Source organism: Jaculus jaculus, chromosome 16 (assembly GCF_020740685.1).
Source record: "Jaculus jaculus isolate mJacJac1 chromosome 16, mJacJac1.mat.Y.cur, whole genome shotgun sequence".
Taxonomy (NCBI): domain Eukaryota; kingdom Metazoa; phylum Chordata; class Mammalia; order Rodentia; family Dipodidae; genus Jaculus; species Jaculus jaculus.
Window position 1 is genome coordinate 5,512,337 of NC_059117.1, and position 71,342 is coordinate 5,583,678.

The following is a 71,342-nucleotide window of genomic DNA, read 5'->3' on the forward strand; positions in this document are numbered from 1 at the left end:
TGATCTATCCCAAGAGAAGGAAGAGGAAAATTTGACTCTTATTAACCTTTTGATAGATTCCCTAGACTCTTGTTACTCAAATGTGGTTCCAAAAGTAATGTTGTTGGCACCACCTGAGACATGAAGTCACTCCAGTCCCACTTCAGTGCTTTTCATCAGAATTTTCACAGTTAGGAATATGAACAGGTCTGGAGAGATGGCTTAGCAGTTAAGACACTTGCCTGCGAAGCCATAGAACCCAGGTTTGATTCCCCAGAACCCAAATAAATCCGACGTACAAGGTGGCACATGTGTCTGGAGTTTGTTTACAGCAGCTGGAGGCCCTGGCACGCCCATTCTCTTTCTCTATCTGTATCACACACACACATACACACACTCTCTCTCTCTTTCTCTCTCTCTCTCATAATAGATAAATAAAAGTGTTTTTTAAAAAAGAGTATTAACATACCAGACTACTGTGCACATCTAAATGCATTGTCCAGGCAGCACAATTGGAGAGATAACTTAATTGGTAATTGCCTAGTTTTGTACTTTTAGCACCCATTTGGTTGGTTAACTGTGAATTTTTATAGTCAGACATATGTTAGTATAACTTCAGATCCACTTTCTTTTCATATTGGTTGCCATTTAAATGCCAGTAGGCTGGAATGCATTAATTCTTTCTTTCTCCCTCAACTAAACATGTAATGATCTTCAAATATCCTTGTGAGAAGATGCATTTAAAGGGCTCTGAGGTCATGTGGCAAAGTGGGTCATTGCAGCTGTGATTTGATCACTTTGAAAGACAGTGCCTAGAGGCCAATGGCAGGTAGGACACTGGAAAGGGCGGCTCTGCCAGAGAGAAGTATGCCTCCTCTGCAGGAATTTTCCCAGTTCACTGTCTGTGCACATGTGCACACCACCACTCCTTGCCTACCTTCCCAAAGGGATTTGTGCACAGACTTCTTGGCAACCCTCACTTTGTTCCTTTTCAGATCACACACCAGATGTGAACCAAAATCACTAAATTCCCTCCATAAAGATTCAGCAATGGTGCCTGCCAAAATTCATAAAACAGTACTTGTGATACGGGGCTGGCTTAAGAACTGTTCTACGGAGTTCAAGTGCCTTACACAGCAATCTCATGGGTGCATAGAAACCTACTCCCACATTTATAATTGTGTCTGTTTTAGAGTCTTGGGTATGAAAATTTTCACCTGAAAAATTCACAGTATCATTTATATGAAAAAATAGTGAAGGACATTGGAGTAGTTGATTGCTAAGGTCTAGTCAAGATACATGATTCTATAACCTAAAGTAACCAAAAATGAAATAATAAATGAAACATATGAACAACTACTAGCAAATATATGGAAAATGCTTACCATTAGCAGCAATCAATCACATTTTGTTATTATTTTTAAAAAAGCATTGAGGGCACTGGAGAGATAGCTCAGAAGTTAAGGAGCTTACCTATAAAGCCTAACAACCCAGGTTCAGTTCCCCAGTACACATACAAAGTCAGATGTACAAAGTGGCACATGCATCTGGAGTTCATTTGCAGTGCTGGAGGCCTTGGCATGCCTATTCTCTCCCTCTCTCTCTCCCTCTCTCTCTCTCTCTCTCTTTCTCCTTTCTTTCTCTTTCTCCTTGCAAATAGTAAACAAAATAAAATAAATATTTCTAAAAACATTGAAACAAGAATCCACACCTTTCCAGAAAGTAATAAACATTTGTGCATATGGATTATGAGTCTATAAGGAAAATACAATTTTTATTAGTCACTAGACAATATGTACCAAATATATAAAATATGTATTCTCTAACATAAAAATCCAACATTTTAAACTTTTACAAAAAAATCACTCAAAGTTAATTTAAAATCAAATGTAATATATTTATTAGATTATTCTTATTATGTTGCTATTTAATAAATTTAAAAAATGGAAAAGATCTAAATGTCTAAAATAGAGCAATTGTTTAAGCATGGTTATAATTACTATGTAGCAGTAAAACATGTTGTTATGTTAGGTCAGAAAAGCAAAATTTCAGGCTGGAGAGATGTTGCAGTGGTTAAGACTAACAGCTGGATTTGAGTCCCCAGTACCCCATGTAAAGCCAGATACACAAGCACATGAGGCACACACATCTGTAGTTGTGTTGCACTGGCTAGGAGCCTTGGCATGCTCGCTCTCTCTCTCTCTCTCTCTCTCTCTCTCTCTCTCTCTCTCTCTCTTTCTATGTCTCTATGTGTGTGTATGTCTGTCAGTAACTATCTCTCTGTTTGCAAATAAATAATGTTTTAAAGTACAATTTTAAAAGTGTGTAGCAAGACTTGCATAATAGGAGGGAAAATGGTTAAATCAAAATGAAAGAGGGATTAATTGGAAAGAAAAGGAGATTTAGTGGAGGAGCAATTAGGGAAGGGGCAAAGGGAGGGCAGCAGGAGAGGATTATGATCATGTTGTATTGTCTATATGTATGGAAACTGTCAATAAAAATTTTTTGGAGTGTAGAAATTATAGTCCCCCTACCTCCAGTGTTGGGGACAGAACTGTGATAGTTAATCTTCATTGTTAACTTGACTATATTTTGGACCACTTTGAAGATTAAGGCACATCTCTGTGTATGTCTGTGAGAGTGTTTCCAGATAAGATTAACCATGTCCACAAAAGTGGATGGCCCCATCTCCTGGGCTTGGATCAGTTTAGAACAAAAGAAGGAAATGAAAACCCAGTGACATAATAGCATTCACCTTATCTCTGCATACCTGGCATACCATGGTATGAACATCTTTGCTCCACTTCCTCTTTCCCTAATGGACTGACACCTATAAAATTATGAGCCAAAGCCAGGTGTGGTGGCGCATGCCTTTAATCCCAGCACTTGGGAAGCTGAGGTAGGAGGATTGCTGTGAGTTCGAGGCCACCCTGAGATTCCATCGTGAATTCTAGGTCTGCCTCCACTAGAGTGAGATCCTACCACGAAAAACAAAAGACAAACAAAATAATCATAAGCCAAAATGAATCTGTTTTTCTCTAATTATTTTTGCCAACTATTTATGTGACAATAAACACAAAACTAATATTGAAAATTAGTGCAAGGAGTGGGGTGTTTCTATGACTAAATTTGACTATGTTGTTCTTAGATATTTTTAACAGGTTTGTAGGAAAAATGTTGAAGAGTCTTGAGGAATATGGTTGAGAAGCCCTAGGAGGTTGTAAACAGAGCTCAATGGCTGATTGTTGTGGGAATTTAGCAGAAAAGAATGCTGACAGTGATGTAGGCACTGAATAATGTACTTAGGAGGATTCAGATGAAAACAAGGACTCTATTAAGAATTGACATCAAGGGCTAGAGAGATGGCTTAGCATTTGGCACTTGCCAGCAAAGCCAAAGAACCCAAGTTTGAATCCCCTGGACCCATGTAAGCCAGACGCAGAAAGTGGCACATGTACCTGGAGTTCATTTGCAGTGGCTGGAGGCCTTGACACAACCATTCTCTCTCTCAATGTATCTAACTCTCTCTCTCTCTCTCATAAATAAAATATTTTATTTAAAAAAAGAATAGTCATAGAAACTATTCATGTTATATTCTGCCAAAGAATTTTTCTACATCTTGTCTATGTCTTGAATCTTTGAAGAAGGATAAACTTCAAAGCAATAACTACTTGGAATGTTTACTTGTTTAAAAATATGCTTTGTTTGGTTAGCATACAAAATGGTATAGTTCTTAGCAATATCTTAAGACTTAGAAACAGGAGGGAAGGTGAAAAGAAAAGCAAAAAAGATAAGAGCTGTAAATTAGGAGCAGAGGACACAGGAGTGGAGGAAGCGAGTCTGACTCACAGGAAGACCGTCCTGTCTGCTCCTGACTTGACTATAGGAGGAGCACGTCTACCTGAGTTCCTTTTATTTCAATTATTTGCCGAGCCTCACCCCCAACCTCCATACAGGAAGACAACCCCATACAGAGCTGTGTCCTACTTGGCTGGCTGAGGGGGTCTCAGTCTTGCAGGCGGTGGAAAGGAAGGAGGCGAGGCGTTGTTAAGGAACACTCCCAAAAGGTACAGCAAGGGTTGGGAGGGACGGCTCCCTGGTAACCGGGTGACGCCAGCAAGGGCAGCTGCCTGACATGCAGGGAAGCCCTGCGCAGCCCTGCTTTGCACAGACACAGCCTTTTTAAAGGAGACAGGAGACTGCCTGCACTCTGCCTCCTCAACAAGCCCCCACAGAGAACTTTTAAGCTAGGGGTTTCGTGAATCTGGTTGGATGCAATTGTATCTCTCAAGGATTTTGTTCTTTTACTGCTAAGTGTAATTTCATGATAGATACTCTGCTCCCTGGCTCCACTTCCGTCGTTCATGGTTCCGGATCTAACATTCTGTTGGTCTGTGACTTTTACATCTGTTCAACTTGGGGGCATTCTTAAGTCAGGCTTTGAGATGACTCCTCAGAGATGCTCTGTAAAACATCGAACAAGCATCAGAAAGAAGACGCGCCTTGTAAATGCCAGCAGCTGGGGAAACTGTTGTTTTATTCTGCTTTGGAGGTTTTAAAGGGGAGGAAGTTTTAAAGGGGAGGGAGTTTTAAAGGGGAGGAAGCACAGCAGCCCAGTATAATCAGGTAAGTAAAAAGCACAAAGGGTTGTTTTGGGCAAATGAGGTTAGACCAGCTATGTTTTGCTCGATGGCAACTGGAGGGGGGTTAATACAGAATCTACTAAGATTTCATTTATCTGCACTAGAAACAATTTGTGCAACAGCATTTTCCTGTGAAAATTTAAGCAGCATTGCATTTACTTCTAATTGCACAACTGTTTGTATAGCAGACAGAGTTTTAATTTATAAAATGCAGCCTTCATCAACTGTATGAGTTTTTCTGCAGCTTTTTGTGGATACCTTAGTTTTGTTGACTAGAAATATTTTGTATATGTTTAATATTGAAATGTCCATGTGGGCAGTAAGCGAGCTGCATGGACTTGCTGTGGACATTTATAGGATCCTATATCTACAAATAATAGCCGGTGTGGTAGCACATGCCTTTAATTCCAGCACTAGGGAGGCAGAGGTAGGAGGATCACCATGAGTTCAAGGCCACCCTGAGACTACAGAGTGAATTCCAGATCAGCCTGAGCTAGAATGAAATCCTACCTCAAAAACCAAACAAACAAAAAGATGCTTACATCTACAAATAAAACTACAGATGTTTTGTATTTTGTTTACAGCCATAGTTAAAGCATGAGTTTATTTTCTAAAGTGCACAAAATGATTTAAAATATTGAAACGGGAAGAAAAAAAAGATAGGAATCTAAGGCTAAGAGTAAAGTACTTGCTATGAGTTTGGACCCCCCAGGCCCCCCCCCAAAAAAAATGTTGGCCATAGAGGTGTGTGCCTGCAATCCCAGTGTGGGGAGGTAGAGACAAAGTCTCACTGGCTAGCTAGTCTAATTGAATTGATGAATTCTAGGATAAGCCCGAGACCTTGTATCAAACAGTGAAGCAGAGACTGACCAAGTAGGGTGCTCAGTGGGCACAGTAGGTCTCTACATGCTCATGTACTCGTGTGTGCCCACACATACACGTGTGCACCAGCACACATGTGTGCATGCATACCACAAGCAGAACCTAAATAAATAAATAAATAAAGGACTCTCTCCTTAACGAAATCTCAGAGGCAGCAGTATCATTCGTTCCTTCCTAGCATCGGAAGGATGGCCGTGGGGGTCCTTGAGAGGTTCTCTTGAATTCCAGAGTCTCAAGAGATTCACACTGGCAGTTGCCCTTTGTGGTCAGCACCCCAAGCTGAACGAGAACAAAGACTGTGCCGCATCAACAAATCAAGAGGGCCTGGACGCGGCCTTTGCAATTTGTTGCTTCTAAAGCCTACTCTGAGCTTGAATTCATACATTGAAGGATCATTACATTTATCACTAACTTGTTGGGAAATAAAAACTGGGAAGATATTTACCTTAGCAAATAGTTCTAAAGGCTGAAAAAGTGATAGGCCTTCATCCAGTAAGCAACACCAGATCATTAACAACGTCAACTGTTTCCATATCAGTTGGCTTTCACTGCCTTATTAATTGATTCAATTAGTAGATCAGGTAATTTTTAGCTAGGGTTTTCATTTAATATAGCATTATTAATTAATGATATATATATATATATATATATTTTTTTTTTTTTTTTTTTTTTTTTTTTTTTGAGGCAGGGTCTTGCTCCCCTAGTCTGACCTGGAATTTACTCTGTAGTCTCAGGGTGGCCTCAAACTCACAATGATCCTCCTACTTTGGCCTCTGAAGTCCTGGGATTAAAAGCATGTGCCATGGGCTAGAGGGATGGCTTAGCAGTTAAGGTGTTTTCCTGCAAAGCCAAAGGACTCAGGTTTGATTCCCCAGGACCCACATTATAGATGCACAAGGGGGTGCACATGTCTGGAGTTCATTTGCAGTGGCAGGAGGTCCTGGCACTCCCATTCTCTCTCTCTCTCTCTCTCTCTCCCTCTTTCAAATAAATAAATATATATATATATATTTAAAGCATGTGCCACCATGCTCTGCCTACATAATTATTCTATTTATATAATTATTTTACTTAATATAGTATTATATAATATTAATATTTTACATGTAATATTTTACATTTAATATAATTTACTGTTGATAGTCTATATCAACACTTATATAGTTGCTGTGTCAGATACTATGCTCGATCTTTACATGCCAACTTCATTAAGCTAGAAAAGATAATCTGTATTAATTCCTGTGGTGGTTTGATTCAGGTGTCCCCCATAAACTTAGGTGTTCTGAATGCTAGCTCCCCAGCTGATGGAGATGTGGGAATTAATGCCTCCTGGAGGGAGTGTATTGTTGGGGGTGGGCTTATGGGCTTTATAGCCAGTTTCCCCATGCCAGTGTTTGGCACACCCTCCTGTTGCTGTGTCCCACCTTATGTTGGCCAGGGGGTGATGTCCACCCTCTGCTCATGCCATCGTTTTCCCCTGCCATCGTGGAGCTTCCCCTCGAGCCTGTAAGCCAAAATAAATCTCTTTTTCCCAGAAGCAGCTCTTTTTTTTTTTTTTAATTTTTATTTATTTATTTGAGAGCGACAGACACAGAGAGAAAGACAGAGGGAGAGAGAGAGAATGGGCACACCAGGGCTTCCAGCCTCTGCAAACGAACTCCAGACGCGTGCGCCCCCTTGTGCATCTGGCTAACGTGGGACCTGGGGAACCGAGCCTCGAACCGGGGTCCTTAGGCTTCACAGGCAAGCGCTTAACCGCTAAGCCATCTCTCCAGCCCAGAAGCAGCTCTTTGTTGGGTGATTTCTACCAGCAATGTGAACCGGACTGCAACAATTCCCATAAAAACTTATGACATGGGTGTTATTAATTACACTTTTTCAAATTAAAAAAGTGCAGAGTTAGCAAGCGTCTGCCTGTGAACTCCACGTAGATGTTGGCAAGCCCAGCGTCCCTGGTTACTCCACTATGTCAAGCAGCTAAGCACGGTGCCATTGCACTGGAACGTTGTGAGCATCCTCAGAAGAGCTGGTCTTGTCTGAGCAGCACAGGCTGTGTCGGCTACACCAAGTACAGGTCACTTCCACTGCACAAGGCAGACTTAATTCATATTGCCTTGGTCTACATCTCCTCAGCTCACATGACAAAACTCAACTTCTCTTCCTAAGTCCAGAACACATCCAGTTTATAGCCTTGAAATATCATTTCTCACCACAATGATTCAAATGAAATGATGGTTCCATGACTGAACTAAGAAAAGTCCAAGATGAGCCAGAACATCAATACTCTTGGTTACTTGGGGACCTGGAAATGAACTGACCCAAGTCCTCTAAAATTCAATGGGCAATAAAAAAGAAAACGATTTCTGTGAGATGACACACACTGAATATGCCTAATGGACAAGTCAGAAAGAGATAGAAGCAACAAAAACTTTCTTGATCACTGGTAGTAGAGGTGAGGTGACCAGCACGTTTCTGAGAAAACATTTAGCTTTTCTTTCTATATTATATGAACACAAGAGAATCAGATCTTTGATGGGATAAAATCCATTTATATAATGGTTCTAGTTAATGGAAAGAATTAAGAGAACCAAGTATAGACACAGAAACAGCAAGGGAGCAGATCACAAGAGATGAGAGGGCTATGATATGTAACAACTAATCAAACTCCCTTGATCAAATATCTAAAGTGACAGGAATTACAAGGGAAAGGAAAACATGTAACTCCATCACAGGAAGTCAACAGCAAACAGACTACATTCAAATTGTGTTAACACTAGTTTGCTTTAAATGTACTAGATAATCGAGTCCATGGACATTACTGCTCCTTTGATGAATTTAACAGAATTCATTTTTAGGGCTGGAGAGATGGTTCAGGGGTTAAGGTGCCGGCCTGCAAAGTCTGATGATCCAGATTCAGTTCCCCAGTACCCCACCTAAAGCCAAATGCACAAAGTGGTGCATGCATTCTGGAGTTTATTTGCAGTGGCTGGAGGCGCTAGAATGCCCATTCGCATTCTCACTGTCATCTATTCATCTATCTATGTATGTATGTATCTATGTATCTATCTATCATCTATCTATCTATCTATCTATCTATCTATCTATCTATCTACTATCTATCATCTATCTATCTATCATCTATCTATCTATCCATCCATCCATTTATCTATCTATGTATCATTTATCATCTACCTCTGCTTGCAAATAAAAAAATAACATTTTTTAGAAAAATAATTAATTATGGGGTTGGAGAGATGGCTCAGCAGTCAAAAGCACTTGCTTGCAAAGTGTGATGGTCTGGATTTGATTGCCCAGTACCCTCAGAAAGCCAGATGCACAAAGTGGCACATGTATCTTGAGTTTGTTTACAGTGTTAGGGGCCCCTGCCATGTCTATATTCTCTCTCTCTTTCTGTCTGTCTGTCTGTCTCTCTCTCTCATAAATAACTAAAATATTTGTAAAAAGAGCTTGGGAAGATAGCTAAGCTATTGGTTAAGGTGCTTGCCTGCAAAGCCTAATGACCCGTGTTCAATTCCCCAGTACCCACATAAAACCAGCTGCACCAAGTGGCATATGCATCTAGAGTCCATTTGCAGTGGCTAGAGACCCTGGTGCATCCATTCTTTCTGTCTGTCTTTCTTCTATCTGTCTCTGCTTACAAATAAATAAAATCACAAATCAGAAATATTGTTAAAAAGGGTCTTACTGAACAGGGACAGATTTTTTCTTTTCATATTAGTCCTTAAACAATATAGTCAACAATACTATTTACATGTCTTTTACATTGTGTTAGATATTATGAATACTCTAGAGATTATTTTTAATGTTTTTTAAATATTTTTATTTAGTTATTTGAGAGAGAAAGAGAAAGAGGGAGAAAGAGAGCGAGCATGCCAAGGTCTCTAACCACCTGAAAAGAACTCCAGACACATGCACCATCCTGAGCGTCTGGCTTTATATGTGTACTAAGGAATCAAACCTGTACTTTAGGCTTTGCAGGCAAGCACTATAACCACTGAGCCACCTCTTCAGCCCCATAGATACTATTTTTAAAGTATATTGGAAAAATATTCATAGGTTCTATGAAAAATGCAAGAACAATTTTTAGTCAACCATTTGAGTATCTACCAATTTTGGCACCTGCAATAGGTCCAAGAATATGAAATGATGTTGTATTCAGACAAGATGTCCAAAATTTGTTTCAAAATATCATCAAAGTGGGTATAATTCAAACAAGATTCCCCAGGTATTGGTAATTATAATTGTGTATAGTTTACATGAATAAGTAATAATACACATCAGGCATTCTGTATACACTTCATATTTTCAATAACAAAAAATTAGAGTGCTAACAGGCATAGTGGCATACGCCTTTAATCCCAGCAAGCATATGGGAGTCAGAGATAGAAGAATTGCCGTTAGTTCAAGGCCACCCTGACACTATATAGTGAATTCCAGGTCAGCCTTGGCTAGAGTGAGACCCTACTTTGGAAAAAAACTATAGTGCTAGAACGTATTTTTCCTTTCTAAACTTGAAGAAAAATTATTTTATGATGCTGTAAAATAGAACATATATTCAGGGTTTAGTTGCAAATTTCATCCCTTCTTTAGTCAGGAAGATGACCAGTTCCAGACAAGCCATTTCCACAAGAGGACTTTGCAGTGTCGTTTTACTCTAAACTGACACAATACTTTGGAGATAAATCTACCTTAGATGACCAGATTTAGTGAGACTGTCTGAACAGGGGCATTTGGTGGAAATGTGGTCATGATTCTGGATTAGACACCAGGAATACATGTTAGGTGAGGTGACTAAACTATACAGAAAAGGCTTACAGCGCCCCTATGTGGCCAGTACAGGTTAAGACAAGTGGTGATTTTCTCAATATGCAAAAGCCGCCTAATCAAGACTGTTCAAGAATATTCACTCTGCCAAGTCTGATACTCTTGTATGTTAATTCAAACCACTCATCTTAATAATAACAAAAAATAAATTTTTGACAAAATTTTTAAGAGGACAATAACCAAAAAATCTTCAACAACAGTGCTTTAAAATGATTGAATAGTTTGCACGTTTATGATTCTATATGTCAACTTTTGCAAATACTATGCTAGAGTTAACAGTATACTTATAGACTCAATCACCCAGTATAGTGGGTGATATCAGGAGAAAAATGCAAGTGGGATTGGCAGAAAAGGAGGAATTTTTTAATGTTTTTGTTTTATTTTTATTTATTTATTTGAAAGTGGCAGGGAGACAGAAAGAGAAAGAGGCAAAAAGATAGAGAGAAAGAATGGGTGCACCAGATCCTCCAGCCACTGCAATCAAAGTCAAGATGCATACGCCACCTTGTGCATCTGGCTTATGTGGGTACTGGGGCATCAAACCTTGAACCCAAGTCATTAGGCTTCACAGGCAAGTGCTTAACCACAATCTCTCCAGCCTGTTTTTTTGTTTGTTTGTTTGTTTGTTTTTCACCCTAGCTCAGGCTGACCTGGAATTCACTATGTAGTCTCAGGGTGGCCTTGAACTCTCAGTGATCCTCCCACCTCTGCCTCCCCAGTGCTGGGTTTAAAGGTGTGCGCCACCACGTCTGGCCCAAATTTTTTTAATTCACTATTTACAGTGAAACAAAAACCTGGCATAGAGCCAATGGTGCAAATGGACTGATAAACGTGAGTAACTCAAATGTCTGTGTTTGAGTTTGGAAGGAAAGGAAGAGCGCAAGGCAGGAAACAAGAGCAGTATTCTGAATCTAAAAGCACTAGTCTGGTCTCAACATAATGGTGCTTGACTTCCCTGAACTCACTTCTCAGCAGAGGGTCCATGTCACCTCGCACCTGGTATAGTTCGTCAGCTAGTCAAGCAACCACCACTGGACATCTGAGAAGCTTCAGGCACACCTCTCCTTTCAGAGATGAGGCTGCTGTCTTTGGCTAACTTCCCTGGCACTGCTGCAGATGCACCGTCAGGGGCAAGGGCCTGGTTGGGATCCGGTACCCACAGATAACGGCCATTGCGAAGGTGGAGTGATTTCCGTAGGCTGTGCCTGTACCCTGCAGCTGGACGACGGGCTTCAGAGTAACAAGCAGCACAGCGCCTTCTCGGGGGCCCAACTTAGCCCGCATCAGCAGTGACTGAGGGGCTTCCCAAGGTCAATTTTGGAGTGTGAATCCTGGCAATAAGCCTGCTTAGCCAGCTGTCCAAAGGATTTTGAGGTACAGTGTACTGTGGGAACCACTGAGTCAAAGTGGTGAAGAGAGGAAACAAACTAGAGTTACATAATATTTGCGGGTCTTCCATTCAAATAACTAAAGATTTTAATTTTAAGTTAAATATAAGTATATCCTGAGCTGGAGAGATGCCTCAGCGGTTAAAGGCACTTTTGCAACGACTGACAGCCTGTGTTTGATACCCCGGTGCCTACATAAAGTCAGATGTACAAAGGGAAATATGTATCTGGAGTTCATTTGCAGTGGCAGGTGGTATACCCACCTCTCTCTCCCTCTCTCTCTCTCTCTCCTTTCCTCCCTCCCACCTCTCTCAAATAAATATGCCAAGGATTTACTCACACTTTTAAATAACAACTCTGAATATTAATGGTCTGAACTCTCTAGTCAAAAGTCACAGACTAACAGGCAACGCGCTCAAACAAGATCCATCGCTTTGCTATCTTCCAGAGTCACTTCACAGTCAAAGACAGACACTACCTTAGGATGAAAGAAAAGCATTCCAAGTAATGGAAAGGGGAAACAATAAGGAGTAGCTACTCTAACATCTGATGAAGTAATCTTCAAATGAAAATTAATAAGAAGAGATAAAGAAGGTCACATTATACTAATCAAAGAAATAATAGGCCAAAAGAACATTACAACTCTAAACATATATGGACCAAACACAGGTATACCTGATTTTATAGAACAAAATTTACTACTTGTAAAGTCAGAGATGAATCCTAACACAGTAATAGTGGCTGGCTTCAATCCTCTACCATCATCAGCAGACAGGTTATTTAAACAGAAAATAAAGAAAGGATGGTCTTTAGAGACATCATCAAGCTAATAGACAAAACAGACATTCACAGAACCTTCCAACCAAGCTCTCCACAATACACATTCCTCTCAGCAGCCAATGGAACTCTCTTTAAAAACATCACAAAATCAGATTGAAATAACTCCTTAAATTTTATCAGACCACAGGGCAATAAAATTATAAATTAACAAAAGAAACCAGGAAATGCATAAACTCTTAGAGACTGAGCAACACACTATTAAACAATGAATATGTCATTCAAGAAATCAAAACAGTAATAAAAAAAATCCTATAGCTGAATTAAAATGAAAATGCAATATACCAAGATCTGTGGGGCACAATGGAAAAGTCCTCAGAGGGTCCATTGACATTCATAGATCTAAATTTCTACATTACAAAAACAGAGAGATCTCAAATAAATAGCTTAATGATACTTAATGAAAACCTTGTGAAAACAAAAACTAACCAAACTGAAAAGCACCATAAGGAAAGAAATAATCAAGATCAGGGTAGAAATCAATGAGTAGAAACAAACAAAAAACCTCCCTCCCCACTCCCCCCAAAAATCAAAAGAATGAATGAAAAAAAGAGTTGGTTCTTTGAAAAGGCAAACAACATTGACAAAACTTTAGCCAAAATAGCAAAAGAAAAGATAGAGAGAGCGAGAGAGGAGTCTAGTCAATAACATCAATAAGAGATGTAAAAAGAGGAATTTCAATAGATACAAATGACATTGAGGAAATTCTTCAAAAACATGTATTCCACCAAATTGGAAAATCTACAAGACATGGATGAATGCATTGACTCATATGGCCTACCAAAGTTAAATGATTATGAGATAAATAAGCTTAACAGATCTGTAACAAACAATGAGATTGAAGTAGCAATAAAAAATCTCCTACTCTGAAAAGTTCAGGTCCAAATGAGCTCACTGAACAATTCTATCAGACAGTTATACAAGAACTGAAACCACTGCTATTCAAATTATTCCATAAAATGGAAAATGAGGGAATGCTTCATAACTCCTATTAAGCCAGCTTGCACAAAGTGCACAACCAGATACTCAACAGAAGAATAAACATAAACATAAAATAATAAACATAGGTACAAAAGTTGTCACTAAGATACTTGTGAACCAAATTCAACAATATGTACAGATCATCTACCTCAACCAATTAGGTAGATATTCAGGATGCCTCAACATATAAAAAATCAAAAACTGCAATATAACACATAGACTCATGGATAGAAGTCACATGATCATTTCAAGAAATACAGAAAAGGGGCTGGAGAGATGGCTTAGCGGTTAAGCACTTGCCTGTGAAGCCTGAGGACCCCGGTTCGAGGCTCGATTCCCCAGGACCCACGTTAGCCAGATGCATAAGGGGGCGCACGCATCTGGAGTTCGTTTGCAGTGGCTGGAGGCCCTGGCGCGCCCATTCTCTCTCTGTCTATTTGCCTCTCTCTCTCTCTCTCTCTCTCTCTCTCTCTCTCTCTCTCTCTCTCTCTCTGTCACTCTCAAATAAATAAATAAAAATGAACAAAAAAAATTAAAAAAAAAAAGACATACAGAAAAGGCCTTTGCAAAATCTAACATCTCTTCATGGTAAAAACACTGGAGAGACTGGGAATGGAGAGAACATACTTCAGCATAATAAAGGCAATATATAACAAACCTACGGTTCAAGTTCATATAAATAGAGAGAAGTTGTGCCTCTACACTCTGAACTGCACTTGCAGGAAAAGTAACACGTGTTAATCATCATGTTAATTAAGGTAAGACATACTCAGGAAGAGAAACGTCAGGTTTTCTCTCATCTGTAGATGGTAAGTTAAGTATGAATTGATTTATTTACTTCTTGAGGTTAGAAGGAAGATTATGAGGGGGAGTGTATTACTTACGGTTGTCTAGGAGAACAGAACCAGTAGAATGTATGCATATATATATATATATATATATATATATATATATATATATATATAATGTTTATTCTTATTACTAAATGAATATATATTAAAAGGGGCCCTACTAGATTTACCTACGTGATCTGGGCTAGGTAGTCCAACAATGGTTGTCTGTAAACAGGAGAGTGTGAGAACCCAGTAGCTGCTCGTCACCAAGGCTGGATGCCTCAGCAGTCTTCGCCTGGCAGTGAAGGCCTGGAGAACTCCTGAAGAACCACTGGTCTCCAGTCCACACAGGAAGGCTGTAGAAGCTGGGTTCCAGTGCAAATGGAGGGTGGCAGCCACAGGACAGATGGAGTAGCCGGCAATGAGCAAGGACAACCAGGCAAAAGGCCCAGCCTTTTCCTACATGGGCTGCCACCCGAAGGGCCGCCTGTGCTAGGGGAAGGGCTTTCTCCCTCTGCTCACCCTTCCTGGGAATCCCTCACACACCTGCCCTGGAGGCATGTGTCTTACTTGATTCCTGATCTGCTCTGGTTGATAATAGTAATTAACCACCAGGAGAGTATGTTCTAAAGAACAAGAGAGAGTAGTGGAAGTAAAAATTATATTTTTTCTCACATATGGAATCTATATTTAATTCTACACACACACACACACACACACACATGCACAGAGCAAAAGAGAGACAGAGAGCACGGGGGGGGGCGCTATTTGGGGAAGAAGAAGAGTAACAAGCCAAGGCAAGGGGAGACAGGTGGGGGCAGTGGAGAAGCAACAACACGGTCAGCACGCGATGAAGTACATGCATGAAAACAGCACAATGGCACCTATCATCTTGTATGTCAACTAAAACAGGTTTAACTCATTTTTATTTACGTTGCTGGCTTGAAAAAGACTTAGCCCTGGTTAGACAAAAAATACTTCAGTCATCTAAACCACATCTGGACACATCTGAGCCAGGAAAGACATGCATGATAAAGGAAATTACTTTGGAAAATTTGCTGTGTTGGATTGACTGTCATTAGTTCTGGTAATTTCCAGATATCACAAATCCAATTTTCATTTCAAAGATACGAACACTGGTTTTCATGGAAAGGCTTGAATTAATATAACAAATGACTTGCAATGTCTGAATTACTAAATTCATTGCCTTCCAGATCCCCTAAATAAGTATATATGTATTTTTAAGTTTTGTATTTCCAAATCAAAAAAAAGGTATGATATAGATATATATTAATGCTAATCTCACTCTGGCTAGAGAAGCTTCTCTTTTCAGATGGTGATGACCACTGGGATGACCCACAAGGCAACATAGTGCTGAGAAGAAGGGACGGAGGAGTGTCCAGCACTGAAACATCTCTATCACACCCTCCAAAGCTCAGGGTCCATTGTGGAAGAGGTGGTGGGAAGAATGTAAGAGCCAAAGGAAGGGTACCATGCCTTATGTACAACTGTTCTGACAGAAATTGGCCTCGATATCCAAGACCTCGCAGTGCTTAGCAATACCTACACAAGACCCTCATAATAGGAGAAAAAGACGATGACATCAAGTTAAAAGAGACTAACCAGGCGTGGTGACGCACGCCTGTAATTCCAGCACTCGGGAGGCAGAGGTCCATTGCCGTGAGTTCGAGGCCACCTGAGACTCCACAGTGAATTCCAGGGCAGCCTGGGCTAGAGTGAGACTCTAGGTTGTCTACCTTGAAAAACCAAAAAAATTAAATTAGATAAAAGAGAGAATAATGGAGGGAGGGAGGGGATACGACGAAAAGCAAAGTTATGAAGGGGAAAGCAGGGAAAGGGGAGGGAAATACCATGATTTGTTGTTAAGTATAGAAGATATGTGTGTGTGTGTGTGTGTGTGTGTGTGTGTGTGTGTGTGTGTATAGATAGATAGATAGATAGATAGATAGATAGATGGATGGATGGATGGATGGATGGATGGATGGATGGATGGATGGATGGATGGATGGATGATAGATAGGTAGATAGATAGATAGTATGACCCATTGCCTCAGTTCAGTGCACACTGTGCAGAAGAGAAAGGGAGCAGGTAAGCCCTTCAGGGGGTGGAGGCGGGCTGGAGGCCGTGGGTCACCCGGGGGTGGAATCTGAGGTTTTGCCTCCTATTTCCTGCTGCCACGCTCCGTGCCAGTGGTGGGCTGCGAACCCAGGACCCAGAGGCCAGAGCAAACGCCTCGTTCCTCAAGTTGCCGGTTGTCAACGGTTAAGTCCCAGTGAGACCAGTAGCGGAGCGGGGGAGCTGCGTCCACGATACGGTTCCCGGAGGAGCGAGAGTCTGCAGAATGCTGCAGAACGCCGAGGCCCGCGCAGACGTGACGGCGCCCGAGGAAGCGCGCCTCTCCGCCTTGATCAGCCTGTGGCGCACACGCGCTGCACCATCGTGGTGCGTGCACCCACGGATTTGCACAGCCAGCTCTCGATTTTGACAAAGGAAAAGTTAAGCATTAGGGACCAGAAAGATAGCTGCGTAGGTAAAGTGCTCACCGCGCAAGCGTGAAGACCCGGGTTCAGGTCCCCAGAGCCCCTGTCCAGCGAGCGCCCCGCACTGCAGTGCGCGCTCGTGCTGGCGCCCGGAGGGCGAGAACAGGGCACCCCGGCCTCACTGGCCAGCTCATCCCGCGGACACAGAGACCCTGTCTCAAAAAATTAGGGAGAGGGTAATAGAGGAAGACCCCCCCCCCCGACCTCTAGCTTACACACACACACGCACACACACGCACGCACGCACGCACGCTCACCTTACAGTGGGCCTGACACCAGGGGTCAGGGATTGATCGTTGCATTGTGCTGCCGCCCAGTGGGAAGAGTTGGTAATTATCCAGACTGAACTGTAATGTAAGATTGGTTGGGCAAAGATGTTCTCTGAACTGTTTCTGGTTCTCTCTCTCTCCCTCTCTTTCTTTGCTCCCTCCTTCCTTTTTCTTTCTTTCCTTTCTCCTTTTCTCTTTCTTTCCCTCCCTCCCTCCCTGATTCTCTGTGTGAGAGAGAGGGAGAGAACTGAACCCACAGCCACCTTATGCTTGCTACACAAGCAGTCTTGCACTGAGCCACTCCCTCACCCTCTTTTGACTTTTTTTCTTAAGCTTGAGACAGGTTTTCATTCCATTGACCAGGCCAGCCTTGAACTAACTCTGCAATCCATGTGGGCTTTGAACCTGCGATCATCCTGAATGTCCGGAACTGCAGACCTGCACAGCCAAGCCACACTTATTTCCAGCCTTCTTCCTTAGACCAGAGGTAGGAAATCGTGCATGTACCAAGCTCTTCTGACAGTGTCGTCTGTGCGAACAAATTGAGAGCAACTCACTCAGCCCGGATTTGGTAAATTTCATATCCCATATGCTATTATTGAAAAATAAGATTCCTAGAGGCTATGTAAAGCTGTGTGAAGTCCATAGCAAGAAGGCTCGCCCCTCCCTGCCTTGTCTTCCAGCACCAATAACATCTTTCTCACTGGATGAGCTCTCAAGTGACCATTCCTTCCTAAGGATTAGTATAAGATTGCTAAACCAAATACATACTCCTGCCTTTTGAAAAACAAAAAGTGGAAATAGGTCTTCAGAGCATGAGTTGAAATTGTTGATTATTTATTTAGCTCGCTTTCTTTGTAATTACATTTAGCCCACACTGCTGTTTGTAACCCTGTCATGGCTCCTCAGCTCCCCCGCCATCCCCCCCCACCCCCACAGACGGTGAGCCGCTAGGGAGGAAAACACGGCAAATGTTCTTTTCTTTTAAGCTTGATGTATAGGAACCTCCATCCTCTGCCCACTGTCTCACCCCCTAATCTCAATGCCTCTCTTCCTCTCTCTTGTTCCTCCCTCCCATGCTGTATCTGTGTATCAGAGATGTGTGTGCATGTATGTGCCAGTAAAGAATTCCACACTTGGTGTTTTTTTTCCATTTTGACATTTTCATACATATACTTTGATCTTATTCCCTGGAATTAACCTTTCTTATCTAACTCCCACTAATATCCTCCTTCCCCCATTAATCCCTGTGGTGGTTTGATTCAGGTGTCCCCCATAAACTTAGGTGTTCTGAATGCTAGGTTCCCAGCTGATGGGGATTTGGGAATTAATGCCTCCTGGAGTGTGTGTATTGTTGGGGGTGGGCTTATGGGTGTTAAAGCCCGTTTCCCTAGGCCAATGTTTGGCACACTCTCCAGTTGCTATTGTCCACCTTATGTGATGTCCAGGAGGTGATGTCCACTCTCTGCTCATGCCGTCATTTTCCTCTGCCATCGTGGAGCTTCCCCTTGAGCCTGTAAGCCAAAATAAATCTCTTTTCCCCAGAAGCTGATCTTGGTTGGGTGGTTTCTACCAGCAATGTGAACCGGACTACAACAATCCCCACCTTATTTGAGTGCCTTTTAAAACCTACTGAGTTAAAGTAGGGTTGTTTGCATGCTCATAGGTGGAAGGTTATTTGCTGCGGAATGGGCCCTTACCAGTAGCTACACCTCTAATGAATGCGGCTTCCCATCTCCCAGCAAACATTAGTTGACATTAGGTAACGTGGGATGCCTAGGATCTCGTGTATCCTTCCCTCATCAACGGAGAATTATTGACACGTGCGTGAGATTACGGCTGCCGTGAGTTCATGAGCGTAATGGCTGTGCAGCAGCCAGAGTGCTTCGCAGCCCTCCTCCCCGCTCTCCAGCTTTAACCTTCTGGCCCTTCATGTTAAAGGTTTCCTGAGCCTTGGAGAAGTTGTTTAGATGTTCTGTTTGCAGCTGAGCACATAGTTATTACTTCTTCTCAGCAATTTTGCCAGCTATGCACCTCTGCATTACCTTTTAACCATTACAGTAAGAAACTTCTGTCATTGAGGCTTCAAGCAGGACTAATTTGTGTTTTGAATGCTGTCCATGTAGCATAAACCCACCACTAGGTTCCCCTCTTGGGCCCATGCCCCTAGCCATAGGCTTTTGACCACATTTACAATACCAAGCATGAATCCCTCCTGTGCAGGGAATCAAATCCAATCAGAAGGCAGTTGGTTACTCCCCTAACACTCATGCCACTGCTGTACCAATGGGCATATCTTGCTTGGCAAGTCAGTCATGAAAAGCAGAGGGTCTCCAGCTGGGTAGGACTATCGCTGGCTTTTCTGCCCTGCAACTTGCATAGCACCTCCGCTGTGAAGAAAACCGGCCAGCAGGAAGGAATCACCTCGCCGGCAGCTTCACTGCTCTACGTCTCCCAACCAAAGCATGTGTCTTCAGCAACAGGGACTTACCATCTAGTTTCGGTGGGCAGCTGAGAAGCTTGGCAAAAGCCGTATTGTCTCAGGGGCCTCCGTAGCCTCCCTGACAGACAGCTCGTGGCAAAGTGGCTCATCCCTGGCACTGGAATTCATGATTAGCATGTGGCTTCCACCCTTAGTTCTTCAGTCACAATTACTTTCATTCATGGAGATATTTTAGAAGAAAGTTTGTGTTTTATTTCTACTCATGGGAAATTACTATTTGTAGGCAGAGTTGCCTATGTCATAAGCATACTGTGCTCACTGGTAGAAAGTTATCAAATAATTTTGAAATTATTTTTTTTCCTGTCTTCACTCTCCACCTTGTTTTGGTCATTTGCTTTGCGTTCTAACATGATCCTTTGACACTTTTTAGTTTGCACTTAGCTGCTCATTTTGGATGGAATAGTCCTCATGAGTTCAACTGTGAACTGGTCTCTTTGGTCAGTTGGAGTGTGGTACAAGAAGGGAGTTCTAGACAAAGTACTTTCTTGCCCTCCAGGACCCAGTGCCTCACTACTTACTGACCACTGTCATTACTGTATTATTACATCATGAGGAACTGCGATCGCTGATGGCTGGGGGTAAACAGCGTTTGGCAGGGAAACAGCTGTGACCACTTCAGAAAGCAGTTTCCTTTGAATGTTGTGGCCACCCACTTCCTAGCTGGCTAAGATCCCAAGTTCTTAGGAATTATTTCCCAGGGAACAGAAGAGCAATTAAAACTTGAAAACAAGTCTTTTGCATGTCTAGCCCTTCCTCTGGTACCTGGAAGACCTTCCATAAATGCTACATGACACTAATGCCAATGCTGCTTCTAATCTAGGCTGCATCCATGCTACATTCTATCAGTCTCACTCTGGCCTGGTATAGTCTCATCTAGCCTTCCTTAAATTCTTTCTTCATACTACAGGTTTTTCCTGTTTTCTTCTCTTGAGATCTGATCTGACCACGAGTCTTCACTTTCTTAAAGATCATCAGTGGGGGCTGGAGAAATGGCTCAGTGGTTAAAGGTGCTTGGCAACATGCTGACCCAGGTTCAATGTCCTAACAACCACATACTTACTCACGCATCTGAGACCCCACTGTACCCATGACAATGAGGCAGAGAGGGGAGATCTCAGGCTCACAGGGCAGCTCGTCTGGCAGTCTGTTTACAGTGGCAGAGATCCGTCCCAAAGTACAGCACAAACACCGTGAAGCTGCCTCTGGCCTCCACGTGTGCAATGACACATGCACCCTCTTTATACCCCAATAACCTGCCAAGACGTGCGCAGTGGCTCTCGGACGCCCTACTCTTTACAGAGCGTGCCCTTTCAGCTGCTATTTTATGAACTGTCCGTTTGCAGCCTGGGCCCTCATCACTGAACTCACCCTTCAGTACTTCCTCAAGCAGGGGCACTCCCTGTTGTTTCCAGTATACCTTCTCACCTACACACCTTACAAAACCTGGCCCTTGGAGTCATCAAGCATCTTCTCCCCTCTGACTTCTAACCCAGGTCAAGTGCTCTCTGACTGTCCTCACGGCTTTTGTTTCATGCTTCTGACATTGCGACGCATGTGTATAATGCATTTTGATCTTATTCCTCCCATAGTTTGTTAAAAATTCCCATGGGCTAGAGAAATGACTTAGTGGTTAAGTTGCTTGCCTGCAAAGCCAAAAGACTCAGATTCGATTCTCCAGGTCCCACGTAAGCCAGATGCACAAGGTGGCACGTTTGAACACAAGGAGTTCATCTGCAGTGGCTGGAGGCTCTGGCATGCCCCTTCTATCTGCCTCCTTCTCTCTCTCTGCCTCTCCATAATAAATTAATATATATATATATATTTCCCCTCTGACCTCAGATCAAGAATTACTCCCTTGCTCTGTATGTATACTATTTTAAACCTAATTTGCTACATTACTTCCTTGGTTTCTGCTTCCAAACTAAGAATCCCTCACAGAGCAATTACTAGCCTCAGTACTAAATAAAATCTTAAAAAAAAACAAAACAAAAAAGGGGCTGGAGAGAGGGCTTAGCAGTTAAGGCACATGCCTGTGAAGCCTAAGGACCCAGATTTGACTCTCCAGGTCCCACAAAAGGCACATACACATGGTGGTGCATGCGTCTGGAGTTCATCTGCAGTGGCTAGAGCCCTGGTATGCCCATTTTCATTCTCTAATAAAAATGAAAATAAAATATTTTAAAAAAATAATGCTCAGTAGTTATTAGTGCCAAGGATTTTAGAACCTTAAAACAGGTGCCTGAAAGCATAAATAGGATTGTGACATGCAGACACTGCACTCTTTGCTGGGAGCCTCCCAGCCCTTCCTTCCTTCCTGTGAGCACTAAGGTCTCAGCAACACCTCTCCCCAGAGACCCGCCTCAAACACCTTGTGTTCCCCTGAGCATTCCCAGACCCCAACATCCAAGCTTTAAAAAATATTTTATTTGCAAGGAGAGCAAATGGGCATACCAGGACCTCCTGCTGCCGCAAACACACTCCAAATGCATGTGCCACTCTGTGCGTCTGGCTCTACGTGAGTCGTGGGGATCTCAACTCGGGTTGGACCCAGGCTATCAGGTCCTCCCAGGAAACCACTTTAAGCCACTAAGCCATCTCCTCAGACGCCTAATAACCACATCGTATCTCAAGACTCTTACCTGAAATTGAGTTTCTCGTCTCAGGAAACAGTAGAGTTGGCACAGTGCAGACACCAGGATGTCACTGCACAATTTCCAATGCTACTTCCTAAAGTGAATAGCAATTTCTACATCTCAAATTCTCATTTTTTAAAACAACACATAGTGACTTTATATGTTTTTATTGTGAAATGATAAAGCACAGAGTACAATATAGTCATACAAACTATATCATGCAACTGGCATGTATTCTCCCCTATCATTTCATAAAGTGAGATAACGCAAGCGCTGCTTGCCATATGCAAATGGCACAAGAAAGGTAGTAGTCATTCAAACACCTGCAACTTGGGGCTGTCTGGACTTAAAACCTTATTTTAAAAATTTCTCAAAGTTGGTCTGTACCTTCAGTGTTCTAGGTGAGACTGTTGGCTCGGTTTACAAAGCTTATCCAGAGACAGGCAGCACTCAGATTTTCACATTGTGTACTCTGTAAACAAACCCGCCTGACTGTGTGAAAGTTTTTCATTAATAGACAGTAACTTTAGGATCTAACATCAATAATGAACTGAACTGTTACCTTCCACTTTCAGCCTACACTAACTGATAATGCAATACAATGAAAATCCAGATTGTGAACTTCTACCAGGCATTTAATGGATGCAAGCAGCACAAAGCTGTATTTCATGAAATGTGATTACCTGGGTGGGGGTGGGGTGGAAGCCCCACTGAGCCAAACAAAGGCATTACAAGACAGCTGGAGGCCTTACACAGATGTTCTATTCTTAATTGCTGTGGTTTGACAAATTTCTCTTGTGCTTCTCAATTATTACAACTTCAAATATAGTTGAAACACGCAAAATTTCTACTTCAGGAGTTCTAAGCATTATTTTTACTATAAACATTTTTTTCTCCCAAATTTAGATGGGAAGACCAGCCTTTGGTATAAATAACTTATTTCCATGACAACAGGTAAAGAATGCTATTAGCGTCCACTATCATTTAAGTCTTTTGGTAAGGGCATAGCTAAAGCCTCTTTACTCTCAGTAAGTGCTCTGGGCTGATGGATAAACACACTAAATTTAACACCCTGGTTGTTTGCAGCTCTGACAAAACCACTATTGGCAGTCATTGTGATGGCCTTCAAGGTGTCTCCTGTCCCAAAAATTGTTAAGGAACGACTATTAATTTTTGAACTGGCCACTAGTCTCAAGGCACGATCAGAAGGCTGGTCTGGTACCACAGTGATTCGCTTAATTAGCATAGTGGCCCTCTCTCTCTCCCCAGGTCCCCCTAAAGTATCGAGAATCGACTGAAAATCCTTGACCGCAGATTCGCAAGCGAACAGCTCCTTGTCCTTCATAAACGCCTCCAGCTGGGGCAGAACCTGCTCCCTCCTCTCTTGCTCTGCTTGCTCCGTGAGCACCTTTTCCTTAAAGATAAAGCGGCAGCCTCCGTAGCTGAGAGCAGACACATAGGTGATCAAAGTAGTGATGTCCAGGTTGACCCTTCGACACACATCCACCTTAATCTCTGTGGGAAACGCAACACTCGCTAGGATATTCTCTCGGTCCACTCTGGTCACCTGCAGAAGCTCCGGGCCCTCGTCATCCGACTCGCTCTCACTCGGCTGCAGCTCTTCCGGGTGCTCCAGCAGGGAGTTGACGGCTACTATGTCTCCTCTCACCGATATGCCCATTTCTTTCAGCTTGTCGGCCATGGGGCTGGAGACGCTGTTGTAAAACGCAAAGATGATGTGAGGGTTGCTGTACTGCACGGGCTGCTGGCGGCTGGCCTGGAGGAAGTCTTCCGCCTGCTCGATGATGCTCTTGTCACCATACTGGCCCCTGCCCAGCCAGATGTTATGCAGCGCTTCCGCCTTGCGGCCAATGGCTTTCACCCACGTGTGGCCTCCATTTGCCACAACATCCACCACCAGGGTCTGCTTTTCTCCCACGGCGTCTGTGTAACCGAAAACGTGGAGAACACTGACGACTTCCTCCAGGTTTTCCGCGGACTCCACGATGGCTCTCAAGTGCGTCAGATTGGTGCTCTGCAAGTGGGACTCCTTAATGGCCACCTTCCCGGCTTCCACCTTCTGCAAGAACTTCAGTTCTGCCTTCAGCTTGCTGCACAGCTTCGCGCCACCTTCTATGCCGCCTTTCCTTGACCGCGACAGCAGCTCGGCCCTGGCGATCAGCTCCTGGGCTATGGCGATTCGCTCGCAGAGCATGGAGTGTGCGGACATGCTGGCAGCATTATTCCCGCCCTGGCAAGAAGCTAGGCCGATCAAGGGGGGCTTCGGAAAGACCCCTTCCTCGCACAGGACGGGGGCCCGTATTTTCGAGCTCTACGCGCGGTCTGCCGGGCCTCATCACAGCCCCGCCATGGCGTCAGGCCGAGCGCCGCCGGGCACATCCTGTGAACGCGGACCGCGGGGTCGGGCCATCCGCCACGTAGGGCATGCCCTGGCTTCTTCCGCGGTCTTACAGCGCTGACCAGCTGCAAGGAAATTCTCTAAAAAAAAAAAAAAATATATATATATATATATATATATATATGTATGTATGTATGTATGTATATATATGGATAGATATAGATATAAATATATATATATATCACACACACAGAGCCCTTCACGGACGTGGGGTCATTTCAGTAAAAAGTTTCGAGCACCAACACACGATGCTGAAAATAGGAAATGAAAACGCAGGCACGCAGGCAGGCCGGCTGGTCGGACACCGTCCACAGCAGGAGCGTCCTGGGCACCGGCCGCGCTGGCCTCTCACCTTCTCCTCCGTGCCGCACGCGCTGCGGCCGGCAATGACGCCGGCGACCCCCCGGCCGTCGCTCGGGCCTCCGCAGGCCGTCCGTCCGTCCCTCGGTCCGCTCGCTGCCGGGAGCCTCACCTGCAGCGCGCAGGGCCGCCAGCCCGACGCCCGGCCGCCGCAACCTCGGCGCCGCGGCGCGCTCCTCCCGCTCCGCGCACGCGCGCGGCCCGACTCCCGCAGCCCCGGGGCGCCGCCCTCCCGGGTCACGTGGTTCCGGGCCGGGAGCTTCCCAGGCGCCTGCGCGAACGCTAGAGGCGGGCTGACGCCCTGGCGGCCATGTTTGTTGAGGGTACGCGGCCAGCGCCAGGCGCAGAAGCTGAGCGGGAGTCTGCAAGGGATTCGCAGAACCGGCACTGCCGCAGCCGTGGGGCCCGCGCGCCGCCGCGTGGTTTTCTCTCCTCCTTGGCGGTGGGCCGTGGGGACGGCCTTGTAACAAAACTAGAGACGTCACAGGTCGCAGGCTTCCACCTCAGGCATTTTCAGTTTCTAAGCTTTACAGAAGGGATTCTGAGACACTGGGCTATTTAACCAAACCCAAAGTTACCCACAAAGATTAGGTTTGGAAAAGCAAAGCTAAATTTAAATACAGCAGCTTCCCAATTAAAATGTGTCTCATGGATCCTGCTGCTCCCTTTCCAAATCCTACTTGAAGGACATAAAGAACTGTTAAAAGAAAAGGGATAACCCAAGATAACAAAAAGAACTGGAGGTGATTGAAGACAAGATACTCCACCAAAACATTCTTTTGTTTTGAGACAAGCTGACCTGGAACTCACTCTGTAACCCAGGCTGTCAGTCCTAACTCAGTCTTCCAAGTGCTGGGATTAAAGACATGTTCTGTCATGCCTGATTATCCAGACATTTTTTAACATGACAGGAACAAGCGCAGTGCTTACTGTGTGGCTAACACTCTTTGGACTGCTTTAGATTGTAACTTACTGTGTCCTCTTTACCAGAAATATATATATGAATGAGCTACAAAGAAGTTATTTAAAATCAGGCCGCCTTGGAGATAAAGTCAGCAAAGTCTAGCCCAAATTCCTGGAACTTGAAATTCAGATCCTGGGAATACAGAACTGAGAAAAAACTGAAAGCAGATTGCTTAAGGAACACTTCCAAGTCCCCCCTTCCATCCAGTGCAGCCGGGCCAGCCTTCCCAAAGCAGAGATGTAATGTTGGACATAGGGGAAACAGGGATTCAAGACTTACTGGCCCAAGAAAAGATGGGAAGAGGTGCCATTATGAAGTGAAATTTTCCTTCTCTGCCCTTCCAGTGATAGTGGTTCTCCTTCTCAAAGACACTGTGTGTGTGTGTGTGTGTGTGTGTGTGTGTGTGTGTGTGTGTGTGCCGCCCTTCTCCATCTATGATGGAGTGTTAAACTAAATAGCGTGCAGGTGACAATAGCTTACCTGCGTGAGATGATGAGGGCAGTTTCCACTTCAGGTCCAGAATCCAGAAGCCGGCTTTTCAAAGCATTCCTCCTCATCTTTTGACTCTTACCTTCTTGCCTGCAGGCTTTTCTGGGCCTTGGAGGGTATGGTAGAGATGTTTTATTTAACAGTGAACACTGTACAGTCTTACTCCCACTGCTTTGATGTATTTTTAAATTTTTACTTACTTGAGAAAAAGAGGGAGGGAGAAAGCCAGGTGTGGTGGCGCACACCTTTAATCCCAGCACTCGTGAGGCAGAGTTAGGAGGATTGCTGTGAGTTTGAGGCCACTACATGTGAGACCCTGCCTTGAAAAACCAAAAAGAAAAAAAAAAAAAAAAAAAGGAAAGGAGACAGAATGGGTATGCCGGAGCCTTCAGCCACTGCAAACAAAATCCACACACATGTGCCACCCAGTGCACTTTGATGTATTTTGATTCTCTTCAGAGTAAGACTACCAATAGCAAAAATAAGTTTCTTTGGCCAAAGGCGAAAGCAGCACTAATCTATAGGCATAAATATTTATAGGGCACAACATACATTTTGTCAAACAGTAGTAGTTTCCCTCTAGGGCCCGTGACCTTCCCAGCCATAGGTTGTTGAATAAGTTTTAGTACCAGGCGTGGATTTTCCCCTCCATAAAGCAGGCCTCAAATCTATGGAGAGCAGCTGGATGCCTTGTAGCATATCATGCCACTGCTGCACGTTGGCAAATCCTGACTAGCTGATGAGCTATGGGCAGAAGGGGCTCCTGCTGGGAAGGACTGTTGTCTTTTCTCCCCAGCAGCCTGCGTAAAGCACTTTCTAGCACTGTGACAACTACCGTGCAAGGCTTGCAACTGATTCCAGCTTTTTTCTGTGTCCTGTAACCACCACATTGCTATCTTCAGAAACAGGGTTGTACCATCTAGTTCTAGTGGGTAATCCAGAGGCCTGGCAATAACACACACACATTATTTGGAGAGGTCAGTGGAAGTTGGTTAGGAGCCTCCCTGACCAATAAATTAGAGGTTCTCAACTCTGACACTGAGATTTTCCTCTCATAACCTGACTTCTGGGGATGGTTTAAGGAGAGATGGCAGAACACAGAAAAGTAGCTCAGAAGTGAAATTAGCTCACTTTTAAAACATCAGTGCATGAATTGGAAAAGTCCATTAGAAAGCAGGATAAAGGTTTGAAAACTTGGGCTGAAGAGATGGCTTAGAGGTTAAAGTGCTCGACTGCAAAGCCCAAGGGCCCAGGCTGGATTCTCCAGGACCCACATAGTCAGATGCAGAAGGTGGCAAATGTATCAGGAGCTCATTTGCAGCAGTTGCAGGCCCGGGTGTACCCACCCTCTGTTTGCCTCTTTCTCTCTCTCTCAAACAAATAAAATAAAAATATTTAAAAAATAAAGTTGTGAAAAATAAAGCAAAACCAAAAGGTTCAGTATTCAACTTGACTGGACTTTAGAAGCACCTGGGAAACACACCTCTGGTCATGTCTGCAAGTGCATTTCCACAGATGTTTGACTGAGGGAAGCCCCACTCTGAAGGTAGACTGGGTAAGAGGAAAAAGGAGCAGAAAAGCCTGATGGGCGAGCTGCAGAGAGATGGTAACCAGGAACTTGCGCTCCAGCCACAACAGCAGAGGTGACCTTGGTGTTACCCTGCCTGCCGTGATGGACTGTGCCCCACAATATGAACCACAATACACGTTTCCTCCTCACAACAGCGGGCAGAGTAACTAATACAGGGACAGTTAAGACTAGTTACTGGAAGTAGAATTCTAACGCAAGCGTGAGGCAAGCACCCTCCATGTACTTAGGCAGCCCCCTGACCCCAGTTTGCTTCTTTACAAGCTGTGCAGGAAAGTTTGCAAACACTGGCAGAAGAAAAAAAAAAAAAAAAGAGGAGGGTGAGGTTAAGTACTAAAAGCCAGTGGTTTCCTTGAAATAACTGAGTAAGTGAAGGTCCCTCTGGCATTCTCTTATGACCTACTTGAGGTTCAATTTATCAGCATTTCACCATAAAGCACAGTTAAGACATTTCATTTTCCCTTTCCAGATTGCCTATGTAAATTTTAATCAGGTCCATGTTTCTCTGCTAATATTGATATGGGAAATAAAATTCATGATTAAATAAGGAATTTGGAGACAAAATAAAACAAAGTAATGATAAAAATTTTATGACACAAATTGAAACAAAAGTAGGGAGAGGATATGAACATTAGGAACAAGATTGATCATTAAAATATACAAACTTGAAATGATGTTAAGTTTTGGGAATATGTAAGGATACAGTAAGTCATTATGTCAAAATATTTAATTTCCTCAATATCTGGGACAAAAACAAAGCTTAGCTTTAATACCAATGGGAAGAAATTACTTTGCTAAGTTTTGTGAACAAAGGGACTGGAGATGTCAGCAGCTTTGTACTTAAGACAACTAGGAAGAAAACGACCTGGATCCCATCCACTTGGAATCTCTCTGCACCAAAGGGTGACCTGCCAGTACTGTAGAGGAGCTGACACCTACTCTCCTGTTGTCAATGCATGTATTTGTATTCCAAGTCAGGCGTGTGGCTCATGCCTATGATTTCATCACTAAGACAGGAGGCTGAGCTGAGGTAAGACCTCTGTGAGTTCAAGGTAAGCCTGGGCTAGAGACCCTGCCTTGAGAAAATGTTTTAGGTCTAGAAGGATAGCTTAGCAGTTAAGGACCCAGGTTTGACTCCCCAGTCCCACGCAAGCCACGTGTACAAAGCGATGTATGCTTCTACAATTGTTTTGCAGTGGCTAGAGGCCCTGGCATGCCCATACTCTGTCTTCCTTCTATCTCTGCTTGCAAATAAATTAAATAAAGATCTGAAGATTAAAAGTAATTTGGGGGGGGGGGGGCTAGAGAGATGGCTTAGTGGTTAAGGCATTTGCCTTCAAAGCCAAAGGTCTGGCTCTCCAGGACCCACATAAGACAGATGCACAAAGTGGTACATGCATCTGGAGTTCATTTGCAGGGGCTGGAGGCCCTGCTGTGCCCATTCTCTCTCTCTCAAATAAATAAAATATTTTTAAAAATGATAATAATTTTTTGCATTCTTTTGCTTTTTTAATACTGAACTTTAGAGGGGGCCTAAACACATTCCATAGTAGTTAACATGAAGAACTTAACTGTATTGGGCTTTTTACCTGCACTATCAAATTTGGTCCTTAAAAACCACTGACATAAGTCAGGGAGGCGTGGTGGCACACACCTTTAATCCCAGCACTCGGGAGGCAGAGGTAGGACGATTGCTGAGAGTTTGAGGCCACTCTGAGACTACATAGTTAATTTAATTCCAGGTCAGCTTGGACCAGAATGAGACCTTAGCTCAAAAAACCAAAAGAAAACAACAATAAAAACCCAAAGGACCACTGACATCATCACCCTTCAGTCATTCAGTCAGCTGGTTGAGACTGCCAATCTGATGGCAAGACCATTCCTTTTTTGTTTTGTTTTCCAAGGTAGGCTCTAACTCTAGCCCAGGCTGACCTGCAATTCACTATGTAGTTTCAGGGTGGCCTTGAACTCACAGCGATCCTCCTACCTCTGCCTCCCGAGTGCTGGGATTAAAGGCGTGCACCACCACGCCCAGAAAAACCATTCCTTTTTAGTACTGTTTACTTTCTAGTGTGCTGGGCACATAGTACATTAACAGCCAATAGGGAGAGTTATCACATGATGCCCTCAAGACACACCCCGAGACAGAAGGACAAGGCGCCATCTCCCTCTCCTGCCTGCTCTGCTCCCATTCTGAGTCAGTGACAGTGATAGCCCTGCATGTTCTGTCAAAACACTCCAAGCTAAGACTCTCCCTAAACTCCTCAGCTAAATCTTGGTCAGATCTTTTAAACTACATCCAAATCATGTTCCTGTCTACTACCTCTTCATGTTGGTGACGATAATGCTCAAATGTACGTAACATGCTATGCTCTATGACAGAGATAATGACACAGTTTCTAAATGCTTCCCGTAGGAAATGAGTTCCGACGCCTCACTCTTTCCTGCTTCTTGGGACTCCATTTCCAGGGAAGGGAAATTACATGAAGGGAGGGCCTTCCATTACAGGCTGACACATAAGACTTGATTTCCAGAGCTTACACTTGTTCTGGAGTTTTAACAGTTCTCATATGATCTAGGGAATCCTTTTAAATATGCTAACCTAGCTGTGATGGAGAAATAAACAGGAATCAGCAAGCCAGGGTTTATTTACTTACACAGAGTACTTCTTGGAGGAGAGCGTGTGGCTTCAAATGTCATAGGTGTAGTGCAATCACACAGAGCCTCCCAGGTCTCACCAACCCACACTTAACAGATTCACTCCTGACCCTTGGCTTGCCTCATGAATCCACACATATATGCAGATTCTCCCAGCTCAAAGAACGGTGATATTGATCAAAATCAGCATTTCACTATACGGAGATGACAAAATCTGGTAGGAAAAGAGAGAGCAAGATCTGACAACTGAAATGTATAACTTTACCATTCTATTTTACAATGTTGTTTCCAGAAATCAACTGTGATAAAAAGCAAGAAATAATGATTTTTAAACAGTAAGATCTAAAGTTAGATTTAACAGTTTATTAAGATCTGTGTCATTTTTAAAAACATCAGTCCCTTAAACCATGTAGAAATAAGTATGCAAAAACAAAACATAATTTAAGCATGTGTAAGTAGATAGATGATCTGAAATTTGGAGTATTTAGTCACTTCCTTATTATGCTATGGCTGCCAAGTAATCCTTAACTTCAGTTGGAGTAAGCCTCCTAAAGCCAGCTTCATTGCAGATCCCAACTTCTATGTTATCTTCTGTCATTTGCCCTTCAAAGCTTTCCTATTGAGGAAGGAGGGGAAATGGTCAGTTGTTCAAGCAGTTCATTATACAATATATTTCATCAAGTTGGTAGATATTGCACTAACCTTCAGGGTTAAGATGGCTGTGTGGATGGCATCTTCTAGTTCTAAATCTTCATTATATCTGAAGAAATATTTAGTAAATATAAGATGTTATAGCACTGTTTACATTTTTATGCCTATTTTAAATACTATGATAGTAAAAGCACAAAATCTCTTAATCTACCACTTAAACATATCAAACTACAGTCATCTCATTGAGACAGATATCCTCAAATAAGAACTGCCAACTACTTAGTGCTCAATTCCCAGAAATGTGAAATGTCAGTATGAAAATAAATTTGTGATGTGATAGTAACAAAGCAAAATTCAAACCACTGTCAAAAGTTTGTTCTTATGTGATAGTGTGTTGTAAGATTCATTAACAAAGAAGAGTTACGGGAAAGTGTTTTGTAAGCCTAGCATTCAGTTTACTTGAAAGTCTAAGATCTTTAATAATCTTGATATTCATATTACAAGGAAATGTACTGAGGAGGGTCCTCCAACGACACTGAGCATGGGACACAGCTGGGAAGAAATGAAGGCAGTGTGCTGTGCTCTACAGACAGCAAGTTTACACAGTGCACACACAAGGAATCTGCTCAGTATCAACCACTGTTTTCTGCTTTTTGTTTTGTCTTTCTGAGACAGGTTCTCTCTTCATAGCCCAGATTAGCCTCAACCTTGCAGCAATCCACCTGCCTCAGCACCCTCCCACACATGCATATTATAGGCATGAGCCACTATGCATGGCTGTTAAAGTTTTTATTTTTATAATATAGTCACTACATATTTTTCTACACTAAATAGAATATTTTATTTTTGAACTGATGAGTGTTTAAAAAAATCCAAATGAACATTTAACAACCACAGAATGTGAAAATGTCCTTCAGAAATGAATAATCCTACCATTTAATCAGCTGAGGACAAGGAAACCAGATATTAGAAAGTTTTATCTATAAGTAGACTCAAGCACAGAGGGACACCAAAAAGCTGCTCAGATTCATGACATTAATAATTTGTATGGGATATTGTAAGTTCAGTTTGTGCAGGAAACCAGTGACAATGAACTTGCCTTTTCTCAAGGAAAGTCTTCCCATTTACATAGTTCTTCCCCATTGCTGTGGCCTTCCAGGCAAAGTAGGCTCCCTAATCAGAAACAGAAATAGTGTACTTGTAAAACACTTGTGAGGACGCAACAACGGCTCAGCTGCTGAAGGATCGTGTGTGCTAAACCTGCAGGCCTGAGTTCATTTCCCAAGCCATCCAGGTAAGCTGGACATTTAAAAAGGCACAAGTGTCTGGTGTTCATCTGTAGTGGCAAGAGGTCCTGACATATCCAAACACACACACAAAATAATTATAGCAACAGAAAGTAGTGCAAGCTCACACACTCAAGTAAATAAATACATAAACAATTAAACGATCCTATCCAGTTTACCTCAGAAGCAGACTTGCTTTTGTCTTTAATAAATGGTAAAAATATATGTATAGGGTTCAGCAGTTAAAGGTGCTTGCTTAAAACATCCATACACCATAGAATTGTTTTAAAATAACTTCCTAGGGCTGGAGAGATGGCCCAGCGGTTAAGCGCTTGCCTGTGAAGCCTAAGGACCCCGGTTCGAGGCTCGGTTCCCCAGGTCCCACGTTAGCCAGATGCACAAGGGGGCGCACGCAGAGGCTGGAAGCCCTGGCGCGCCCATTCTCTCTCTCCCCCTCTATCTGTCTTTCTCTCTGTGTCTGTCGCTCTCAAATAAATAAATAAATAAATAATTCCTAAATTCCTTTATGACTCATTAGTAAATAGTTTGTAACACTATGTTTTATGCCTAAGACTTCCTCAGGGGAAGAGGGGAGAGTGGAACGCTTAAGAGTTCTGATACATGGCCGGGCGTGGTGGCGCACACATTTAATCCCAGCACTCGGGAGGCAGAGGGAGGAGGATAGCCATGAATTCAAGGCCGCCCTGAGACTACATAGTGAATTGCAGGTCAGCCTAGACTACACTAAAACCCTACCTCACCCCCCCCAAAAATAAGATTTCTGATATATAACAGAGCCTCGTCTGCTCAAGACATAACTACAGAGAGGAAAGCATATCAAATGTATTAAGTGTAGATTAAACAAACAGAAGTAGAGCAAAAGATGGACATAACTGCAGAGTTGAGGTCTCTGCCACATACTGGAAAATTAAGAAGCTCACAGATGGGTTAAAAACTCAAGTATTATTATGCTGGCTTTTAAGTTTATAAGGTTAGATCATAAGATGTGAATTGAGAGTACCTGAAATTGTCTAATTATTTGTAGACAATATTCAGTTCCTAACCTTGAATTTTTTCTTCGGGTTCTCCTCACTAGGACAACATGAAGTAGTAGTCACTGTAGAATCACCTTCTAACTCAGATGTCAACTTTCTTTTTCAGAAAAGGCATAGGTTTCCCCCTTAATTTGTAAGGCACTGAATTCAAGATAGTTGATTAGGGCTTTGGAGGGAGAGTCGCACTCAAACCAGTCCCAAGATTAAGGTGACAGCAAAGATGACAACGTGGCCTCTGGAGCCACACCTCTCAGTGGTGTTTGCCACGGAGGGTCTCACTGAGCAATGAGAGCCAACGACAGGAACAAGTCACTCAAGTGTGTGACATTAATGAACATGAAAAACAAAGGGCAAAATTAACATACCTGTAGCTTCCTTGTAAGACTGAATTACAGAAATTTTGAATGTAAAAATAAATGAATGCTGCGTCACTCAGTGCCTCTCAAAATCCAATCGAGAAACAAACAATGCCACGAGATCTTAAGGTTTTCATCGGTTCTATCTGTACTACATAGGTAAAAAGTAATTTTAACAAACTTCAAATAGATTTAATTATGCTTACAGATGGATCCGACTGAAATAAATAAGGCCGTCCCTCATTCCATCCACAAATAAGTAAAGAAACTCCAAATGGACGAACACCACTGTAGATAAAAAATTAAAAATTACTTGGTATCAATTTTAGAATTTACTCTTAGGTAAAGCAAATTATCAAGTAAACAAATTATTAACTGAATTACACTTACTAACTTTAATTTCTAGAGGAGTCAATTTAACGTGAATTCTTTGTACGGCAGTGAGGAACAGTGGCAAATACTTCTAGAGTACATGAAGTGACACCCCAAAAGTTCATGCATGAAAAGTTAACTCAACACATGAGAACTGGCAAGATGGTGAGTGTGGAGGGCACAGTGGGAGGCAACAGGTTGCGGGACCCTCCTGGGAAAGGATTTATGCTGGTCTCTACAATGGGCAAGGTCTTGAAAGAGTGCACTAGTTCCCACAAGAACGGGGTGTTCTAAAGAAAGGAGCAAGCTTCACCTCTTCCTCCACTCTCGCTTTCTCTTTCTATACGGCCTCTGGCCATGCGATGTTACCTGCCAGAAGAGCCTGACCAGCACTTACCCAGCACCATACTCGGACCTCCGGAACTGCGAAGTAAAGACACCCTTTGCTTGTGGGTGTGTGAAGCACTGTCTCAGACACCTTGTTACAGCAACACAAAGTGGACCGCACCCACCTAAAAGCAGCCCGACCACTACCCACAGCGCAGGGCTACCCTAGTGTCGGGACAGATTCCCATGAGCGCCTCTTCCTGGAGGCTCATCTGCCACCCGCACTTCACGCAGTGAATATGAGAACACTGGTACTGAAATGCTCCTGCTTCCCTCAGGTGCTCACGTCACTCTGTCTGAAAAGCTAAGTGAAGAGACAGTGTGGACCGTCTGCCTGGAAAGAATCAGGGACACTTTTAAAATCTACAAAGTGTTCTAGATAAATAGGAAAATATTCACTTTTATTTCAGCTTTTTGATTTGTTTTGGATTGTTTTTATGTAATCCAAGCTGGCCTTGAACTCATGACCTCCCTCTCTCAGCCACACAGCGCTGGGTTTAAAAGTGCGCACCAACACTAGTCAGTTTTTTTTTTCCCTTAAGAAAACACTGCAAGTCAAAATCAGAAATATTCATCATCACAGTGATTTTTTTTCCATTTCTTAAGAAAATATATCAGTAGTAAGTCTCCTTTGATAACGTTGCTCCTTCTTCTAACTCTGAGTTACTGACACATCAAGTGCTGAGTGCCGCTTACCCTGACTGGGTGTACTCCTGCATCACAGAAGCAACTCTCTGAACCAGCTGAGCTGTAGGAATGGGCTCTTGGTAAACAAGATAGTACTGCTGAGCAAGTTTTCGGGCTCTGTGCACAAGCACCCTAAGAAATAAGAAAAAATGTCTAAGTTAAGGCATTCTACTATGGAAAACCTTCTCCCAAAGGCACATTCTCGGCACAAGCTTAACATGCATGTCTCCATTAACAGCCATCAGCTCACAGCCGGTCTGGCTCTGATGCCTGGCTGCAGTGACTTAAAGGAAGTCGAGGAAGTAACAGTATGAGACAAACAGCAAAAGGAAGAAAAGTGGCGCCTAGGGTATGGTCAGCTCAAAAGTAGTAACTTTAACATACAAATGAGAGCTGTACCTCCCTTTGTGGCCTTTTACTTTACTGAAGTTGTTAAGACAGGGATAACTACATAGCAGGCAAATATATAAGCAAGACAAAGATTGGTTTTCACCAGTTAAGCACTACTGATGTGAACTAGGCAGGGCCTTGTCACCCGTCTCTACCACTCATGTCCTTCCCCAAGCTCGCTCTGTCAGAGTCAGCCCTCTGCAGTGCTCCTTCTCTACCACAGGGACGGGACCCCCATGCTGCGGCTGTGCACGTCCCAGTGACCTAGCATTGAAGTGAAACTCTCCTTCTACCTTGTTTCATAAAATCATGAGCAATAAGGCAATACTTTTCTATTTGTAAATGGCAGAAAGCTGTCAATCTCTTTCAACTAGCTGAGACCCAGACATAACAGGAATTCTCACTTTTTTCCTGTGAAACACAAGGGTAGCAACTCCTACAGCCTGCGAGGCCTGACTGGCCCTATCCTCTGCAACTTTCAGTGGACTTTGAAAACTTTGTCCCTTGGACAAAAACAGAAATAAAGATTATATCAGGTAAGCTGGGCACAATGACACATGCCTTTAATCCTAGAACTTGGGAGGCAGAGGTTAGCACTATATGATTCCTGCCTTTTTTTGCTTCCTAAACTATCTTACCATCAGTTTATTCTAACATGTCTTTATTCTAACGTGAATATCTTTGATCATTTTCAAAGCACAACGGGGACCACAAAAGCCCTTTCTCTGCCAAGTTCCTGGATAGTAGAAAGCAGATAGTGATCAAACGAAAAAGTACTCAACACAAGCAACTGGGTAACACTAGGTTAACTTCCTCACAGTAATCCCTACAGGCAAACTAAACGTAGCTGTGACATGTAGCTGGGCAAACAGGAGACTGGCTGGTCATTTCGTGAGGCAGTGAGGACAAGTATAGATGATACACAGTACCTGTAATCTGGGCCCATGCCGCTATACACCAAGCCTATATGCTTGGTAATTGGCTCCACTTTGTGTACACTTCGCTCATCATACAGAATGGATTTCTGTTTCTTCTCAGTTGCTAATACCACACCATTTGCAGCTTAAAAACAAAAAGACCTAAATGTTTAATAAATTAAAGACAGTTTTTCATTAGCTTTCTTATTATGGATGCATTAAACCCAAATTTCTTTGTTACTGTCTACAATTTAAAAACCATTCTTTCTACATTTTCCTATCAAAATAATGCAGGGAAAACTAAGTCGATTTTTCTCTGAACCAAGACAACCCCCATAGCTGGTGCTGGGAGACGGTTCAGTGAGTAAAGTGCTTGCCATGTAAGCAAATGAGTTCAGATCTATAGCACCCATGTAAGTGCCAGCTACGGTGGTTGGAACCCGTAATCCCGGCAGTGGGGATGTGGAAACAGGTTCTCGAGGGGCTTGCTGGCTAGTCTAGTTGAATTGATGCGTTCTAGGTTCAGAGATCCTAAAGACACCAAAACTCTACATCTTCTCTCTACACACAGAAGTACACACACACATGCATGCACACCACACACATACAACCCCACACAAAGAGTAATACACAATGTCTTCTAATCCTAGTCTAGGATTCCTGAGCATTTACAGGTTTTAAAATAATGGATTTCTAACAACTTAACTGTTTGTTCTGATAATATAAATCATGTAACATGAAGCAGCTTCCTCTCTATTTTATAATTAAACTTTTCTAACTCACAGCAAGGATAAATTGCCAGTTGAAAGAGGAAGAATCAGCAGAAAACCAAAATACTAGATTTCTACATAGCAAAGGGTACTTAACAGATTAAGGTGCTACATTTCCTCTGAATTTTAAATTAGTACACTGTCCTGAATGCTAGTCTCTTTAAATGTCAAAATCTCTAACAAAGACTGTTAAGAATTTTTTTATATCAATTAACTTATAAATGAATTCCTAATCCCTCCACCACCATAAAAGTAACTGTTAACAAGTATCTGAAGAGATTGAAGCATTTAATTACCTTTAATTCCCACCGAAGGGGCCCCTCCAGCCACAGCAGCCAAAGCATATTCGATCTGGACAAGTTTACCAGATGGGCTTAAAAGGAAACAAAAGTATTGACCGGTTCGTATATTTTCAGATATGCACTATAGGAATACTTCTGAGAGAGAGAGCACACATATAGGTCAAATGTCATTAATCAAAGGCCAAAGAACTGTTATCCTTTGGAATTTATCATGATGTTATTCAGAAACTAAGTTCACAAGGATATTTAAATACAAGCATAGTAAGGTACTAATTCTCTGTCTCGTGTGTGTGTGTGTGTGTGTGTGTGTGTGTGTGTGTGTGTTCACGTTTGTGTGCAGGGGTGCCAAACACTGGAGACCAGTGGTCAATGAAGACATCTTCCTCCCACTGCCTTGCACTTTATTTTTTTGAGAGAGGGACTCTCCCAGAGCCACAGCACAAGATTCAGCTAGACAAGCCCGGAAGAAAGCCCTGTGGCTGGCTCCTCCTGTCCCCACTTCCCCTGCACTGGATTACTGGGCATACCATCACACCCAGCTGGGAGTCCAAACTCAGTTCCTCCTGCTACAGCAAACAACTTTACCCACTCAGCCATCTATCTGGCTCCTTTTAGGCTGCTGCTGTTTGTGTCTGCCACTCGGAGAAGGTTTTACTACTGTCTCTTTTTACCACTTACAAACTTGGTGACTTTAGGCAAGTCAAACCACTATTCATCTGTAAAATGAATGTGACATACTGCAGCTTCAAAGATTGTTGGGATTAATAAATGATGCCTACAAAAGTTTCTGGTACAAAATTAGCAATAACCAAAAACACTGCGTAATATCAAATAGTAGCATTTCATGAGAGTTTGGAATCTGTCTGTTCCATAACACAAAAGCCTACATCTTAATCTTAATCTAAATCTAAATCTTAAAGCACACATCCACCCAAATACAATGTGATCTAATAATTAAGCATGCGTTTTCGTCTAGTAGTTTGGGTGCCTCACAGATCTGACAGAAAACTAGCTCTTTCACTGTGTAGTCTCGATGCTTCTAGCGTCAAGGAAGAAAGCGAAGGCAGCATAGGTTTGAGAAGACACAACAGAGGCTAATGGTTAGCATGGCTGCCTTCCGGAAGACACGACTGCCACCGGGCATCTAAGATTCAGACCTAACGGTGAAGCAGCGTCTCAGCGCCCCACCAAGTTGCAGAAGCTCCCGCGTCAGCAAGCGCTGAGCGGATCATCGCAGACGGGTCACCCAGACGGTCTTCCGGCCTCCTCTGCGCAGAGAGTGCCCGGCCAGGGTCCCCGGTGCACCCCAGGTGAGACGGCCAGGGTCCCCGGTGCACCCCAGGTGAGACGGCCAGGGTCCCCGGTGCACCCCAGGTGAGACGGCCAGGGTCCCCCGTGCACCCCAGGTGAGACGGCCAGGGTCCCCGGTGCACCCCAGGTGAGACGGCCAGGGTCCCCCGTGCACCCCAGGTGAGACGGCCAGGGTCCCCGGTGCACCCCAGGTGAGACGGCCAGGGTCCCCGGTGCACCCCAGGTGAGACGGCCAGGGTCCCCCGTGCACCCCAGGTGAGACGGCCAGGATCCCCCGTGCACCCCAGGTGAGACGGCCAGGGTCCCCGGTGCACCCCAAGTGAGACGGGCAAGGTCCCCGGTGCACCCCAAGTGAGACGGCCAGGGTCCCCGGTGCGCCGCAGGTGAGACGGCCAGGGTCCCCGGTGCACCCCAGGTGAGAAGGCCAGGGTTTCCCGTGCACCGCGGGTGAGACCCCCTAGATCTATGCCCGCCATGCCTCACCAGCCCCGGGCCTCCCCGGCCTTCTGCCCGGACGTGACTTTGCAAAGCCACATTTCCAACCGCATCCCCTCCAGGGTCCTCCGGAAGTCCCAGCGCAGACCCACAGCAAACGCAGCAGGCCCATGGAAACGACCGTAAGGCGGGCTACGCCGAGGCCGCGGCCCCCTTCCATACCTGAACGTAGTCAGCGAAAAGCTGTAGCCGCGTTCCGCCATCTTCCCTTGGAGAGCAAACTCGTAGCCACGCACATGCGCACCACGGTCCGAACCGCTCCCGAGACATGATGGGAGTTGTAGTTTCCGCGTCGGGATTTGCCCGATTCAGTCTGTGCGCATGCTCCTACGGCAACAGGGGCGGGACCCAGAAGCCTTTGCGAGGAAGATGGCTCCGGCGCCGCGGCTTGTGCTGCTACTGCAGGCGGCGCCGCGGCGGCCTGCGGGCCCGGGCCTGCTCCGGGGCTGTTGGGAGCTGCTGCGGCGGAAACTGCAGCAGAGCTGGGCAGGCTTCTCCAGTCCTCCATGCGGTACGGGGGGCAAAGGTTTCGTGGGGACAGGGCTTGGTGAGGCCATCCCCGGGCCGGACGGTGGAAACAGCGCGGTTTGTTTTTTGGAGATGAGGTCCCACTCAGTCTCCCGGGCCGGGGCCGAACCCGCCAGGTAACTCAGGCCGGACTCGAACCCGCGGTCGTCCTCCAGCCTCAGCCTGCCGAGTACTCACATAACCAGCGTGAGCTACCTTTCCGGGAGATAATTCTGATTCTTGTATTTCCTTTAGGTACTTAATCACGTTCGCTAGAAGTAGCTTGGATGTTAAAGTTTTAAGTACTTTTGACAGTTACAACTTGTCACCGGGGTGATAATACTCAGGCATTCTGAACAGACAGTTTCACCAAGAAGTTATGTACCAGTATATCCCAAACGGCTACATAGTTTTATTTTGTTTTTTCTCTGTGCTTCTTGAGGTGATTTGCAAAACAGTCCATTAGCTTTCTCCACCAGTCATCCAGAAGTAGACTAAGACGGTCGCACGGTCCAGAGCCCGTCGTGTTGACCAGCAAGGCTGTGGTTCTGTGTACTTTCCACTTGTCTGCGCGTGCATATCTGTTGGCATCATAGTTGATTAAGTTAAGGGCAGTGATAGCTGGAAATAATAACTTGGGAACTAGAGATGTTTTGTTGTTGAATCTGTGAGTACTTTTCTTATCTATTGACTGTTTTGGGTTTGGTTTTTAGAAGCAGGGCCTCACTCTAGCCTAGGCTGACCTGGAACTCACTGTAGTTTTTTTTATTCTTTTTTAATGCACACACATTTTGGATAACTCCTTCCCCCGCCTGGCCCATCTCCCTATCCCTCCACCCTGCCTCAGCTCCCATTCCTGGCATTCCCCCTTTAACTTCCGAATCATTTACAATCTGCTGCCTTCTCTACCCTGTCCTTGAACCCTCGGTTTTCCCCCTCCCATGGCTCCTCCCTAGCGACTATTCCTTCTCTCCCACACAAACATAAAGAGTCTAAGCTAGATCCACTTACCACAGAGAACATGTGGTGTTTGTCTTTCTGCATCTGAGTCACCTCACTTCACCTCACACAACACTTTAAAATATATTTGCAAGCAGAGAACCAGAGAGAGAGTGGCTCTACCAGGGCCTGTAAATGAACTCCAGATGCATGCGCCACTTTGTGCATCTGGCTTCAAGTGGATACTGGGGAATCAAACCTGAGATTGCTTTACACGCAAGTGTCTTAACTGCCGAGCCATCTCTCCAACCCCAATATAATACTTTGCAGTTTCATCTATTTTCCATCAAATTTCATTTTTCTTTATGTCTGAATAAAATTCCATTTTATCCACATACCACATTTTTACTATCCATTCCTCGATTAAATGGACAACGTAGTCCGATTTCATTTCTGTGCTATTGTGAAAGCACAGCAATAAATACTGGCGCATATAGAGCCATTTAGAAATATGCCCAGGACCTGTATACCTGGGTCATGTGGTAGTTCTGTAATTTAGCTTTTGTGGAACCTCCACACTGCTTTCCATAGTGGCTACACCAGTTTACACTCCCACCAACAGTGAACAAGACTTCCTATGACTAAAATTGATTTCTTTCTCTTTTATTTTATTTATTTATTCGTGAGAGTATGGATGCCCCAGGACCTCTTGCTCCTGCAAATGAACTCGAGACACATGCTCTACTGTGCATCTTGCTTTATGTGGGTATTGGGAAATCAAACCTGGCTGTCAAGCTTTGCAGCAAACTTCCTTTAACTGCTGCGCCATCTCCCCAGCTCACAAATTCTGTATATCTGTATTTTATAGGACCAGCATTAGCAATCCAGGGCACACCCATATTCACAGAGCTAGCAAATGACACCACTGGAGATGACAGTTCCAGCCTTTTGGATAATGTCTTTTGGATGGCAGCTCCCAAAAACAGACGCACCATTGAAGTCAACCGGTGTAGGAGAAGAAACTCCCAGAAGCTTGTTAAAGTTAAGGTAATGTCATGGTTTATGTGGGTGTACTTTTTCTCATTTCTACTATTGAATAGCCTTGTGGTATATTCATACAGCTTACAGAAATTCTGAGTCCCCTTTGGTCTAAGTAAAGTATATATGTAGATATTTTCACTATGTAAATTTACTGAACTTTAGCCTATATACTAAACACAGTCAAGGAAGAAGTTTGGAGACTTTGGAAAAGATGTGGTTGTGAAGATCCTACAGAGTTTTTGAATGGAGAATTGGGGTTTTGAATTACAAATGAGTAAACAAATTAACATAATAGCACCAGGAATTTAAGTCAGAGGCAGTAGGTGCTGGACTGTGAGTTAAGTCAGGCAGTAGGTGCTGGACTGTGAGTTAAGTCAGAGGCGGTAGGTGCTGGACTGTGAGTTAAGTCAGAGGCGGTAGGTGCTGGACTGTGAGTTAGGTCAGAGGCGGTAGGTGCTGGACTATGAGTTAGGTCAGAGGCGGTAGTGGGCCGTGTGTTGAGGCACAGGCCATAGGCATGCTGGGCCCTGTGTTTAGGTGGAGGCAGTAGGTCTTTGGCCCCAAAGAAGCAGCTAAGGCAAAAGGAATTTGCCAGTGGTTGCGTATCTATTAAATGGTATAGCCAGAGTTTCACTGCTGCCAATCTGACTTTTTAAAAATTTTGGAAATGGGAAGAAGAGGTTTCCAATTAGGCCCACTAGGTGTCTAGAATTATAAAACCAAAAGCATTAGTCATATCCCATTGTGTAAAGCATCTAAAGGAAGGAGCAGAAAGGAAGACAGGTAAGACCATGAAGCTGCCCCTTAGGTTTTCCGTATTTGGTCCCATCACTCCCTTGCACTGAGCTGCATTCTCAACTCAACTTGAATGAGAAGAATCTGCATCACAGTCAGGTCTTCTGTGCTTCAGCGATTTCAAACTGGCTCGTTATGAGCATTAGCACCCTACCATATAATCGATACATAGGTGTTTGCATGAAACATGCAAGAGTAGTGATGTTTTAATGTGCTGGATGTTGTGTAGCTGTACATAAACTTTGTATCTTCCATCTAAAGACAACTGTTGCCCTCTGCCCCGTCACTTCTGATCAAAGTACATACCGTGTTCTGTCTTTCTGCCTGTGGACCCTTTATTAAATCAAATTACATAACATCAAAAAAAAATTTAGGAGAGGGAGAGAAAGAAACAGATATATATAGAGAGAATGGGTTTACCAGGGCCTCCAGACGCCTGTACCACCTTGTGCATCTGGCTTATTATGGTTCCTGGGGAATTGAACCTGAGTCCTTTGGCTTAGCAGGCAAGCACCTTCACTGCTAAGCCATCTCTCCAGCCCCCAATCTGACTTTGAACCAGTGTTCTTCTCTTGGAACTCTGTGTGTGTGTGTGTGTGTGTGTGTGTGTGTGTGTGTGTGTGTGTTTTCTGTGCTCAGATGATTCCAGATTGCTCTTCCCTGCAGTGTGGATGAACTCCTCATTCACCTCCAGTGTGTGTGTTCTGTGGTCAGATGATTCCATATTGCTCTTCCCAGTGTGAATGAACTCCTCATTCACCACTCATGTGTGTGTGTTGCATGCGCCTTAGAATTTGCACCACTGCTAACTTTGTAGCATGTTGCAGCAGCCCTGTGTAGAGGAAACTCAGCAGATTTCCTGCATTCACCATTAAACCCTTTGAGGTTAAGTGACAAATTAATCCTAAGTCATGGTTTCGGCTAAACTTAAATCTGGAACTCATAAGTGTTACAACTTCATAAAATTTATGGTCTAGGAGATGGCTCAGCAGTTGAAAGCACTTGCTTGCAAAGCCTCAGTACTCATATAAAGCCACATGCATGAAGTAGTACATGTGTCTGGAGTCTGGAATTTATTTGCAGAGGCAAAAGGCCCTGATATGCCCTCTGTCTCTGTCTCTCTCATTCTTTCTCTTTCATCAGATAAATTAAAAAGTATATTAGGCCGGGCATTGTGGCACACGCCTTTAATCCCAGCACTTGGGAGGCAGAGGTAGGTGGATCGCCTTGAGTTCAAGGCCACCCTGAGATTACATAGTGAATTCCAGATCAGCCTGGGTTAGAACTACCTTGAAAACCAAAAAAAAAAACCTTAACATTTAGTCTTGGGGAATTAGACCAATTCATTGCATACTTCCTCTGGTCATTTCCTTTGTGACTTGTTCCCTATTAATAGTATTACTGCTGGGTAGGGAATATAGTGGAGCCAGTGGCTGACGAGAGTTTATTCTTTTCAGAAAACAAAGTCTTTTGACTTCTCCTTCACAGACCACTCTTCCAAGTACCTGAAGCTTTGGTGCCCCTGTTTTTATTCTTTATATTTTCTTTCAGCTCTGCCTTCAGATTATGTTGAAAGGTTATAAGAGGGTTTGCTATAGTTAAGGTTGAATCATATGTATAAAATCATCAAAACACCCTCAAATTATAACACAAGAGGAGTATTTCATTAAAGATACTCAGTGCTCACATGAAAGGGGACATTAGGCCACAGTGAGGTCTGTACTGTCTCCAGGAATGTAAGTCGCTCTAGTCTGGTAAAGCTGAGGGAACCAGACGATCCTGTTCTTACCTTGTTTGCGCCAGACAGACACGTTTACTTTCCTGACGTTTGGTTTAAGATACTGTCGGAATGGGTTATTATTGTGGTATCGGTGTCCTCCTTATTAGTTATTTTTAGGATTTGGAGTTGGGGGGTAAAAATGTACTAGATGCAAAATGTTTTAAGTCCGGGTTCCAGTCAGAGTTTTCTTAGTAATCCCAACTCAGTGTTACTATTTTGCAGTTTTTCTGTTAAAATGAAACATATGACTCCATGTAGTGTTAACATTCTCAGAAGGCTAAAATATGTGTTTGTTTGTTGTTTTAAAGAACAATATAGATGTTTGCCCCCAGTGTGGTCACCTGAAGCAGAAGCATGTCCTTTGTGGCTATTGCTATGAGAAAGTGCAGCAGGAGACCAAAGAAGTCAGAAAACAAATATGGAAGCAAGAAGGGGGACCTTTTAAGGCTCCTCCCTTAGAGACTGTGGTGCTGTATACCGGAGAGACGCCCTCCGAACAAGATCAGGGCAAGAGGATTGTTGAACGAGACAGGAAAAGGCCGTCCTGGTTCACCCAGAATTGACACCAAAGAGGCTGGAAAGATAACTCCATAGCAAGACATCTGTCTAGGAATTGGAAGTCTTTGTGGTTATATGGTGTGCCTGTTTAAAATATAAAAATATTTTATAAGTAGTTTTAATTGAGGTACTTGTAAGAATGTATCATGAATAAACAAAATGTTTTGTGGTTTAATATGTCTGTTTTTATTACACTATTGGGCTTGAATTAAACCTAAAATTTCCAGAACAAAACTAGAAAATGAAAATTTAAGTTCATGGCAAGAATTAAATGTTTGGGCTTTGGTTTCATTTGCTGATTTTTTTTTAAGGCAAGAAAATATAACTACTTCATAGAAATAGACTTTAATAGGACTCCTTCATGGAAATAGTTTGAATTCTTCTTGCCTTTGCCATTCCCCTTCCACTGAACCTCTTCTTTCCAGTGATGTCTGTTTTTGTTTGTTTGTTTTTTCTTTTCTTTTTTGGCCCCCTTCATCCATGATGGAATGCTGACGGGCCCAATATCGTGAGAGTCGTGACAGCCACTGTGAGGCATGACTGGGGCAGCCACTTCCTGTGAAGTCAGCATTCAGTTATCTTATGTTTTGGTTTTTCGAGGTAGGGTCTCATTCCAGCTCAGGCTGACCTGGAATTCACTATGTAGTCTCAGGGTGGCCTTGAACTCACAGCAATCCTCCTACCTCTGCCTCCCAAGTGCTGGGATTAAAGGAAGGCATGTGCCACCATGCCTGGCTTTATTTTGATTTTTTTTTTTTAAAGGTGATTGTGTGTCAGTAAGAAAAGGTTTTGTTGGGTGTTTTTTGTGGTTGGTTGGTTTATCAAATTAAAATTACCTTTGGAGGCTTTGACTTATGAAACGTACTGTGCTAATTTATATAAATGAGAGAAAAATTGTTCTTATGTTTTACATTAAGTCAAAATCATATGCAAATGTAGATGTTTCTGGAATTTGTATTCTGGTTTTGGACAGGTTTTTAAAATTTATTTGAGACAGAATGGGTGCCCCAGGACCTCCAGCCACTGCAGATGAACTCAAGATGCATGCACCACCATATGCATCTGGCTTATATGGGTCCTGGGGAATTGCATATGGGTCCTTAGGCTTCGCAGGCAAGCAAGCACCTTGATCGCTAAACAGTCACTACAGTCCTTGGAGAGACTGTTTAGTAGAGGTGAATAAGTTGTGTTGTGTACAAAACTGCTAAGGACGTTTCTCTCTTGTGTATCCATTTAGGTCACTTCACATTTTAGCTTTCTAAAAATTTATTGCGTTTGCCTCTTTAATGTCCTCCAGTTCATGTTTTGTTCTCACACTTCTGTTTCTGTGTCCACCTTGAGCCCAAGGGTTAACTGTCTTGTTTCCTGATTTCTTCAGAAAAAATTGAGATGAGGTAGCTAGGTTGAGCGTTCAGCTAGCTGGCTGAAGGAGGCTGGTCTGGCCACAGCAAGAGCCTCTCTGGAACTGGTCATCTACAGTAGGATCAGCATGAAGCAAAAGGTGACCACTGCAAGCAAATGTTAAGCCAAGATACTGAGAATCCTCATCCTTGGGCCTGTGTCCACACAGAGTGGCACTTCCTGTCCTGGGCTGCTCGGACTTCCTGAGGTCCTCCAATCTGACCTTTGACCACCTGGAGCCTCCTGCCCCCCTCCCCTGAGGGCATTTCACCGAGATCCGATCTTTGCCTGTCTGCCCAGTGCCTCTTGCTCCCCATCCTGATGCAGTACTTTTTCATTACTGGACCGACCAAGCAGAAGCAGCTTATGAGTGGAAAGGGTTTCTTTCAGGCCCACAGAATCCAGGTGAACACCCTCAGTGGGGAAGAAGCTGCATCCCTTCCGTGGATCATCACAGCTAAACCACCAAACTCGAACAGCCAGAGCTCCAACTGTACTGAACCCCTCAGGGCTGGGCTAAAAGATCCTGGGCAATGACAGCTCCTCTACTGCAGGGCTTCACCCACTGAAAACTGAAGTTGGAAGTTCAACCTTAATCAAAAGTCCCTGTGGCTAGCTGGGCCTGGTGGCACATGCCTTTAGTCCCACACTGGGGAGGCAGAGATAGGAGAGTACGTAGTGAATTCCAGGTCAGCCTGAGCTAGAGTGAGATTCCACGTCAATAAAACAAACAAAAACTCCCCAAGGCTATGGGGGGCATACGTTCACTTTCAAGGCACCATGCCAACTTGTACCCCACTCACGTCAACACATGCCCCAAGGGTTTACCAGTCAGGTCCTGTTGTAGTCCGGTTCGCATTGCTGCTAGAAATCACCCAACCAAGAGCAGCTTGTGGGGAAAAGAGATTAATTTTGGTTTATAGGCTCGAGGGGAAGCTCCACGATAGCAGGGGAAAATGATGGCATGAACAGAGGGTGGACATCACCCCCTGGCCAACATCAGGTGGACAATAGCAACTGGACAGTGTGCCAAACACTGGCAAGGTGAAACTGGCTTTAACACCCAAAAGCCTGCTCCCAACGATACACCACCTCCAGGAGGCGTTAATTCCCAAATCTCCATCAGCTGGGAACCTAGCATTCAGAACACCTAAGTTGATGGGAGACACCTGAATCAAACCACCACAGGTTCCCAGCAGGCATCCCTGGCTCCCTACAGGGAAAGCCTGCTGGCTTCTTGCTGTACCTGGGACAAGAGTGCTGTCAGTGAGTGTGACAGTTTCCTAAGCCAACCTGTGAGGCTTGTATTAAAAAGTAAAACATGAGTTTTTCTTTTTGCGTTCTAAGCATATGCTTTCTATAGTTTATGCCTTTGTTCATATGAGGAAGGAGCAGTTGTGAATATCAAAAATCTGCATTTTCAGATGCAAGGTGTTTATCAGCCATGCCAAGCACGATAGCTTATATCACATAAAATGCTGGAGAAGAAATCAAGTAACGGGAAAATGGACCAGCTGTTCAGATCAGACCAGCCAGCCACTTGACATTCACTAATGTATAACCAAGGACACAGTTCAAGGGCTTGGTTCTCAAATTAACACTCGTCTGTTCCTAGGGGAATTTCTGAAGGCCAGAAAAGCAAAGGAAACAATCCAAAACCCCAAGGCAGTCTCTACTCATGACTTTATAGGGAGAAATGCCAAGAAGGCCTAACGCTGAGGGGAGAAGGGGACAAGTGCTGAGTCCCAGTCCTCCTGAGGTACTCGGGGCGAAGGAAGACAGGCAGTGTGCGGTTTGTCTCAGTCGGGTCACAAACGGCCCTGTGTGGTTGGCAGGGTGTTCATGCGGCCATTTCATCGCTACGCCTGCACAGCAGCTTACAGGCATGGGACAAAATCGGGGTGCCGGGTAGAGATTCTGGGTATTCTGTAGATCTGAGGTGACAGTGACAGCCGGCCCCTGAGTGGGTGCAGCAGGTACCTGGTGAGGAAGCTGAGTTCATTATCCCCTTCCGGGGAGAGGCTGCACCCAAGAGAGCTAGCCTTATGTGAGCGTGGGTGGCCCGTGCCAAGAGTCATGTGCACAAGAACTGAGGCAGGACAGGAAGATAGTTTAAAGGGACACGGGAGGAAAACATCCTCTCACCCTGGAGTCAGGTTTTTTACCAGCAGGGACCCAAGTATTCCAGCACAATTTGCTATGAAAGTTGCCAGTAGAACTGGCAGTTGTTTCTTTTCTGGGTAGTCCATGGATGCTCCACATTCAGCATCCCAAGGTGTGTGTCCGTGATTAACTCTGAGGTCTGTCTGTCCTTCTGTGACCTCGTGGTGTCTTCCAACAGCTGCTCCTCACTGGTTTCCATGGCAAAGGGCGTCTGGACCTGTGACGTCTAAGGCAGGTGGAAAGACGTGCCACAGAGCAGAGATGCCCCAGCCCACTCACGGGGCGGCCCTTCGCGCTCTGCCCTTGACTGTGTCCCGTCTCCTGCGCAGGACACCAGCTTGGAGCAGTAAGGGTTCAGTGTGAAACAAGGCTGGGAGAAAAGTGAATGCTCCAGCCCACTCCTCCGGGAGTCTCCGCGGCCCAGGCTGGCGCTGGCTTTCCAAGGGCCATCAGAGGAGCCTCTGCCCTGCCAGCGCCTGCGCCAGCCTCGCTAGGGGGCAGCAGGTGGATGGCTCTGCTGGGCTTCGCTGCTGCACCGGCCTGGAAGCATGCCCGCTCCTTCCAGAGCATCACCCTGGGCCTACGGGGCGGGCTGACTGCACGGGAAGAGAAGAGCTTGTCTACAGTGCCGAGTAAGGCCAGCGGCTGCAGAAACGCTGCCACCCGTCATCAAGTCCCGTTCTTTCTCGCCCCATGCCCTTGAGCACATGCAGCCTGATTAATTGTCAACTCCGTCCTATGAACATTCTCTGCATGAAATCTCAGAATGCTACCGATACATTTCTCCAGTATCCTTTAATATTAGCATTTGACACACAAAAAAATGCTGATTTTAAAAATAATTTACAAGCTGGTCGTGGTGGCACACGCCTTTAATCCCAGCACTGGGGAGGCAGAGGTAGGGGGGTCACCATGACTTGGAGACCACCGTGAGACTCCGTAGTGAATTCGTGATCAGCCTGGGCTACAGTGAGACCCTACCTTGAAAAACCAATAATAATAATAATAATAATAATAATAATAATAATGACAATAATAGTATTTTACAGACTTTTCTTACCAGGAACAATTCTCTGTCTGCTCCCAGGTGACACCAGGCACTATCTATAGACATTTTGTCAAACTGTTAGGGAGGGCAGGTGTTACTGAGGTAATACGAACATTTTCTGCTATCAGTCTCGAGCAAACAAATTCTGTTTTGAATAAAGATCTAAGTGGAATTGGAACGTAATATGGAAAAAAAAAATCTCTGAACGTCTCGCCATGCCCTCCTGTCTTTTCCACACTAAACTCTCAGTGGCAGCTCTCATGCCTCTGCTTCCAATCTCGTGTATCTTCCTTCTGATCCATGTCATTCTGCCTCTGTTTATGTTTCTGGTGCTTGCTTGGCTCACTTACACATCCAACACATTGACATTTTGGGGCTGACACAGTAAAAGGAGAGCTGCTGGTCACTCCTACGTTTGCCAGCCAAGCCTGTAATCTAATACTTTTTCCCTTTGATGAAAGTCAAGTCACTTCAGCAAAACTCCAGTCATTCTTGATTTCTCCTTTGCCTTCTCATGTCTCATGTAACTCCTTTTGACTTTGTGTCATCTCCTGAATCCCAAGTGACATGTAGTTTGAAGAGACAGAGAGAGATACTAAAAGAAATACAATGGGGTGAGGCAAAAAATATATGTATGTGTGTGTATGTGTGTGTGTGTGTGTGTGTGTGTATATAATACAGATCAGGCTGTTAGCAAGGCCAAAGATAATATGGTCCAGTCCAATGTGATGTGGTTAAGGAGACAGGGAGAACTGAGGGTAACTGAGAAGTGTTTCAGAAGCAGGGTAAGCTAGATTTGGTGGCAGTTTGATAGTAGAAAGGCATGAAGGTGCAAGTGTGAGAGGCAATGGGGAGAGAGCCCATTGTTGCCACAGCACGGCAAGGAATTGTCTTTCCCTTAGGGGCCTCCACTCACACACAGGGTCCTTGTTCATGGCACGGGAAAGAATTTCAGGATGAGATAGACCAAAGCAAGCTTGGCGTTTACTAAGATAAGAAGTACACGCTTTGGAGCGGAGCATGAGTAGCTGACGCCCTGAGTGTCAATATGTATATGTATGTGTACATAAGTTCTGTGACTTTCTAAGTTACATTAGTCAAAGGATACAATTTACAAGGTTTAAAGAATATACTTTAAGCCGGGCATGGCAGCACACGCCTTTAATCCCAGCACTCAGGAGGCAGAGGTAGGAAGATCGCTGTGAGTTTGAGGCCACCCTGAGAATACAGAGTAAATTCCCGGTCAGCCTGGGCCAGAGTGAGTCTCTACCCTGGAAAAGAAAAAAAAAAAAAAAGTACTGTAAAATTTAAAAATAAGGCTGGGGAGATGGTTCAGCAATTAAAGACACTTTAAAGATTACTTAGTAAAATATATGAGCTGGTTTATTTTTCTTTAAAAAATGCACCTTTGTAAATGAAATTCTAAGGTGATTTTATGTAATTATATCATGTCAGTAGGCAAATTTGGCTTAATTGGTTGTGTTGAGGTTTCTTGACTCTTAACAGGAAAAGCAAGGAAGATCCCAGGGTGAGGGACTTTCTCCCCTTTTCATTTCCTTAATTTTCCCTAACTTTCTATCCTGTTCCTGCTTCAAAAGCAGGGATGGTTCCCAGGTTTCTAGCCTGAGCAACGAAGGGGACATGATGAGGAAGCCTGTGAGAGAATAATGCAGGTTCTCCTGCGGCGAGGGTGGAGAAGACCATTCACATTTTCTTTTTTAAAATATTTTATTTATTTATTTGAGAGGCAGATAGGGAGAGAGTGAGGAAATAGGCACACCAGTGCCTCAAACAACTGCAAATGAACTCTAGACACATGTGCCACCTCGTGCATCTGGTTTACATGGGTGCTGGGGAAATGGAACCCCGGCCCTTTAGGCTTCACAGGCAGGTGCCTTAACCATTAAGCAACCTCTCCAGCTCCAGATTCACATTTTCAACAAGGTGTATTTGAAGTATTTGTGATAGGGGATAAGAGGGACAGAGAGAGGTACCCATATATTCTATATATAAGAGCACATTGGTACTTTTTAATGTAGAAAGGAATCTGCATGCACACACTGCTTAAGGTTTGTTTTGAATTAACCTGGCTAATCTGAGGACTTGGGAGAAATGTAAGAGTCTGTAGCCTTGGTGTGTGCAATACCCCTACCTCCCCCACCACACACACACACACACACACACACACACACACACACACACGGGAGGCAATAAGAAGAACGATACCACCATGACCAGAGACAGGACAACCATTGGCCACAGGGGCAAGACTAAGCTGGAATGGCTGACTGCCTTTGTTTCCCCTCTCGATAATCTGTGACCTAAAGATGAGACATAAGATTGACCTCCAGAGCGTTACTCCACCGTCTTCTCGGGGCTGGCTCTGCACAAAGTGCAGTTTTGTTGTTGGCATTGTCTCACTGTAGCCCAGGCTGACCTGGATCTCAAGAGGAGCCTCCGAGCTCTAAGATTAACGGTGTGTGCCAGCACACCCAGCCTTTAAAGAGTAGGGATTTTCTATTTATTTATTTTTGGTTTTTCTAAGGTAGGGTCTCACTGTTGCCCAGGCTGACATGGAACTCACTCTGTTCCAGGCTGGCTTCAAGCTCACAGCAATGCTCCTACCTCTACCTCTCGAGTGCTGGGATTAAAGTTTTACACCACCATGTCCAGTTTAAGTTGCAGTTTTAAGGTTCAATTCCTGTCTCTGCTCATTGGGTTTATAGGGACAGGCATCATGAAACAAATTCCAGGTGGACTTCCAACCCAGGATGGCAGAAGGTTAATAAATATGTGAGTGAGCTTGGAATAGCACATAGAGTATATTTAAAGCCATGGAAATGGATGTGTTTATCCAGGGCTTAAGAGCTTAAGAGAGAGGAAGAAACTGTGCAGGGACCCCTGGCGAAGGGAGACATGGAGGAGGACATCAGCCTACTAGACTCAAAGCGGAGGGCTGTCCAGGCAGAGAAGATGCTCTTCCAGATGCTGCTCCAGAGCAACAGAAGAGGGGCTGACAACATACTGGGTGGAGCTGGGATGACCCAGTGACTAGGGCATTTCCTGTGCAAGCTGGAGTGCCTGAGAGACCCAGAGCCCACATAAATAGCTGGGCATCTGCAACCCTGTCCTGTAGCAGAGCAGAGACCCAAGAATCACTGGAGACTTGTGGGGGAGGCCCACGCCAAGGGAGGAAATACTTGCCTGGTACTGAAAACCTAGTCAAAAGTCTATGGCTGGGGAGGTCCTGAGCCCTAAAGGAGTAATGACCACCATTGTCTGGCTAAATGGATATATAATGCCCATAAAACTGTTCTCCAAGCACTTATGTTCATGCCCAAATGTTAATGCTACTCTCACTTTCAGTTAGAGAAGCTTCTCTTTTCAGATGGCGGTGACTACTGGGGTGACTCGAAAGTCACCACAGTGCTGAGAAGAAGTGACAGTGGCACGTTCAGCACAACCTAAGGCACCTCTATCACGCCCTCCGAGGCTCAGGGTCCACTGTGGAAGAGGCAGTGGAAAGAATGAAGAGCCAAAGGCAGGGGAGAGCGCTTACAGTGCGTCCTCCAGACACAAGGTGGCTGGGTGTGGTCACGACCTCACCATGGCTGGCGCTGCAGAAGACCTTCAAAGCAGGAGGGGAAAAATGATGACATCAAGACAGAATAGAGACTAATTGGGAAAAATGAAGGGGTTCAAGATTTGGGAGAAGAAAATGGGGATGGTGAAGAGGGAATTATCATGGTTTGTTGTCTGTACTTATGGAAGTTGTCAATTAAAGGGTGTTTGTATAAAAGAGGAACCAGAAGAACAATGGCATGGGGCCCTCAAGGATCTGTTCCAGCCACAGCAGGCGAGTGTACATGATGCTACGTGTCACATGCACACGTATATGCTACACACCCCATACACAGCACGTTACACGCAACAACAGAAATAAGGGTAGAGAGTGACTGGGAAGAGCCTAGTGTTGACCTCTGGTTTTCACACGCACACACAAATATGAATACACACACACACACTCCACATACACTGGAAAAAAATATATGCCACCCCAAACTGTGGCAAATGGAATTCGTATTATAAGAAATCATTTTTGTATTAGTGCCAGAAACCAGATTGGAGTGGGCTGAAGATTAGATGTTTGCTGTTGGTAGAGGCAGTATTCCTAGACAGAGCTTTCTGAAAGATTTTTCTCTACCGGGGAGTTGATAAATGAGACAATATCTAGCAAAGAATGTAGGAGAACAGAGGAATAAAACTCACTGTGTGTGTTCGTGTGTGTGTGTTAACACTGATGTGAGCAAGGAAAGCATAGATAGAACCATGGGGTGGGAGAGGAAAGAGGGAGAGAGGGAGAGAGAGAGCGTGCTCTCAATGCAGTGAGAAGAACCTAGCACTTGCTTTTATGAGAAAGAGGAATGAGTCCACTGTTGTAACATTTAAACATCACACTGAAGGAAGACCTGACCCTTCACCCTAGAAACCGGAAGAAATCCCATTGTTCTGAGAGACCTGATTAATTTTGATCTTTTGCTGGAAGACACATAGAAGCTTGGTTTCTGAATTTGCCTTTGCCAGAGTCCCATGTATGATTTTCTGTCTTTTTTTTTCTCTGCCATTAGAATTAGATAAAGAGAGTAATTCATTCATTCTCATGAATGTACTGCTGATTTAGTGGCTGATATGAGATGCCACATATTAAGTGGCTCTCACTCTTATTTGTCTAATTTACATGGTGGCCAGGCTATTTCAGGTCAAGTTGTTGCCAAATTGTAGAAATTCTTGTAAGATTAAGGGAGCATTTCCCATGGTGTTCTAGAAAAAGAAAAGAGAGATCTGAGAGATCTTTGAACCTTATCCGGAGTCTTTCAGAGTGTCCATATCTCAGGTGAAGACAGACTGGCAGACACTGCTGGCTCTCAGATCTGAGCCAGCTGTGGTGGGTTATGTATTTTCTTAGAAGACTTGAGTCAACCTTAGCATTATTTGGCCTTAGCAGATCTGAGCACCCCACATCTTCACCCGTGATTTCCAAAGATGCACAGTTTTGGTGCACTTAACTGCAGCCAAAGTAAGAGGTTTTCCTTTTTGGTAAGACATAATCACAAAACCCATTTTATCACACATGGAGTGACAGAGCCTAGATTTTTGTGTCACTACTGGATGGTTCTATATTGCCTGTTGATTTTATTATTTTTTAAATTTTTTTTATTTTTTTGGTTTTTTGAGGTAAGGTCTCGCTCTAGCCCAGTCTGACCTGGAATTCACTGTAGAGTCTCAGGATGGCCTTGAACTCACAGCGATCCTCCTACCTCTGCCTCCCAGTTGCTGGATTAAAGGCATGTGTCCCCACGCCTGGCTGCCTATCCATTTTACTGTGCAATGGAAATCCAACACAAAGATCTCCAACAACCATTATAATATCAAAATGTGTTGCATAATTCTCTCACTCAACAGCTGTACACTGAGTATGCACTTAGTGTACACCAGAACACTCTTGGAAAAGAAATTCATAGCAGCCAAACCAATGAAAAACCATAAATGGTTTACAAGTATTTGATTAGTGTAAAACACTTTTAATGGGGCTCAGGTCAAACCACTGTTAGGTTTAGGATGTTCCTGAGGTTGGAAAGACTCACAAAGAACAGATTTTCCTCTAGTGAGTAATTTTTGAGTTCCTTTAACCAGGCCTTTAGATCTTACTCCCAGAAGATGCCAAAAAGTAACAGAAAACACATCACTGACAGAGAGTAGTTTTTGCCTTTAATTCTACTTTTTATTTATTAAAAATGCTTACACATGTGTATGATAATGTATTTTTACCATAATCCTCTCCTGTTCCCTTTACATGACTCCTTTCCCTGTCCTCTTTCCACTAAACCCCTTGTTCTTCCCAAAGAGTCCCTCTTATCTTGATGTCTTTCTTCTTGCATATTTCTGTGACACACTGAGTTTAATTACACATTCCTGCATGGGCTAAATGAGGATTGTCTACCAGTGGGTATAACACTGTAGAAAATGTCTCCCACTCCAAACAAATCCTCCTCCAGGAGGGAAAGGGGGCCCATGCCTCCTCACTCATCCTGGACAGAACGCTGATGGGGACAGTATTGAGCAGCTCTCACGTGGGCAATCACAGCCACTGTGAGCTCACGGATGCAATGACCACATCATGCTCGGAAGACAGCAGTCACAACACTTTTCCCATCCGTGGGATCTTCGTTTCTTTCTTAAGTTTTTATTTTTATTTATTTATTAGAGACAGAGAGAGGGAGAGAAAATGTGACGTAATGAGCACACCAGGGCCTCCAGCCACTGCAAATGAACTCCAGACACATGCGCCACCTTGTGCACCTGGTTAACATGGGACCTGGAGAATCGAACCTGGGTCCTTAGGTTCCATAGGCAAGTGCCTTAACCGCTAAGCCCTCTTCCTTTCTTTCTTTCCCTCTTCTGTAGTGTTCCTTGGACCTTGGAGGGGGTGACATAAATGTTTCCTTTAGCATTAAATATTCTGCAGTCTCTTGTTCTCAGCACTTTGATGGGCTTTGGGTCTCCTCAGTACTATTGAGTGTGGGACTCCAGCCCATTGGATGGTGTTGGGCATCTTCAGAGCTGGTCCTCAGTTAACCCTCTCTGGAAATGCCCTCACAAACATGCCCTAAAGCGTGCCTCACTAATAATGCCCGTGTAATCCAAATAAATTTGTAATCTGAACTGACCACCACAAATGGGTTAGGAAAGCTTGAAAGAAAGTGACCTAGTGCAATGACTTCATTTTGAAGCTCTGAAAATGATAGGTCTAGAGTTGTCCTAAACCACCAGGATAATGAAGAGAATAGGTGAGTCTAGAACTATCTCCCTGAACCACAACCCTAGGCATATTTACCTTTTAAAATGTAATTTATTGACAAAATCAACACTAAGAGTTATTGAACATTGAAATATGGACATCTTTCAATGGGTATAGTACTAATTTCTGTGAAATACTAAAGGTTGCATTTTTCTTATAAAGTATTTTATCATCCACACTAACATCATAAAGCTGAGTCACTTTTAAAGATTAAATGGAGTAATCTATTAATTTTACCCAGAAGACAGATGCAAATAAGGACAATCCTAACCCTCTTGTCAACACTCATTGTCCCATGGTCAGTTTGCTAGAAGTGAGTCTGGGGTCCAAGAGCAACCGCACCCTAAAACACTGGAAAGGCAGTGTTTACTTCTGCACATGGGGGCACAGCCTCAAATGGACCAGGCTGGCAGGAAGTCCTTTCCTGATGTGAGGCCCCTGTGCCCCACGCTGGTAACGCAGAGCTTGACCTCACACCCATGCAATTGCCTAAATAGCAAAATGGTGCCGCTTCTAATAATGGAAGCCTTAGGGACCATTAAGCAAATTCAGAAATAGAAGCTGTGGTTTTGAAGATCCTTTGTTTACACTTGGTCTCAAGGATTGATAACTCTTTTGATCTGAAGGATGGCTAAATCAGGGAGAGGGTCTTCCCACAGAATAGAAACCTTTCAGAATTGGGGTTTTCTATCTTTTTGACCCTTTAACAGAAAACACAACATGCCTGTTTCTCTCATATTTCTTACAAGTCCACATCAATTTTAGATGGATTAATCTAAGAAATTTAAGATACTCCCTGTGATGGTGTGCATATGTTTTGAGCTAGAAATGTGGTCTCCTGCGTTGGGAGGTGATGGCATCTTTAAAAGATGGGACTTAGTGGAAGGTAATTAGGTCATGGTGCTATTGCCCTTGGAAGTGATTAATTTAGTTCTAATGGGACTCTAATTAGCTCCTATAAAAGCGTTTTGCTGTAACAGCGAGTTTTGCCTTTGACCCTCTGGCTGCGTGTCTTACCACGTAACTGACATCTTCCACAGACGTCACCTTTGTGATGCCATCTGCCATGAGGGCCTGCACAGGTGAAAGCAAGGGGGCACCTAGCCGGGGTTTTTATGGCTGTCTCTAAAGCTGTGAGTTACAAACCTGTCTTCTTTCCAGGTATTTTGTTAAAGCAATAAAATGGACTCTCTTGTCCTTAAAGCAGAATTTGGTTCAGGGATTATCCTGACTTGGCCGGTCAGGTAAGGGCATTCTCCTGCATACAGATTTGGCGAGTTCCCAGCGGGCTGTAGGGAGACGCTCCCTGGCAACTTCGGGCTGTGTGGACAAAGCTTCTGGAGAGAGCGCACCTTTCCCACACAATTGTTGGCAGGTGTGAGCTGTAGAAATGCTGACCCCACCGGCTTTGTTCTCTGTCTTCCTGACTCTCACGTTTCTCACTATCTATGTCCCGCCCGCAGTCTGTGTGCTTGTGAGGCGGCATTATTTTATTCATTTAGCTCCACTTTTATTTTTTCATAATGTTACTTAACTAAATTCTTATAAATAGTAGTCTTTTATTTAATTAATAACGATTATTACTTCTACTTGGAAAGTTGTTAAACTAAAACTGACACCTCAAACTACAAAAGTGGGGCTGGGAAGTTAAAGGTCTCCCTTGCAAAGCCGGCCCGTCCGGGTTCAGTGCCCACGTTCTCTTGTGAGCCAGGTGCGCAAAGCGGCACACACATCTGGAATTCCTTCGCAGCAGTGAGAGGCGTGGCAGGAGCATGCCCACTCTCACCCTCTCCTCCTTTCTTAAATAAATAAATACAGCTTGAAACAATTAATCAAACTATGAAAATGAAAATCGGTGCTGGATAAACTTGAAGAATTATTGAGGAGTATAGGACAAAAGAATGTAAAATCTGGGGGATGGAGAAGAGGTGCTCGGGTGTCCCGGCATAACAGGGCCATGGGTGGCACACACTCACGGCAGCTGTGGGCACTTGCACACGATGGAGTCGGGCATCACAGCAGCCAACGGTTGCGGAGCGGCGGGGCGAGGACTCAGTTCCTAAGAGCTCTGCGCACTTAAGCGTCGGGAACCACGTTCCACTGCTCACACCTATGTAACGTCCCAGGGGTGCCCACAAACGCGGGTAACCCCAGAGGACCTCACATTTGGTCAGATACTCCGATGAATGGGAGGAAATCTTCACCAGGCTGTTCTTCATTGGAGAGCCAGCTGGTGGCCAGCCCAGGGCGGCCAGCCCCACCCGAGGGCCTGGGAGGCTGGGCCCAGACACAGCTGGCATGGATGTGTAAAGGGAAGGAACGAGCCGGGCAGAGAACGGGCAGAGAGGGGAAAAGACTGCGTTTGGAACAGGGCTATTTCCTTTGTTGACTTGTTTTCCCAGATAGTACTCTTAGGTTTGACTCTACTAATTCTTTTTTTTTTTTTAATTCGAAGTTAAGTCTCACTCTAGCCCAAACTGACCTGGAATTCACTATGTAGTCTCAGGGTGGCCTTGAACTCCCAACAATTCTCCTATCTGCCTCCCAAATCCTGGGATCAAAGGCGTGCACCACCACGCCCAGCAGACTTCACTAATTCTTAATGATAGCCTGTTTGCATGGTTTGGGGCAATGGTTCCTCCTCTGTGGCAGATGACCTTATCAGGCTGTGGCTTGGGGAGTTATTTACATCCTAAAAGAATTTCCTTTGTGCTAAAGCCTGTTTCAGGGCCAGCGTGTAATTTCTGGGACTCATTCAATAACTGCTGGGAGCCCCCAGTCTTATTAACCCTTACACTTAGACTATCTATCTCTACGCCAGTTACCTCTGTAACCTCTCTAAACGTGGGGTAGCCACAGATACAACCCTCTTTATTACTCATTTCTCATCTGAATTTCTTGGACTCTGCTTTGATATTTTCCTTAAGCCCCCACCACTTGCCCTCTTCTCTTCCTTCCGTGGGGAAGAACAAGGCAGTGGTTATGAGCTTCTTCTAACCCTACATGTGCGCCCAATTTCTATCTTCCACGTGCTTGAGGCTCTACTCCAGTCCTTCCCTCAAAACCTCAGTTTCTCTTAAATGAACCTTATGAACTATTTAGTCTTTTCCTCACGAGTGTGTGTTTCATACCTCCCACGTGTTTATGACTGCTCTATCCTTCCTAGATTCCAGCTTCTCTTAAACCCCATAATTTGTGGTTTCTCTAAAAATAACTTAATAATTCACAATTTATCTTTCTTGAGTCCATCTTTATCAATTTTTTGTTAAAGGTGGAATAGAACCCAAAATTGGGGTTCATAAACTGGGGGGCCACTCCTGAACCTCCAAATTCTGCATAATTTTTAAAAGGCTTCCAGAAGGATATATCTTCTCTCCTCTGATGTTTTGCTTTCTGTCCCCACAGTTGTCCACAGGAGATTCATTTTTTTTAAATTTATTTATTTATTTATTTGAGAGGGACAGACACAGAGAGAAAGACAGATAGAGGGAGAGAGAGAGAATGGGCGCGCCAGGGCTTCCAGCCTCTGCAAACGAACTCCAGACGCGTGTGCCCCCTTGTGCATCTGGCTAACGTGGGACCTGGGGAACCAAGCCTCGAACCGGGGTCCTTAGGCTTCACAGGCAAGCGCTTAACCACTAAGCCATCTCTCCAGCCCAGGAGATTCATTTTTACACAGCAATGCTCTTTCATTTTGGCCTTCTTTACCCCCACTCCTTTTTTCATCGAATGTTGAATGTCTGTCCTTCTGACTATAAGAATATCAGAACCAGCCAGGAATGGTGCCATAGGCCTGTAATCCCGGCACTTGGGAGGCAGAGGTAGGAGGATGGATGTGAGCTTGAGGCCAACCCGGGACCACAGGGAGAGTTCTAGGACAGCCTGGGCTGGAGTGAGTCCTACCTCAGAAAACAAACAAGCTGGGCATGGTGGCTCACCCCTTTAAATGCAGCCCTTGGGAGGCAGAGATAGGAAGATCATGGTAAATTCAAGGCCACCCTGAGACTACAGAGTGAATTTCAGGCCAGCCTGGGCTAGAGACCCTATCTTAAAAAACAAAACAAAACAAAAACGGCCTTGCTTCCCGTGGGTGGTCCCGCCAGCCAGCTCCTTTCCTGCCCCACCAATCCACAGCCTTCTGCATGGCTCCCAAGGTCCTTCCCTCAAATGGCAGTCTCGGGTCCCCTGAGGCCATGCGAACCTGCCCCTCACGCTCCAGTGCATTTGCTCCTCGGCTTCCTCATGTCTCCACGTGCGCCTCTCTCTCTCTCTCCCTGTCTCTCTCCCTGCTGCAGATGTATTCTTTCTCTTTCTCTGCTCTTCATTTCTCTCTTCTCTCACTGTTTTCTCTACTTCTCAGTCCTCTCTTCCCCCCCCCCCGCCCCCTTGTTCTGCCCCATCCCTGGAACTCCCGAGATTTCTGCTGCCTGCCAGAGCCAAGCTGGCATGCATAACAGCTGGGCCATTGGCACTGCTTGGGAAGCACAGTCCATTCTCCAGAGCTGCTGACTATCTCGCCACCTTCCTCCCCAGCTGCGCAGGTGTCCCTTTGTCCATCTCAGCAGTGTCCTGTCCCTTCGCTCTCAATAAATTGTCTTGATGTTTTGTATATGTCTTTTCTAATTGTTTGAATAAGGCATCAAGAACCTAAAATCATCTAGGCCAAGAGCACTGATCACACAGCGTGAGGTACTTAGCGCACACAAGAAATCCATTACTTTTCTTTTAAGTATACATTTTTAAAAATTTTGAATAGTTTTGTTACAGGATTTTGTTTCTAGGAAGAGACTTAATTCCATTCAGGTACAAGAGATCCTAGGCCCATGGACTTTGCCTGAGTCCTTATCGAATTTATCAAAGACTTAGAGAGGGATAAAAGCATTTGTCAGTGCCAACAGTTTTCTGTTAGTAGAGTTCTAGGATTCCTTGTGTATAGAATCGTATCATCTGCAAATAACAGTTGTTTGACTTTTTCCTTTCCTATTTGTATCCATTTCATTTGTGACTCTTGTCTTGTTGCTGTAGGTAAGATTTCCAGTAATATATTAAATAAAATTGGAGAAAGTTTACACACTTGTCTTGTTCATATTTTAGTAGAGATGTTCCAAGCTTTCCCCAATGTGGTATAATGTTGGCTATAGGTTTGTCATAAAAAGCCTTTATTATGTTGAAATAGTTGACTTCTCTTTCCAGTTTCTTTAGGACTTTTATCGTGAAAGGTTGTTGGATTTTGTCAAATGTATTTTCCATTCTAATTTTTTTGTTTGGTCAGATTCCACTCTATTGAGATGATAATGTAGTCTCAGGGTGGCCTCAAACTTATGGTAATCCTCCTACCTCTGCCTCCCAGTGCTGGGATTAAAGGTGTGTGCCACCACGCCCGGTTGATAGATAGATAGAGAAGAGAAAGTGACAGGTACAGGGAATGGGCACACCAGGTCCTCTCGCCAACACATGTGCCCCCTTGTGCATCTGGCTAGCTTGCATCCTGGGGAGTCGAACCCGGGTCCTTTGGCTTCAGACTCATGCTGTAACCGCTCTAAGCCATTTCCCAGTTCCCACAAAACCCCCTTGCTCAGGGTGAGTGAGTGAGCTTTATGATGGTGATGTAGAATTTTGGGGTTCAGGAGGGTCTCCCAACTTTGCAAAGCCCAATTTTGGGTCTTTACCTCATTTTTAACAAAGACCTGATTAAAAACGGACTCAAGAAGGATAAATTATGAATTACTGAGTTTATTTAGGGAGAAATTACAAATTGTAGGCTTTACTTAAGGGGAGTTGGGGTCTAGGAAGAGTCTGGAGGGCAGTCACAAACACGGGGAAGGAAGGAAAGTGCGCTGACCTGGAGAGTGGGTGAGGGTCATGAAGAGAAATGGAGGTCTGGGAAGAGCCTGGGGCTGAGCCACAGGCACATGGAAGATGGAATCTAGGAGGTTATGCAGGGAGATTTAGAAGAAAAACACACTCTTGTAGAAGACATAGCATTTACCCTGAGCGCCCACCCCCCCCATGGAAGAGTAAGTGGTGACGGTTTAGGAATAGGAGAGAGAAGTGCCAGGCAGTGAGAAATGGGTAGTAAAAGGAGAGTTATACCCCTGGTTTCCCTCAATTTAAAGAAATGACACAGGTGGCAGGCCCACAGTTTAGAGGAGATACCACATGGTAGATCTAGAGTGCAAAGGGAATAAAGTTGTGGTAGACTTAGAGATCAGAGGAAAACCTCACGTGTGATTAAGGAGAAAAGTTACCCCAAAGAATAAAGCAGAGACAAGCAGAAAAATCACCCAGGCGGAGAAACAGTGCTCCGGTTCCCTCCAACCCACGCCAGACTTATGTGTACGCAGACAGTGACCACAGGGCAGAGGGAACAAAAGCAGCACTGAAAAGCCTTTGGAGATGATTGACAAGGTGTTCGTTCTTAAGGCTCAGGTGTGTACGGGAAGACTCAGGTGGTTGGTGGGTTCAAAGGCCAGCCCACCTAGGCAGCAAAGGCTGCTCATCTAGGTAGCATGCTGGACTGTGGGCAGCAGGGGGCGCTGCAGCTGTTGTGGATGAACCTGGGTCAGACACAAGTTCCATTTCTGCCAGCAGTTCCTTCCATTCCTCCCAAGGTCAAATGGTCCCTTCTGGTTCTCACTGGGCTCTCGTCCCTCACTTTAATTGCCTGAAAGAAGCTAGCTTTCTCATTGGGTCCCTGTACTCTGTTTGCTAGTATTTTGTTGAGAATTTTTGCATATATGTTCATAAGGGAAATAGATCCTCAATTTTATTTTTTATATTTTGGTTTTTTTTGAGGTAAGGTCTCACTCTAGCTCAGAATGACCTGGAATTCACTATGTAGTCTCAGGATGGCCTTGAACTCATGGGATCCTCCTACCACTGCCTCCTGAGTGTTGGGATTAAAGGCGTGCACCACCACGCATGGCTTACAATTTTATTTTTTGTTGTTGTTATTGTTGAGTCTTTATCTGATTTTGGTATCAGGATAGTGCTGGCGTCATAGAAAGAGTTTGTTAGTATTCCTTTCTTTATTTCACAGAATAGTTTGAGAAGCATTGGTTTTACTTATGTGAAACTCTAATAAAATACACCAGTGAATCCATCTGGGCCTGGACATTTTTAGTTGAGAGATTTGTTTTTACAACTGCTTTGCTCACATTGCTTATTGTAGGTGTATTTCAATAGTTATCTCATATTTAATTTTGGTAAGTCATATGTATCTAAAAATTCATCCCTTTCTTTTAGAATGTTCCATTTAGTGAAAAGTATGTTTTTAAGCTATGTCTGTATGATTCTCAGAATTTCACTATTGTCTGTAATAATGGTGCCCTTACATCTCAAATTTTATTTGCTTGGGTCTCTTATCTCTATCTTTTGGTCAATTTCACTGAGGGATTAACAATCTTGTTTATCCTTTCAAAGAACCAACTATGTTATATTAACTCTTTGTAATATTGTTTTGGTTTGTATTTCGTTAATTTCTTCCCTATCTTCATTATTTCTTTCTGTGTATTGATTTTTGGTTTGGCTTGTTCTTATTTTTCCAAGACCTTAAGGTATAACATTGTTATTTATTTGTAAACTCTTGAATTTCTTTTAATTTTGTTTTCTTTTTCTGGTTTTTCTTAGACTGACCTGAAATTAACTATGTAGTCTCAGGCTAGCCTCAAACTCATAGTGCTCCTTCTCCCTCTGCCTCCTGAGTGCTGAGATTAACGGAGTGCTCCACTATATTCAGCTTTTTAAGAAAATTTTATTTATTGATTTGAAACTGGGGGGGGGGGAGGGAAGAAGTGAGAGAGAGAGAGAGAATGGGTGTGTTTTTTATGTTATTGCTTAGAGGTTTTTGCTTCTCAAGCTATTTCATAGGTTTTTCTGTTTATCAATTGTATCTTTAGTTGTGTACACCAGAAGTTATATCCTCAGAGTAGGAGCTTAAGTTTCTTTATTGACTTCTATGTTACTCCCAGAGGACTGACCCAAGCTGGTGAATATACCTGTTACGCAAATGTCCTTTGGGGGTGAATTTCTATCTCACCTACACTGAAAGTGAAGCTGGTTCCCTCTTTGTTGCATTATTGACTGGGCTCACAGGTTAGGTAAATCAACTCTTCAGAATAACTGCCTCCACATATTCTTTCTGCACTATTTCATAAAATTATTATCTTCAATTGCTAGCCAAGTTCTATGATAAATGTAGGCCAGCAATAAAGAACAAACATATAATCTCTCTTACCATAGAGATAGTTGCTAGAACAGAATTTAAAAACACATACATAAATACACGTTACTAGAAATGGCAATGAGGACTATGACAGGTAATAAACGGGATGTGATAACACAGAATGTGATGTGAAACCTACTTGTGAAAAAACAATTCTTTGGTGATAGGGATATAAGCTGAAACCAGTATTTGCCCAAGTAAGAGAAGAAAATGTAAGGCTCCACAGTTACAAGATTCCCAAGGTAATAAGGAACTTAGAATAAAACAGTTAATAAATACTTTCAAAGTGAATTACCCTAATATAAGTTTCATTCAGAATAGTATCTGTGATGGTTAGTCTTTTTTACTTTTCCATTTATTTTAACTAGTATATACAATAATGGGGTTCTTCAACTTGATTGGATTTAGAATCAATCACCTAGGAGACAGATGAGGCATACTTGTCAGCATGTCTGTGAGGATATTTTCAGTGTTACAGAGGGGAAAGACCTGTTTTGAGTGTGGTGGCACCATTCCATGGCCTGAGGGTTCAGATGGGGTACAAGGATGGGGGAGGAGAAAACTAGGTGAATGCCAGTGTTCTTTTGTCTGTGCCCTGCTTGGACACGGCACTGTTCAGAGTGCCCGTAACTTCTGGTCCCGGGCTTAGCTATTAGCAAATTCACTTCCAGCTAAGACAGCAAAGAGGGAAACTTTGCAGGAACTCACTGGAGACCCCAGGGGTCTCCACCTGCAGCCCATTGTCTGGAATACGCCCTGTGATCCACCAAGCAGAAATGAGCCTGGGAAATTCATTTCTACAGGAAAGCAGAAATGGCTAGATTAAAAGAGAGCATTATCTCTGGTGAATGTTTTGTAGTATAACAATTTATAGGTAGTTTCAAGGACTTCCCATGTAAAGACTTTTGGAATGGGTGAAAATTATACTTATTTCAAAATGTATTATTTTAGGAATGAGAGAGAACTATTTTTATTTTATTCTGAATATTTCCTTCCAAGTGTCACTGGCAGTTGGAAAACCTCCAAGCCCCTCATCATTTTTCACTAGGTTGGCTCCACAGTGTTTGCTCAGTTTCCTCAAGATCAAGTTTCTTAAATGAACCCAAGTTCAGCTGCTGCTTTTGAAGGGCACAGTGATCACCCCTGTTAGCCAGTAAGTGATGTGCTGTGCTTTTTACAAATGGTCCCACCATATCTGCTGCTCAGCCAGGAGGAAGAAGGGAAGATAATTTGAGCAACTGATTGCAAGCAAACATCAAATTTTAAAATATTTTATTTATTTATGAGAGAGAAAGAGGGAGAGAGAGAGAAAGGGAGAGAGAGAGAGAGAATATGGGCATGCCAGAGCCTCTAGCCACTGCAAATGAACTCCAGATACATATGCCACCTTATGCATCTGGTTTTAAATGGGTAGTGGGGAATTGACTTCAGGTTATTAGGCTCTGCAGGCAAGTGCCTTAACCACTGAGCAATCTCTCCAGCCCATAAAATTTGATACCCGATCATTTGTAGACCTACAAATTATGTCTGGGAAAGAATAGGAACTTTATGTGTTTATTTGTTATTTATAGTATTTTATTTTATACTTTTGAGGTACTGGAACATTGCACCCAAGGACTTATGCATGCTCAGTGAGAGACCAAATATAACCATTTTAAGTAAAAAAAAAAAAGGCCCAGGCCTGACTTAGATAGAGAACTAGCTGGCCAATGTGCTGACCTTTTGCTTCTGTAAACTTTGCTTGCTTAATTGCTGCCTTTCCCCCTAACGTTTCTGAGGAATCTCCACTTCAAGGACATTGCAGAAACACTCCACTGCAGGGTGGGGCGGGGGGACCCTCCGACCACCTGCTTAGATAAGAAACTGAGGAATCTCTGCTTCAAGGACAATGGAGATGACTTCATCTGCCTGGAGCGCCCCTAGCTCCTGACCCCAACTTTGCCCTCTGAAACCCCAAGCCAATCAGAGCTGTTTTAGTCAACCAATTATGTATCTATCCCCTCCTTCTTTGTTCGAATTCCTATATGAGCCCCTTCCCCCAAAAGAAAGGGGCTCTCTCCCTCACTACCGCTGTGCCGGACTGTGAGGACAGAGCCCAGGCCTAGGCTTGCAATAAAGAAACCTGTTGCTTTTACATTCGAGTGTCTTGGCTTCTGTGGCGGTTCTCTGGGTAACTCCTGGGTGACCGGAGGACTTGGCTCCTGGTCAGGGGTCTTGGCACAACACTCAGAAAGTGCCGGCCTCAGGATAGTGACTTTGAAGTTGGAGAACATTAAGTTGGACATCTGGATCCTCCATATATCAAGTGATGTTGGGAAAAATGATTGATGCAAATGGAAGTTATAAAAGGTACATTGTGAGCATTCAAGTAACTTACTAAATACGATGTGAGCATTTTCTCCAGTTTCTTCCAGGTGTCCACATTTGTCCCTTCAAGCCTAGTAGCCACCACCAAATTTAATAGCTGGATGCATATATGATTTCCAAATGATACTGCAGGACTCCTTTGACAAGGGAGCCAGACCTTTGTCACAGCATTGTTGCAAAACCAGAAGGGAACATAACAGAGGGACTGGAGGGTGAGGGTGTGGTGGCTTGGGTGTGACTATGCCCCACATAGGCTCATGTGTTCACATACTTGGTCCCTAGCTGGTGGCACTGCTCGGGATGGTTGAGAAATCTTTTTTATTTATTTATTTATTTATTTATTGGTTTTTCAAGGCAGAGTCTCACTCTAGCCCAGGCTGACCTGGAATTCACTCTGTAGTCTCAGGGTGGCCTTGAACTCACGGCAGTTCTCCCACCTCTGCCTCCCGAGTGCTGGGATTAAAGGCGTGTGCCACCACATGCCCGGCTGGTTGAGCAATCTTTAGGAGGCAGAGCTAGGAGTGCCCGGAGGCGCTTTAGCCTGGCTCCATGTCCCAGTTCTCTCTGCTCCCTCCCGTCGCAGTGAGTAGGCTTCCAAGGACAGCCTGCAGCTTCTCCCCCATCAAGATGTACCTTATCTTGGAACTTTAAGCCCAGCTGAACCCTTCTTCTCCCATAAGTTGCTACTGGTGGGATAGTTGTTCCCAGCAATGAGAAAGCAAATGATACCCATAGTATGATTCTGGGCTGGAGATTGTTGCAGTCATGTTCTCATTGCTGGCAGAAATCACCCAACCAAGAGCAGCTTGTGGGGGAAAAAAGGTTTATTTTGGTTTACAGACTTGAGGGGAAGCTCCGCGATGGCAGGGAAAACAATGGCATGAGCAGAGGGTGAACTACACCCCCTGGCCCACATAAGATGGACAATAGCAACAAGAGCAAGGGGAAACTGGCTATAACACCCTTAAGCCCGCCCCCAGCAATACACCACCTCCAAGAGGTGTTAATTCCCCAGTGTCCATCAGCTGGGAACCTAGCATTCAGAACACCTAGATTATGAGGAACACCTGACTGAAACCACCAGCGAGATAATGGATAATTACGTCAGAAGGTGGTTGTATAGCTATTCCCTCAAAACTTGTAAGAGGATGGGTGATGTAGGGTGCCCTGTGGTTCAGGAACCTGAGAAAAGTTGTAAGAAGGAAGTCCATGAACGATACAACATTCACAAGATTATCTTCAAAAAGAAGTTTCTCTGAACAAAGATGAGAGCAGGACTTATAACCAGTACAAGTCCTCAGAGGGCAACTGGATGGGCACAACAGACCCACTTAGTAAAAGGGCAGCACTGGCTTCCACCCCAACGACCTTCCCAGCCACAGGCTTTTGACTCGGCTTTGAGGACCAGGCATGAATTTCTCCTATGCAGTGGGTTTCCAATCCGATCAGAAAACAGTTTATTATCTTAATAATAGTCATTCCACCATTGCACCATTGGGCACATCTTTTGATCATCTTCTGTTTTTTGTTTGTTTTTAAGTTTAGAGAGATTTTACTAGATTGAGAGGGGAGTAATGTACTGAGCTCCTGCCCACGAGAAGGCAAGGGCAGGGTAAAGCCCCTTCTCCACCTTTAATAAGATATCCCCACATACATTTTTTGAAAACTAAGTACTGTACTTTTGCCTAACAATATCTTTTAAGAGTTATGTTTGATTGCTTGGGATTATTTCTTCATTGACAGGAAGAATCATTCCCTCTATGTAATAACTGGTCATTAGTTTAACAATAGATATTTAGGTTTTCTAGCCTCAAAGATCAAATATATTCTTCATTGATTTCCATTTTAAAATTTTACTGTGTTGGTAATCTAGCTGTGTATTGAGCTAATATTATCTGTGAATGTCTCCTTATATGTTGCAAACTATGTGCTAGATTCCAGCAGATATAAATTTAAATGTCAGTAATTTTTAGTTGTAAGTGGGATATAATGTTGTTGGGTATTTTTTATATAGAATCACTAAAATATACTCATGGACAATAAATCCCAATCCAAGCCCCAGCTCCTTTTCACCATCTTTAAATGCATAGGAACTGACTGTAAATGAAGCCACATGTTTTCATACAGTGTTAACTAGAAATTTCTCTTTATTCTGAATTAATAGAACATTAAACACTGAATAAAAATAAAAGTTATTTTCCTTTCATAAAAGTTAGAACTATTTTTTGGAAGGGATGGCCTTAGAAATCAATATTGGAAGAGATTCCAAAATGACAAAAATCAGGTTTTGATCACCTATACACTTCTGCAGTGTAATAAAGAATAGTTGTAAATTCAATAATCAAACGCACAATTGTCCTCCCTAACAACTCACTCACAAGGACCAATTTATATTGATAATAAACCTTCCCTCAACTGGAAAGTGTATCGGCCTCATGAATTATGAAGGGCCTGCTCCTGGTACAGCTCTTTAATTGTAGTTGACGGGACTGCTGCTGCGAAGTCTCCTAATGCACTTGGTCCTGAATTAGTAATGGGTTTCAAACTCAGTGCATTTGCCACTTAGACCTTCTCCCCCTCTGTGTCCAGTCTTTTGTAGAAGAGCAGTCCAAGTCCAGAAACATGTATAGTATAATTTCTATATATCACTAAAAGATACACATACATTTAAAATGATCTATGTTGAAATCTGGGTTGGAACTTATGCTTGCTATAGGATATTAGGAAACATATCTTTTCTTCCAAATTTGACCCAGAATTTACTTTTTTTTTTTAAAGGTTATTCAAGGTAGGGTTTTATCTAGCCCAGGCTGACCTGGAGCTCACTCAACAACCCCAGACTAGCCTGGAGCCCATGTGTGATCTTCCTGACTCAGCCTCCGGAGAGCTCGGATGCAAACAGCTCACCACCACTCCAGGCCACACTTCACTTTAACACCGGCGTAAGCCTATCAGCACATTCTTCTTGTGTTGGACACCTTCTGGTACCATCAGTTCATTTGCTTTTGAAAACATGCCAATAAATTTAAGAGAAAATCATATCCCTTTTACAACTAAAAGTGGATGGGGAAGGAATTAGCTCACAGAGCTCTTAGTGCCTGAAAACTGAACATGGTCATTAGATTGTTCTCAGCTGACTTTGGCATAAGCCACAAAAGCGAACCTTTAACATAAATTTAGCTCTCCAGGCAAAGTAGGACGACTCACCACCCAGCAACCTGGCAAGGCCTGTTGGCCTTCTCCTCTCCTGGAGGCTACGGGGCACATACCCACCCAGGTGGCTGCCAGGGCAGAGCGGGCAGGGGACTGTGTCAACTCCATCCACAGCACCTCTAGGGGCTGATACAGATTAGGAGCAAGACACGGTTTGCTTGTTTGTTTTCCCCTTAGGTAGTTAACTACGGACTGGCCCACAGAAACAGGGATGCCACCTTGCGGGCTCTGGCAAGACTAGAACGCACATCTGAGCCAGTCTCATTCAAGATGCCACCTTGCCTGCTCTGGCAAGACTAGAACGCACATCTGAGCCAGTCTCATTCAAGATGCCACCTTGCCTGCTCTGCTATAAGAATCAAAGCCCGAGCAACAGCGCCCTGCTGCTTCCTCAACTGTGTCCCGGCTCCGTTAGCACACCTGCGGGCTGGCCCTTCCTGAAGCCTCTTCAGCCCACGGGCCACCTGAGTCCGGTGAGGAGGCTCATCCTAACCGGCGCCTGGTTCACGTGAATGGGCCTGAAGCACGCGCGCCAGCCCTCTCTATCTCGTAAGCCCCGTCTGGCATCCGAGAGTGTGGGATCTCCTTGGCACCCTCCTCCATGGAAGGGAGGAGGGCTTTTTCCTGCCTGGAGC

At 44.0% G+C, this 71,342-nt stretch overlaps 3 protein-coding genes across 3 annotated transcripts; 1 reads left to right on the top strand and 2 right to left on the bottom strand.

Moving 5' to 3' along the window:
- Positions 1-22,506: 22,506 nt before the first annotated feature.
- C16H7orf25 (chromosome 16 C7orf25 homolog) lies at positions 22,507-25,224 on the bottom strand. Its single transcript, XM_045136190.1, has 2 exons — positions 25,127-25,224; positions 22,507-24,854 (listed from the first exon to the last, which is right to left on the bottom strand). The coding sequence occupies exon 2, from the start codon at positions 24,583-24,585 to the stop codon at positions 23,323-23,325; it is 1,263 nt and encodes a 420-aa protein (XP_044992125.1). The 5' UTR covers positions 24,586-24,854; positions 25,127-25,224; the 3' UTR covers positions 22,507-23,322.
- Positions 25,225-31,176: 5,952 nt separating this feature from the next.
- Positions 31,177-40,062, bottom strand: Psma2 (proteasome 20S subunit alpha 2). The gene is made up of 8 exons (XM_045136172.1): positions 39,975-40,062; positions 38,001-38,077; positions 36,947-37,079; positions 35,637-35,759; positions 34,388-34,469; positions 32,584-32,657; positions 31,536-31,593; positions 31,177-31,449 (listed from the first exon to the last, which is right to left on the bottom strand). Exons 1-8 carry the CDS (start codon positions 40,013-40,015, stop codon positions 31,333-31,335), a joined length of 705 nt encoding a protein of 234 aa, XP_044992107.1. The 5' UTR covers positions 40,016-40,062; the 3' UTR covers positions 31,177-31,332.
- A 119-nt stretch (positions 40,063-40,181) lies between these two features.
- Positions 40,182-45,607, top strand: Mrpl32 (mitochondrial ribosomal protein L32). Its single transcript, XM_045136050.1, has 3 exons — positions 40,182-40,323; positions 42,127-42,305; positions 45,183-45,607. Exons 1-3 carry the CDS (start codon positions 40,182-40,184, stop codon positions 45,435-45,437), a joined length of 576 nt encoding a protein of 191 aa, XP_044991985.1. The 3' UTR covers positions 45,438-45,607.
- The last annotated feature ends 25,735 nt before the right edge of the window (positions 45,608-71,342 follow it).

What these genes read in the sequence shown, in the direction of transcription:
- C16H7orf25 (XM_045136190.1), bottom strand. Translation starts at nt 24,585, where the DNA reads ATGTCCGCACACTCCATGCTCTGCGAGCGAATCGCCATAGCCCAGGAG.
- Psma2 (XM_045136172.1), bottom strand. Translation starts at nt 40,015, where the DNA reads ATGGCGGAACGCGGCTACAGCTTTTCGCTGACTACGTTCAG. An exon ending in TTTTCGCTGACTACGTTCAG is followed by an intron (nt 38,078 to 39,974) that starts GTATGGAAGGGG and finishes TTTCCTTTTAAG; the next exon opens with CCCATCTGGTAAACTTGTCC. An exon ending in CAGCCATCTTAACCCTGAAG is followed by an intron (nt 31,450 to 31,535) that starts GTTAGTGCAATA and finishes CTTCCTCAATAG; the next exon opens with GAAAGCTTTGAAGGGCAAAT.
- Mrpl32 (XM_045136050.1), top strand. Translation starts at nt 40,182, where the DNA reads ATGGCTCCGGCGCCGCGGCTTGTGCTGCTACTGCAGGCGGCGCCGCGG. An exon ending in CTTCTCCAGTCCTCCATGCG is followed by an intron (nt 40,324 to 42,126) that starts GTACGGGGGGCA and finishes TGTATTTTATAG; the next exon opens with GACCAGCATTAGCAATCCAG. An exon ending in AGAAGCTTGTTAAAGTTAAG is followed by an intron (nt 42,306 to 45,182) that starts GTAATGTCATGG and finishes GTTGTTTTAAAG; the next exon opens with AACAATATAGATGTTTGCCC.